Source organism: Antechinus flavipes, chromosome 6 (assembly GCF_016432865.1).
Source record: "Antechinus flavipes isolate AdamAnt ecotype Samford, QLD, Australia chromosome 6, AdamAnt_v2, whole genome shotgun sequence".
NCBI lineage: Eukaryota > Metazoa > Chordata > Mammalia > Dasyuromorphia > Dasyuridae > Antechinus > Antechinus flavipes.
In genome coordinates, this window is record NC_067403.1 from 263,115,885 (window position 1) to 263,185,686 (window position 69,802).

The 69,802-nt window shown below is 51.6% G+C and overlaps 1 protein-coding gene across 1 annotated transcript; it reads right to left on the reverse strand.

Annotated features, from left to right (window-relative positions):
* Window positions 1–6,377: 6,377 nt before the first annotated feature.
* On the reverse strand, window positions 6,378–52,685 carry MUC5B (mucin 5B, oligomeric mucus/gel-forming). Its single transcript, XM_051966950.1, has 41 exons — window positions 52,106–52,685; window positions 51,936–51,986; window positions 50,591–50,674; window positions 49,779–50,040; window positions 48,801–48,915; window positions 47,437–47,527; window positions 46,614–46,720; window positions 45,696–45,912; window positions 45,076–45,201; window positions 43,807–43,924; window positions 43,533–43,671; window positions 42,207–42,317; window positions 41,782–41,851; window positions 41,302–41,439; window positions 40,838–41,002; window positions 40,554–40,648; window positions 39,941–40,067; window positions 38,718–38,973; window positions 37,169–37,221; window positions 36,755–36,855; window positions 36,280–36,431; window positions 35,304–35,442; window positions 35,101–35,214; window positions 34,193–34,372; window positions 33,283–33,522; window positions 31,835–31,991; window positions 30,968–31,096; window positions 28,012–28,156; window positions 27,654–27,697; window positions 27,374–27,571; window positions 17,908–26,277; window positions 17,305–17,471; window positions 15,435–15,615; window positions 13,726–13,830; window positions 13,495–13,532; window positions 11,720–11,842; window positions 10,945–11,031; window positions 10,633–10,755; window positions 9,803–9,851; window positions 9,334–9,442; window positions 6,378–7,421 (listed from the first exon to the last, which is right to left on the reverse strand). The coding sequence occupies exons 1-41, from the start codon at window positions 52,683–52,685 to the stop codon at window positions 7,235–7,237; spliced, it is 14,043 nt and encodes a 4,680-aa protein (XP_051822910.1). The 3' UTR covers window positions 6,378–7,234.
* Between the last annotated feature and the right edge of the window lie 17,117 nt (window positions 52,686–69,802).

The window sequence follows — 69,802 nt, forward strand, 5'->3', positions numbered from 1 at the left end:
CATAGCAACAACGCAGAGACTATTAGTGATGACTCTCCCCACAGTCAGTGCAGGCTTGATGTGGTGTAACAAACATGAATTATACACCCAAGTAACGGTATAACAAACAATATAAATCAACAGTATGATGTAAAAGATTGCCAGAAGTCCTAGAAGGAGAGTATGTAAACAGCAGTCACACATACACCTCTTCAGCAGCCAAGAGATAGTCCAAAACCAGTCTATTGTCCATTGCTTCACATATCAGGGAATCCAATGATCCCCCCAAGTTTTTGAAGTCCAGCAAAAGTCTTTTTATGTCTTAGGGAATCCAATGATTCCAGCAGATTTTGAAGTCCTGTAACAGTCTTATCATTTCTCAGAAAATCCAATGATTCCTGAGGGCTTTAAAGTCCTACAACAATCTTATGTCTCAGAGAATCCAATGATTTCTGAGGGTTTTGAAGTCCAATGATTTTCTATGTCCATGAGTCAAACGCCATAACTGCCACACTCTTTCAATGGTGAGCACAATCAGCAACAGAACCACCCGATGTTTCTTGGGTCTTCTCCTTCGTTTCAAGGGTCTGCTCCGTCTCTCTGCGATGGACAAGGCGAATACGGCTCGTTGGCACCCATCTGATTCCTTCTCCACCTGTAGAGATACAAGCAAACCCTCTCCCCCAAGCAGTTAGCCTATCTGGTCCCTTCCATTCACCACTTTCTGGTCTCTCCACATCACCCGGCGATTATCTAAGATAGTGGAGCTGCTCGCACTGGACATTGCCCTTCCGGTGGGTTATAAAACCTGTCTGCCGGAGCCAGTGCATCTTTGTCAAAAATCAAGAAGTTAATAGTATAAAGTGCTAGATTTAGAAGCTCTCTAGGGTTACCTGTGGCTCCCCCTTTCTTTTGTTTTTGGAGCAGCGTCTTAATATCTCTGTTTCTCCTCTCTACTATTGCCTGTCCTTGAGGATTAAAGGGTATGCCAGTGGTGTGTAAAATCTTATACTGTGCACAAAAGTGTGCAAAATGTTTGGAGGTGTATGCAGGACCATTGTCTGTTTTTATTGCTTGTGGCACACCCATAATGGCAAATGCTTGCATGAGGAATTCAGTGACCACTCGGGCTGTCTCTTTTGCTGCTGGTATGGCAAAAGTGAATCCTGAAAAGGTGTCTACCACAACATGGATAAAAGACAGACGACCGAAAGATTTATAATGGGTCACATCCATTTGCCAGATTTCATTGGGTCTCAAACCACGAGGGTTCTTCCCTGGAGGCAGTGTAGGAGCATGGAAAGGAAGGCAAGCTGTACAGCTTTTTACTATGCTCCTAGCTTCCTCTTTTGTAATCCCAAATTGTAAACGCAAAGCTCGAGCAGCCTGATGGTACTTAGAATGGGATTCCTGGGCCTCCTGAAATAAAGGCGTACTGGCTAACATATTTAAAAGGCTATCTGCCTTTGAATTCCCATCAAAAATAGGGCCTGGGAGTCCACTATGTGAGTGGACATGCAAGATATAAATCTTACCTGGATGTTTTCTCACTTGCTCCTGAAGTTCCTTAAAGAGCTGATATATATTAGAAGCTGCAAATTTTATTTGGGCTGTGGCAATTCTTTGTACCACACCTACTGAATAGGCTGAATCAGATATTATATTTATGTCTCCTGGGTAATAAGTGAGAGCTAACATGATTGCATACAATTCGTTCTGCTGAGTGGACTGAAAAGGAGTTCTGACTACTCTCTTTATGGTTAAATCATGAGAGTATACAGCACAAATATTGTGTTTGGATGCATCTGTAAAGATAGTTGGTCCTTTAAGAGGAACTTTAGAAACTTTTTCTTCAAGAATCCATCACCAATTATGTAAAAGTCTGGTTATCTTTAATGGAGACCCATGTATAAAATTAGGAGCCATGGCTAATAAAATTTGCCACTCTGGGATGGTCTCACAACACACATTAATTTGTGTATTGGTGTAAAAGGTGTATATCTTATCAGGTCTTGCCCCAGATAATTGTACTGCTCGCTTAATGGCCTTTAACAAAATTCTAGCCACAAGCACTGGGTAAGGAGTAAGGCTTTGTTCTGGTTGTGCCGGGAGGTTCACCCACTCTATCACACTGTCTCCTTGATGAAGGACTGCTGTGGGTGCCTCTTGTGTGGCAAAAACTGATATTTCCAAGGGCTTTTGAGTGATTCTCTCAACCACATTGGATAAAGCCAGTTCAACTTCTCTCAAAGCCTCTTGAGCTTCTTTTGTAAGCTGGCGTGGTGAATTTAAAGCACTGTCTCCCCTTAAAATATCATATAATGGTTGTAACTGATAGGTAGTCAAGCCTAACACTGGTCGCATCCATTGGATATCTCCTATCAATTTCTGAAAATCATTTAAGGTGTTTAGCTTCTCTGTTCTTAAGGACAGTTTTTGTACTGTAAGCACCTTAGGGTATACTTCATATCCTAAATATTGAAAAGGAGCATGTCTTTGAATTTTCTCTTCAGCTATGTATAATTTGTAGTATCTTAGTGTTTCTATGGTCTTTTGCAGACATGCTTCTAGCATTTGTTCCTCAGGTGCACATCCCAATATATCATCCATATAATGTAATAGTATTACTTTTGGAAATGCTTTTTTATTGGAGCAAGAGCAGCAGCAACATACATTTGACACATAGTGGGGCTGTTTTTCATTCCCTGTGGCAAAACTGTCCATTCATATCTTTTATAAGGCTCAGCTAAGTTAACGCTGGGCACTGAAAAGGCAAATCTTTTCATATCCTCCTTATCCAGAGGGATAGAATAGAAACAATCCTTAATATCGATGACCCAAAGAGGCCACTCTCTAGGCAATTGAGTAGGAGATGGAAGTCCAGGCTGAAGAGTTCCCATAGTTTCCATCTGTTCATTTACTTTTCTTAAATCAGTGAGCATCCTCCATTTTCCTGATTTCTTTTTTACAACGAACTGGGGAATTCCAAGGACTTAGAGAAGGTTGTAAATGTCCTTGTTCAAGCTGTTCCTGTACTATATCTAATAAGGCCTGAATTTTATCGCTACCCAAGGGCCACTGTTCTATCCATACTGGTGTATCAGTTTTCCATTGGATAGGAACAGGTGAAAGTGTTGGCAGGCCTTCAACAGCAGCCCTGCTTAAAAAACCGAAGTACTCATTTTTAACCCTAATTGTTGTAAAACATCTCTTCCCCACAGATTGATGGGGAGTTTTTCAACTATAAAAGGAGTAAAAACTCCTGTTTTGCCTTCAAAAGTCCATCTCATAGGGGCAGCACTAACTTCAGCTGCTATTGATCCTCCTACTCCAGACATATAGGTGTCTGCTTTAATCTTTGGCCAGTGACTGGGCCAATTGGCACCTCTAATAACTGTACGATCTGCACCTGTGTCTACCAATCCTTCCAATGGTAGGCCATTTATATAGATCGTGAGCATAGGTCGGTCAGCCGTTACAGCTGCTGTCCAGTAAATTCCTGGATTTTGTGGTCTGGAGTCAGAACCTGGGTGACTATCACCAAGTTGCTTATTAGGATTCTGTATGAGTAAACCTGATGCTACTACGTCTCCTGGGTGATAAGTCACACATTGTCTACCTGTATTAGTGACTGGGATATTATCTACACATTCCCCAGTTTCCCACATCAGTGTGTGGATGGACACTGTTTTGTACGTACAAAAAGGAGGTGAGATGGTCAAGCCTACTGTGCCTGGAGGTAAGGGATCCATAGGCTGGAGAGGAACAGATTTCACCTCTCCAGGGGGTATCTCAGTTGTCCCAGCTGCATACAGCTCTATTCTCCCCAATTGTAATTCCCTTCTGCCATCAGGTTGCTTCCTGGCTGGTTGACTGTGTAATCCCCTTCTCCCATCATATGGCTTTCTGGCTGATTGGTCATGTCTGGATACTGGACTTCTAGGCCCTCCCTGGGTGCACCATTGGCTGCCATCATGCCCCAAGTGTTTTTTGCCTTGGGCCCTGGGGCTGGGCCCCTCATCCCGTTTCCCTGAATCTGTCTGCATTCTGAGGCCCAATGGAAGCCTCTGTTGCATTTTGGACATGGGGTTTGGGGTCTTGTTCTCCCACCTTGTTTTCCCATTCTATCTCTATACCAACATTGAGCTTTCAGATGCCCTACTTTTCCACACTGAAAGCATCTACGAGTCTCTCTGGAAGTCCCTTGCCAAGAGGGATTCTGTCTTCCCATGTTTGAATTTTGGGAAGTCTGCACCATAGCCTGGGTATAAAAGGCACCTGTGTCCACTGTGGCACAGCGTCTTATGATCTCCTCTAAAGGAGCATCCCTGCGCAGTCCTAGTATAATTCTTCTGCAAACCTCATTAGCATTTTCCTTAGCAAGTTGCCTTATCAAAACGTCTGTTATTGGATTTTCTCCATTTGTTCTTGTGATAGCTGTCTGCAAACGTCCCACAAAGTCAGCAAAGGGTTCATTTGGCCCTTGTGTTATTTTTGTGAAGGCCCCCCTCTTGTCGTCTTTATTGTGGAGGGAAGCCCACGCTTTGATAGCATTAACAGCAATTTGCTCATATGCTGCTACAGAATAATTAATTTGTGCTGCGACATTTGCATAAGGACCTGTACCTGTAAGTAGGTCATAGGTGATTGCAGCATGAACTCCACTTTGACTATTTTGTTGGGCTTGTATCCTACAGAGCTCACTATATTCAGAAAGCCACAAGTAGTTTTGTCCAGGTTCTAGGCATATCTTTGCTATAGATTTCCAGTCATTAGGGGTCAAGATTTCAAAAGACAAATTTTGTAATAGCATCTTAACATAAGCTGATGTAGCCCCATAAAGAGTGCAAGCTTTTTTCAGGTCTTTGAGGATATCTATATCAAAAGGAGAGTATCTTCTACTTTCTTGACCTGAAGAATCAAACTGTTGAATAACTGGAAAAATGTGGTGTTGGATTTCCAATACATTTCTCCCTTCTTCTTTGGCCTTAATTAGTCCCTTTTGCAATCTACTCAAAGGAGCAGCTGGACGCTGTGGGGGAGGTGCTGGACGCTGGGGGGGAGGTGCTGGATGCTGGGGGGAGGTGCTGGTGCTGTCACTGCCGCCCCCACTACCCCTCCTCCCTCCATCCCGGAGGGTGGAGTTGATGGAGGAGAGTCAATTACCTGCTCCTCAGGTGGGGCTAAAGCTGCCTCAGATTCACCCCGCCCTTGAGCCTCACTTAAGTCTTCATGCCCTGTGGGGATATGGCCATTAATCTGTTCTTTGTCTTCCTCCTTTACCTCAGGCTTCCGCATTTGGCCATTCTTAGAGTTTTTTCCTTTTCTCCTAAAACTAGTACGGTATTTTAAGGCCGTCTGTATCGTATTGTATAAATAGAATGCCTCGAAGGGAACTGACTGAGGGTTGTCAATGTTATAATCAGAGATCTGTTGACCAACCAATGCCCAGTTACCCAGAGAGATTTGCTCTTCCTCTAAGAACCCAGGGGAGGTAAGTTTTAATGTACTCAAAAGTTTAGCTGCGTGTTCCCAAGATACAACTAGCCCTTCCTCTTCTATCAGGTCACGCAGGCTTTTTATAACACCACTCCTGGGTGGGGCAGGGGTTGGGGGGTTTGGGGTGGGGGATGGAGAATCTTTACCTAGGATCTGTCCCATTTCAGCCAAAAAGTTACTGCTTTAGTCTTTAAGAAAATAAGTTCCCTGTTTGTCTTATACTCACCTAAGTTCCTGGTCACTGGAGACTTCTTCAGTGAAAGTAGGGTCCTTGGTTCCCACGCTTGGGCGCCAAGTGTAATGACCGCGTATTTAAAGTCAGCCGGAATCAGGAATTCAGGTTAAGGGGAAAATCTTCAATATTTATTGAAGCGAAGAGGTGAATAAAGATTGCTATAGCAAATATAGGCAAGAAAGATTGCGATAGCAAATATAGGCAGTTGCGACAGGAAGCCAGCTAAGAGAGAGCGACGCGAGCCGAGGCAACCATGGAGGCAACTGTGTCGGCAACTGTGGCAATGGCCGTCCCAAAAGTCTCTCCTCCCCTTCCTATTCCACTCCCCTGCCTCCACCCACCAAAATCGTCATTTCCTATACAACACATCAGGACTTGCACAAAGAGTGGGTGGGGGCCATTCTTTCTCCAAGCTTATCTATTAATAGAGTATGGTCCAATTACTATTTAGCCTCATGTGCTTGGGACCTCAGTGCATCAACTCAAGCCTCAGCCCATTACAGGAATGATCTCTCCTTGCCCCCGCAGGATCCATCAGAGTCTTTGGCTGGTGCCTTGAAGTCCCTCTTTCTCCCCTCTGAGGTGGGGATTCCCCAAGACTCTAGCTTGGGAGATGCTGAATCTTGGAGACGCTGCCGCACAAACAAGAGACCAACACGACCCAGAATGGCAAAGTTTTTATTGAATCCTTTAGGAGCAGGAAGCTCAAGGAGGTTGCCTGCATCTGCTCACTCATCCCCCCATGCCTCAGCTTCTTCTGCTTTCTGCCTAACAGCATGAGACTTCTCTTGCCTGCATGGAGTTAGAACCAGGAAGCCAGAAATGGGAGGGAGTGTTGGTCTCACTATCACCATTTGTGGCCGTGGGGACAGAGAGAAAGGAAACATTTACTGCTACTGAAAAGCCCCTTCTTCCACCAGAGACTGAGAGGGAGCAAGCTAGGATCTGACTGAGCATGCCTGGTCCTGTGTTTGGGGTTCCTGCTGGAAGAATGAATGGAGAGACTTCCAAGCACCTTGGAGAGCACCAGGTCTCACCTTAGCAAAGTGAGCGAGTCTGGGGCTGGTGGTCCATGGCCGCTCTTACTGTTTTAAGTGTCGGCAGATCTCTTAGGCAGTCAATAAGCATTTATTAAGTGACTTCAACGTGCCAAGCCCTGTGCTAATCACTAAAGACACAAAAAGGGCAAAAGACAGTCTGCTCTCAAGGAGCTCACAGGGCCTATTAACTCAGGGCCTCCAGCCTCTCCTTGGAACAAGAACCTTGAGTCTCATTGTATCCATCAGAGCCTCCCCACAGGGTGCTTAGCCAGTCAGGGCGAGACCTCGGGACGCTCGAACTTTCCCTTACTGACCTTGAACTACTGGGGGCTCAAGAAGAATCTGGGGCTGCTGGAGGGGCTGTTCCAGAGCAAGCAGGCAAAAAAGGCAAGCAAAGTTTCCTGGGCTTAGAAAAGAGTCTCTTTCCAGGCCGGGCCCGGTGGGATTCGGTGCCCTCCCTCCACACTCCTCCAGGATGTCCCTAGGTAGCAAAGACTTCCGTGTGGGAGGGCAGGCAGGCAGGTAGGCAGCTGCAGGCATCCACATGCGTGTAGCTGCTCCGGATCTCCGTGCCGTCGGGACACTTCATCTTCACCTCTTCCTGATGCACCCGGGTCTCCCGGCAGCAGGTACACTTCCTCTGCATCTCGTTAGCCTCCAGAGAATACCTGGTGGACGAAGTCCCTCTCAGAGCACTTCCTCAGCACCCACAAAGGGTGGGGGCACCTGAGAAGGCAGCAGGGTCCATAGGGACCTTTATTTGGGACAGGTGAAAAGGGCTGGGCCAGTCACCCAGCTAGATTGGGCAGGATCAAGAGCGCCAGACCCTGAGGAGGTGCCTCGAGGCCATCCCAGCCCGTTCCTCTCATCAGAGACTTGCTGGTGCTCACCCAGCCTCTGCCGGCAGACTCCCCTGACCCCAAATGGGGAACCCCCTGACCCCAAATGGGGAACCCCTCGGACTTCCTGAGGGAAGGCATGGGCTACAGTGGGGTGCCCCTCGGGCAGCTTTCTCTAGGACAATGGAACTGGTCCTCTAAGACCTCCAGCCCTTTGTCTTAGTGTATGTGGGAAGTTCCCCCTTGGTTCGGGCTGCTGCATTTCTCACACGCTCTGTGTTCCCATCTTCTCCGTGAACATAGGGCTTGGCTGAAATTCCCTGCAGACTCTGCTGACTGGTGGAAGCCTCTACTTTCCACGGGGCTCACCTCCTCCATACTCCCCCAGCTCTTTCTCTAGGTGTCTCCCACAGCACCCACCATCCCCAGCCATGGACCACCGTGGCTTTTGACCCTGGCCACACTCGAGGGCCAGAGCGGCCGGGTCTACAGCCCAGCCAGGCTCACTGAGCACGCTGGGATGCTCACCGCCCTCAAGGCCTTCCTCTGAGTGACCCCGAGAGTCGGACCTGGCTTGCCCATCCTTGCCTCACTGACCCTGAGCTCATCTGGGTCAGCTCGGGAAGGTGGGCCATCAGTCTGCTGTCTCTGACCTGGCAGTGGTCACCGGGGTGGGGGCACAGAAAACTGCCACAAGTACCTTGAGCCTGTTTCTACGTGACCCCCTGTCCTCCCCAGTCCTGCCCCTGTGCTCAGGCTGCACCTGCACTTTTCTGGATCTTATGGGATGGAGCTGGGGGAGCGGCAAAATTTCGGTCCCTTCCTGGCCCTCACTTCTTACACTGTAGCTCTCTATTGCCCCCTTCCAGGCTTTGGTGGGCTGCCCAATCTGAAGAGCGTGCTCTTCATTCCAATGGCTGCCAAGGACTTAGTGGCCCCCCCTTCCCAGAATACAAGGACTTAATGGGCCCCCTTCCCAGGATAGTAAGGACTTAATGGGCCGCCCCTTCCCAGGATAACACCTGCATTTAACTACAGCCTTTGGTGGAACTACATAGAGATGATGATAATTAAAATAGCAAGCATGAGCCGCATTTACAGACATCTCTGTAGAATGTTAACTCAGCCTGTTCTAACGGCAGATGCTGGAGTCACTGGGCTTCCAGGCATGGGGATGGTGGGGGGCTCTGGGCGCAGGGATGGTGGAGGGGGCTCCGGGTATGGGGATGGTGGGGGGCTCCAGGCGTGGGGATGGTGGGGGGGGCTCCGGGCGCAGGGATGGTGGGGGAGGCTCCGGGTGTGGGGATGGTGGGGGGCTCCAGGCGTGGGGATGGTGGGGGGGCTCCGGGCATGGGGATGGTAGGGGGCTCTGGGCATGGGGATGGCGGGGGGGGCTCTGGGTGTGGGGATGATGAGGGGGCTCCAGGTGTGGGGATGGTTAGGGGGGGCTCCGGGCATGGGGATGGTGGGGGTCTCCGGTGTGGGGATGGCAGGAGACTCCAGGTGTGGGGATGGCAGGGGCTCTCGGGGGCTGGGAGGAGGGTTCCGCTCTCACCCATGGGTAGAACTATCTCGGTAAGGAGCTAGGGTCTTCCCCAGGGTAGACCCGAGGTCCGGAGAGTCCCAGGCCCCCTCTGAGGAGGGCTTTGGGTTGAATCTGGCTGAAGATCCGGGGCAGGGGGGCACTGCAGGAAGACCCCGAGGGGCGGGAAAGAGATGGAGAGGCTGGTTCCTCACTCACATGGATGTGGAAGCGCAGGACCCCGCACAGAAGGTGAGATTGACGGCCGTCTCTGACACGCAGTCCTTGTATCGGAGAAGCGTCTCATTGGACTGGACCCGGCAGTTTTCTAGAAAGAGGAAGAGGGAGATTGGGCCTTTCCCTTTTCTCAGGCCGGCCCTTCGCTCCCTCCCGCCGTGGGCAAGGGCTGGGGGGAGGGGGGAGGAGTTGGGGTTTTCTGAGTGTCACAAGCTGCAGAGCTGCCGCCCAGTTAGGTTTGGGCACGGGGCGGGGGGTCATGGGGGCTGGAAGTGGCCCTCAGTTACTGAGGAAGCTGCTGGGGGGTGGTTCTCGGCAAAGGCAGGCGCCCAAAGGGGCCCCAGGCCAGGGGCCAGCCCCGGAGCTCGGCTCCCCGGCTTTGCCGCAGTCCCTGGATGTGGGAAGGGCCCAGCGTCCCAAGCCTTGTCACAGATGCCCTGCCTTGACTTACCCTGAAGCTCTTCACATTCATAGCAGCAGCCAACCTTCCTGAGGACTCCCTGCAGGCAAAGCGGGGGAGGAGAAAGGCTTAGAGCCCTGGTAAGGGGGGGGGGGCTGGGGCCAGTAGAAGCAAAGCAGCCGAGGTTTGGGATTGGGTTTCCAGGACGCACGGGCAGCGGGCAGAGGCGCCCCGGGGAAGCCCAGGGCCTGTCTCCCCTCAGCCTCCCAGGGACCCAAAGGCCTGAAGCCACCTTCCTCCTCTCCTCCTCACAGCTGGCATTCATTTAGCGCCGACTACATGCCCAGCACTGCGATTAAATAATGCCGCTGGGCCCTCCAACAGCCCCGGAGACACTGCCCCCTCCTGCCACATCCGAGGAAGCCCAGGAGACGAGGGAGCTCAGGAGTCAGCGCCGGAGGCTTGGTTTGGACTCTCTCCCTCCAGGCCAGCTCTCGGTGCCCGCGGCTCCCTGGCCGCCCCATCAGGCTTGCCAACATTGCCCCCAGCTGGTGCCCACGTGGATGCAAGTGCCAGGCTCCTGGCCGCAGCAGGGGGACAGGAGGGGCAGCCCCAGGGGCGTCTGCCTCCCATTCCTGCATCTGCTTCTGCGGATGGGAGTCTCCCTCCTGGCAGTCCCCAGACGGGGCTCGCTTCTCTTGCCCTGTGGCGCTGCCCTGTGCTAATGAGGCCTTAGTCTGCCCTCAGCGCCAGCCTTCGCTGGGGAGCGCCTGCAGCCGGGAGAGCCGGGCGAGGAGAGCCTCGGTCCGAAGGAGGCTGAGCCCTCGGGAGCCGGCGCCAGGCTTCTACCGCACGCCCCGCGTCCAGGGCAGGGGCCGTACCTGGCACAGCGGGACCTCCGGGCACTCGGCCGGCCGCGGGGACAGGATGGAGTCCCCGTCCACTTTCTGGCAGAGGTATTCCGTGCAGTTGTCCGCGCCGGGGTTGACCCAGGTCTCATTAAGCTGAAAAGGCAGAGGGAGGTTGGCCAGATGCCCGGGTCTGCCAGCCTCAGAACCTCTCCCCCAGTGGAGGCCGGCCCGGAGCGGGTACTGGGACTGGGGAAGCTTCCTCAGACCATCCCTGGAGGGCAGTTCCCCATGGCCCCGCCCCCACAAAAAGCCAGGGAGCCTGCCTGGCCTCTGACCTCTCACCTTAATCCACTTGTCGTCAGGGGTGAGGCAGCCAGCTGGCTCACACTGCCCGCAGCACTGGCCTGGCCGCACATGGTACTCCTGGTCCTGCGGGGAGGAGGCAAGAAGGGGGCTGAGTCTTCCTGGGTCCTCTCTGTCCTTCCCCTGCCCGGACCCCTGCCCATCCCACTGTCTCCCCAAGGTGCTGGAGGTGAGTCTCTGCCCTCCTCCATCGGCAGCTCACAGCACAGACGTCTTTGGCCTTCGGGGCCCCTCCAGTTCCTCTCTGACCCTCCTCCTGCGGCAGCCTTGGGCCCCTTGCTTCCCACGTCCCCCTGCTCTCGCAGCCCCAGCCCGAGGTGGGGACCCTCGCTCCCTCATCCCGGGCCAGCCCACCTCTCCAGCCTGGCACCCACAGCCTCCTCCGGAGGCCCAACTTCCCAGGTCAGGCCTGAGACTTCCTGAAGCAAGGGAGCAAGTTTCCCGGAATCATCAGAGCAGGAAACAAGCTCAGGGAGCACGTCAGGCCCTACTTCCTCCCTCAGGGGAGGAGGCGCAGCTCCCAGGGTTAGGGATCGGCCCTGGCTCGGGCCCTGGGGAGCAGGGATGGGCCTCTGTCCCATGACCCCTAACTCCCAGGCCGTCCTGGGCATCCCAAGGCGGGCAGCGGTGGGAACAATGCCGACAGCTGACCAGGACCAGCTGCGAGAGCTCCCGGGCCCAGGTGTGCGGCCCCAGCTCTGCTCCCCCACCACCCGTGGCCGGGGAAGGCCAGGAGAAGGGGCTGGGCTCTCACCGGGCCGCAGGTGGTGGGGCAGCGCTCAGGCTCGCACCACACCGTGCTGTTGGTGGCCGGGTTCACTTCGGCGCGGCAGGTGCAGGTGTGGCAGGGCAGGTCCGATGGCACGCTTGACCCAATCTGGGAGGGAAGAGGGCCAAGGTTAAGGGAATGGGAGGTGGCCGGGGTCTCTGCGCAGGGCCAGGGGAGGGGGGGCGAGGGTCCCCAGGGGCACACGGGATCCGAAGCAGGAGATCTGCTGAGGACCGCTGCAAAGCTGTGGGAACGGGGCATCATCTCCAGGTCAAAGACGAGGGAACTTCTGGTGGTCAGTGGCGGGAGCTTCCCAGAGGCACCGAGCTGGGATGGACACGGCCCCCCCGGGGGGCTACCTGGACATGCGTGCACACACACACTCTGTGCACACACCACGGTGCACACTTGCCAAAGCACAAATGTGCAAACACAGACAATGGTGAACGCCTACCAAAGCACAAGTGAGCAAACACACTCACACAATGGTGCACACCTGCCAAAGCACAAGCTTGTACAACACACACACACACACTCCATGCACATTGCTTTGTTCTCTCCATCCAGGGCCATGTTTTTAATAGAGACCATTCCATGCATTTAGAGTGTGGGGCAATTAATGAATCTTGAGCCAGGTTTCCATGGATGCAACCAATGGGCAAAGTAATGGCAAGCGGGGAGACCTTTTTCTAGAGTTCCTGGAGCCTTCACCCTGCTTTTCCAGGGGAATGAGTGACATGGATCTTTCCTTTCTCTCCACCCAGGGAGCACTCCCTAGGGTGAGGGGAAAGGAGGGATCAATGCCACTGAGGCAGTGTGCCCATTGTACAGATGGAAAATATGGGATTCAGAGAAGTTTCAGGAGTCACATAGCCAGTGAGTGGGGGACAAAACCAGAGAGAGTTCTCTTGTACAAATGGGGTCTCACCTGTGCTGTCTCTCTGTCTCTGTCTTTTCTCTCTCATTTGCTTTCTTCCCCTCTCCTTCTCTCCCTTCTTTCTCTGCTCCATCTCTTTGTGAGTCTCTCTCTGTTTCTTTATCTCTCTCTCTCTGTTTCTTTGTCTCTCTGTCTCTCTGTCTCTCTGTCTCTCTGTCTCTCTGTCTCTCTCTCTCTCTCTCTCTCTCTCTCTCTCTCTCTCTCTCCTCCCTTCTTTCCTCCCTCCCTCTCCTGTTCTCAATTCTTTTCTAACTCTCTGTGTCTTCATCCCTCTTTCTGCCCCTCCTTATCCTCGCCTCTATCTCTGGGTTCCCCCCACTCATGTCTAGGACACTCTCCTCCTTTCTCCTCTCTACCTTCTGGCTTCCTTTATGTCCCAATTAAAATCCCACCTTCTACAGGTCTTGATCTCAGCGCCTCCCTTTTCTTCATTACTTCCTATAAATCCTGCCTAAAAGCTTGTTTTCTGTAGACTTGATTGCATGATGTCACCCTTCTCCCCATTAGATTGTAAACTCTTTGAAGGCGGGGACTGCCTCAGTTGCCTCTGTCCCCAGATCTAGCTTAGCACGGGGCCCAGCACAGACTAGCCACTTTGTAAATGCTGAATGACTGTGGCTGTCTCTGTCCCTCTTGGCGCTGGACCCTGGTCCCTTAATGACGCTCCCGTCCACAGAGGATGGCCTTCTGCTGTTCCCCGGGAGCTGGCGTTGTGTGTGGTCGGGAAGGGAGATGGGGATCCCTGAGGGATGGGACATTGTTGGGGTGCAGATCCTGGTGGAGACCCTGAGGGGAACGGCTTGGTGGAGACTGGCTCACTCACCCCGTAGGTGGTCCCGTTGTGCTCACACATTTTCTCTCCTGAAAGACACGAGAATGTAAAATGTGAAAATGTGAAGGAAAGCTCAGAACATGGTTTAAGGACCCCTCAATGCTGCCCATTCATCCGGGACGGGGGAGGCCGGGAAGGACTTGGGATCTCCCAACAGAAGTGGTCCCGTATTCTGGACAGGACATCCTAGGAACCCACGAGGCCTCAAAGCTCAGTACTCACTGCACCCGAAGACTGGACAGCAGGTGTCCAGAGGCAGAAAGCTAAACAGCTCCTCTTGGGGTCCACAGCCTGGCTGGTCTTGAGGGCAGCTTGACTGGTTGCAGACTGAGTGGGGGGAGAATGTACCACAGGTGAAGGGAGAGCCCAGGAATTCTGGGAAGTTACCCCTTTGCTCTCAGGGCATCTCTGCAGACTCTACTCAATCCCAGCTCTCTGTGAAGAAGTCAGTCCCCCCCTTTCCTCCATCTGACTCTTAAAAGGGAGTGCCCACACCAGAGGAAGGGCTATGTTTGTACAGAGGTACTCCTGGGGCTCTTCTTTCTTGGAAATAAGCAGGAGAGTTATTTTCATGCTGGGTTTATATATGGGATAATTGACACACAGTTAAATTCCTTTGCTAAGGTCATGCGCTCAGTAAATAGTCTTTAAGATCAACAATAGGCTCCCTACACAACAGCCCTAAGAGGTAGCATAACTTTTATTTTACCCATTTTTCAGAGGAGGAAACTGAGGCAGCCCCAAGAGACAAGGGTCCCACAATGGGAAGAGGCAGAGCTGGACTTGGGGCCCAGGTCTCCAGGTTCCAGATTGAGTTAATTAGAATCCTCCATAAGCAGCATCCTGTCTTTATAATGCTTCCAGACTTTTAGAATTCTCCTATGAGTAGTCTACTTTCCCAGTCTAACCAGGGACAGCAAGCACGGGATTTCCTGGAGAAGCAAGCCTTGAGATTTCCTGGGGAAGCAAGCCTTGGATTTCCTGGGGAAACAAGCCTAGGATTTCTTGGGGAAACAAGCCTAGGATTTCCTGGAGAAGCAAGCCTTGAGATTTCCTGGGGAAGCAAGCCTCGGATTTCCTGGGGAAACAAGCCTAGGATTTCTTGGGGAAGCAAGCCTAGGATTTCTTAGGGAAGAAAGCCTGAGATTTCCTGGGGAAGCAAGCCTAGGATTTCTTGGGGAAGGATGCCCAGAATTTCCTGGGGAAGCAAGCCTGGGATTTCCTGGGGAAGGATGCCTAGGATTTCCTGGGGCTTGCCTAATTAACAAATGAGCATTTGAATCTATGGCTAAGCAGAGTCATCCTTTCTTACCTCAGACCTCTCAGGGAAGAGGACTAAGACTCCTGTTCCCAAAGTCCCAGGGCATCTCACTCTTCTCCCCCTTGACTTCCCACCAACATCAGCTCTTCTCCCTACTTCTCCCCCTGCCCCAAGTCCCCAAACCAGGACTCAGGGATCTTCTTTCCAGCTCTTATTTCTCTTGGGAGATCCAGATCCCTTACTTGTGTCCACACGCCCTGCCAAGTGCTCAGGAATGCCAAGGTTTAATCGGAGCTTGTTACTTCAAAGTCCTTTTTATCTGGCATGCCAACCTTCTTCTGCCACCGACTCATCTTTAATCCTTCCCTCTTCCCTCTTCCCTTCCCACTCCAGTATATTCTCCCCAATAAGTCTCATCTTTACCTCCACAGCTCTCTCTCTCTCTCTCCCTGGGACTGTCCCCTTTATTGGGCACCCCAACTCCAGGCCATCTTTCTGTTAAAGGGATCTCTCATGTCCCAGCCCCTGCTCAGAAATCTTCAGACTGCCCTCTCCTCTCTCATACAGCACTCTGGAATAGGTCCAACTAGACCCCCCTCCCCTTGTCCCAGGACTTCTGCACAGATTTCCACTCTGACTGTGGGGCCTAGCAAGGGATGGCTGGCCTTACCACAGTGTGCCTCCATACAGCATGGATTTTCTGCCCGAGCCCGGTAGACAATGACAAAGCCCTCCTTTTGGCACTTGGGGGGTGGTGTGGGCTCTGGGCACTGAACAGGTCTACATTGTACAGTGAGAGAGCTGTTGTCACAGATGCAATCTTGGCAATTACTGGTCCATTGCTCTCCAGGCTGGGAAAAATACATGAATATCAGGTATTGGCTTGTTCGGGGACTGCCCAAGATCTGGAGGCTGGCTCCTTCCAGGGTTTGTGCCTAATGTTTGGGTAGGAAGTCAAGAGCCTTTTCCCAAGGCTCTTGGACTTCCCCACCCCCAGGGCTTGGCTGAGCCCCTGGCTTTTCTCAAGTGCATCCTCTCCAGTGCCTTGGGAGACCCTCTCCTGCCATGTTCAGCAGTACAGACACTTTTTTTCTTATGCAGATATTCCCTCCCATTCCTGGAGCCCATTCTCAGCTCATTTGCCCATTGCCTCCATTGTCAGAAAGCATGAACTCATTTCAGTGGCAAGAGGAATGTGAAACACACAGTGAGGAAGGAAAATCTATGGAAATGTTCAGAGAAACCACTTCTGTGTTGTCCAGAATTCAGGATTATCTGCACTGTTGATCCATAGCCAGTTCTATCACTATGATGAGTGCAAAATTCAACACTCTTGTCAAGGCTGAGCTCTGTAAGGAATGAATAGAAGTGAGTCCAGGTCAGACCCTTCAGAGACCCCAACATGATGGAAATGGGAAGAGGGCAAGCCATCAAAAGAAATGGAGAAGAAAAGAAGCAGGTAGGGAGGGAAGAGGAGAACTGCAAGACTGAGATGCCTCTGAAGCCAGAGAGGAGAGAAATTGTAGGGCAAGAGTGGGCAACAGTCTCTGAAGGTGCAGAGAGAAACAGGATGAAGACAGATTGAGCATTAGAGCAACCACAAGTAACCTTAGAAGGAGGGATTTCAGCCTAGAAGTAGGGGTTCAAAAGCAGACTGCAGGGAGTTGAGGAATATGTAGGTGGTGAGGAAATAGAACTCAGTCATATTCGATCCATCCATCTGCTAGCTTTTCCATCTTTCCATCTACTGTTTTATTAATCACAATAACAGCCAGATTTGGTGCTATTATTATGTTTTACAGATGAGGAGATTGAGACTGAGCCTTGTCCAGCCTTATAGAGCTAGAATATATTTGAGGGCACATTTGAACTCACCTTTTCCTAATTTCAGATCCAGCTCTCTAGACTCTAGGCAACACTTATACACATATAGCCAGACACCTAACTCCACATCCCCTCTTATCCATCTGCTTGATTTGTCTGTTTATGCATCTTTCCACCAATCTGACCTTTGTCTATCCATACAGAGATTTTGAATTAGAATGGATGCTCCTTGAGGGGAGGGACTATCTTGCTTTCTCATATTTGTATCTCTAGGGCTTAGTTTGGTGAGCGGCACATATAACATCACTGTATCCACTTAGTCATCCTATTCTTTCCTCCGTTATCTATGTTGGTTCAGCCAAGTGATGCCAGAGTGCATCGAGTACTGGAACACTCATCTTCATGAATTCAAATCTGGCCTCGGACACTTCCTAGCTTGTAATCCTGAGCAATCATTTAATCACTTCCTGCCTCAGTTTCCCCCCTCTGTAAATGAATGGAGAAGGAAATGACAAAAACCTTCAGTATCTTTGCCAAGAAAACCCCAAATGGGGTCATGAAGAGTCATGATTCAACAAAAACAATCATTTCTCTGTCCTTAAATTGTTTCTCCTATTTGTCCTTCCATCCATCCATCTATCCATTCAGCCACTCATCTACCTCAAAAATGTGCCTATTCCACACGGGAAGAAAAGAGTAAATAGTGTGTTAGCTACCTGTCTTGGTGGATGGACATCATAGCAGCCTGGCGGAGGAGTTGTTTGGGGGACAGTTGGTGTTGGAGTTGGACATGGTCCATTAAATCTTTCTATCTCACAATGTTGGTTGCAAATCGCAAAAAAACTACACCCAGCTTTGTCTGTCTTGTTGTAGATTACTTCACCTGTCAAAAGGAAAAGAAGAGTTATAAAGATTTCCTTTTATGTTTAGGATCATATTATGTCTTTGAAGCTAAAGATATGTCATCAGAGGGAGAAGGTGAGAAACTGAGGGGTTATGAAAATTATTATTTATGTGAACAAGTGGAAAAATCATACTTATTTTGCTTTGAGAATTTCTAGGGGGCAGTAGATGGTGCAGTGGATAGAGCACCACCCCTGAAGTCAGGAGGACCTGAGTAGAAATCTGGCTTCAGACACTTAAAATTTCCTAGCTGTGTGACCCCCAATTGCCTCAGCAGAAAAAAAAAGAGAATTTTGAGAGAATATCACAAAAGCCGTTAAATTGATCCTGTATCCCAAAGAGATCCCAAAGAAACATAGGCCAACAGATGCATATGACTTGTCTATGATGAGAAGGATGAGAAGAATTCTACTCACCAGGAGAAAACAGGTCTCCTGACACAAAGCAGAAGCAGGGGGTTGTGAAGGTGGAAGGCATCAGAGTTGGCTGTGAGGTGGGAGGGACGGATACAGAAGTGGAGAAGGTGGAGATGGTGGATGTCTGCAAAGTAGATGTGCTCAAATGTGGAGTCCTCGAGCTGGAAGCTGTAGAGGGGTTTGAGCTCGGAGTTATGCAATGGCGGTAATCATCACAGCAGAGCACCTTGATGTGATAGTTCAAGCAGTATTTTGAGCCAGCCTGGTCTCGGTTTCTGCAGATCAGGCCAATGCTCACATTACACTCCACATTCTGTCCCACTTGGCTGAGGGGCAGGGTTGGGTAATTCTCTGCTCGGCACTGGATTTCCTGGGGCTTCGCACAGAGGGTTTTCCCTGTAGCCCAGATGTTGTCATAAGTCTCAAAGTCTCCACCATCTTCTCCAGGGATGGGGTAGCTCTGGTCAATCCAGTCTGTCCACACACACCTGGGCTGGCACTCTGTGGGTGACGTAGCCCCAGTTGAGACTGAGGCAATGGGGCTGAGAGGTGTTGATTGACTAGTGGAGGTGGTTCCAAATGATGAGCTTGTGCTCGGAGATCTGGGAGCTGTCTGTGACAGCTTGGTGACCTCGGTAGTCCCGGATGTTGGGGCGGTGTGCGTCCTTGCTGTGGTAGATGCCACAGGGCGAGTTACTGCAGTGGTTGGTGCTGATGAGCCGGTGGATGATGGGATGGTGGAGGTGGGCCGCAGAGAAGTCACTGGCCCTGAGCTGGTAACTTTCTCGGTGACCACTGTGACTGGCGGTGACTTGATACTCTCCGTCTGCAGGCTTGAGGTAGGGGAAGTGCTCGGGGATCTGGAGCTGGCAGACATAGCTGTGGTGCTGGTGGACAGTGTCGTCCAGGAAGCCGATCCTGTGGAAGCTGTGCTGGTTGTAGGTGGACTTGTCGCACAGTGGCTATAGTCATCGCAGCACTGCACTCGGATTCGATAGTTGAGACACACGGCATCGGGAACCTTCTGCTTACTGTTTCTGCAGATCAGGCCGTAATCCACGTCGCACCACACCACCTGCTCCAGCTGTTCAAGGGGAGTGTCTGGGAAGACTGAGGACTGGCACTCAATGGCTTTGGGCTCCAGACAGATTTTGCCCCCAGCATCCGTGATGCTGTAATAAGTCTCAATATCGCCTCCAAATCGGCCTGGTTTGGGTTTGTGAGTATCAAACCACTCCGTCCAGCGACACCGGGGCACACATTGAGTAGTGGGTGCCGTGCTTCCTGAGGGAGTGGCACTGGAGGTGCTGGTGAGGGTTGGCAGTATAGGGGTACTGCCAGAATGGGTTCCTGCAGTAGACAGAGTACTGAGGGAAGGTGGGATCCTTGATCTGGCAGTAGTAGATAGAGTACTAAGGTAAGGGGTTTCTGGTCTGGCTGTAGTTGAGCAGTGGGAGTAATCACAGCAGAGCACCTTGATGTGGTAATTGAGGCACATTTTAAACCTTCCAGACTGGTCCCTGTTCCTGCAGACTAGACCAGTGTTCACGTTGCAATCGACCACTTGTCCCAGTTGATCGATGTTCAAGTTCATGTAGTTCTCCGCTCGGCACTGGATTTCCTCAGGCTTCTCACAGAGGGTTTTCCCTGAAGCCCGGATATTGTCATAGGTCTCAAAGTCTCCACCATCTTTTCCAGGGATAGGATAGCTCTGGTCAATCCAGTCTGTCCACACACACCTGGGCTGGCACTCTGTGGGTGACGTAGCCCCAGTTGAGACTGAGGCAATGGGGCTGAGAGGTGTTGATTGACTAGTGGAGGTGGTTCCAAATGATGAGCTTGTGCTCGGAGATCTGGGAGCTGTCTGTGACAGCTTGGTGACCTCGGTAGTCCTGGATGTTGGGGCGGTGTGCGTCCTTGCTGTGGTAGATGCCACAGGGCGAGTTACTGCAGTGGTTGGTGCTGATGAGCCGGTGGATGATGGGATGGTGGAGGTGGGCCGCAGAGAAGTCACTGGCCCTGAGCTGGTAACTTTCTCGGTGACCACTGTGACTGGCGGTGACTTGATACTCTCCGTCTGCAGGCTTGAGGTAGGGGAAGTGCTCGGGGATCTGGAGCTGGCAGACATGGCTGTGGTGCTGGTGGACAGTGTCGTCCAGGAAGCCGATCCTGTGGAAGCTGTGCTGGTTGTAGGTGGACTTGTCGCACAGTGGCTATAGTCATCGCAGCACTGCACTCGGATTCGATAGTTGAGACACACGGCATCGGGAACCTTCTGCTTACTGTTTCTGCAGATCAGGCCGTAATCCACGTCGCACCACACCACCTGCTCCAGCTGTTCAAGGGGAGTGTCTGGGAAGACTGAGGACTGGCACTCAATGGCTTTGGGCTCCAGACAGATTTTGCCCCCAGCATCCGTGATGCTGTAATAAGTCTCAATATCGCCTCCAAATTGGCCTGGTTTGGGTTTGTGAGTATCAAACCACTCCGTCCAGCGACACCGGGGCACACATTGAGTAGTGGGCGCCGTGCTTCCTGAGGGAGTGGCACTGGAGGTGCTGGTGAGGGTTGGCAGTATGGGGGTACTGCCAGAATGGGTTCCTACAGTAGACAGAGTACTGAGGGAAGGTGGGATCCTTGATCTGGCAGTGGTAGATAGAGTACTAAGGTAAGAGGTTTCTGGTCTGGCTGTAGTTGAGCAGTGGGAGTAATCACAGCAGAGCACCTTGATGTGGTAATTGAGGCACATTTTAAACCTTCCAGACTGGTCCCTGTTCCTGCAGACTAGACCAGTGTTCACGTTGCAATCGACCACTTGTCCCAGTTGATCGATGTTCAAGTTCATGTAGTTCTCCGCTCGGCACTGGATTTCCTCAGGCTTCTCACAGAGGGTTTTCCCTGAAGCCCGGATATTGTCATAGGTCTCAAAGTCTCCACCATCTTTTCCAGGGATAGGATAGCTCTGGTCAATCCAGTCTGTCCAAATGCAGATGGGTGCACAGCTTGTGGATCCTATGGATGTAGTTGAGGAGCCCATTGGAGAGGTCAGCCCGGTAGATGCAGGCACAGAGCTGGGGGTGGGAGACAGTGAGAGGGTAGTTCCTCCAGAGACTGTTGTGGATTCAGAACTTGTGGGCACGGTGGGCACACTGCGAGTCTTCATGGAAGATAGGGTCGACAGCAAACGGGTTGGAGTTACTTTCTGTGTGGTGCCAGTGGGGTGAGAGGGGGTTTGCGTAGTTTGGGTGGTAATCTTGGTGGGAAGGGGAGAGCTCCCTGGGGTCATGGTAGATGTGGTGACAGGTGGTGATGAGGTGGTTTTGCAATGGCGGTAATCATCACAGCAGAGCACCTTGATGTGATAGTTCAAGCAGTATTTTGAGCCAGCCTGGTCTCGGTTTCTGCAGATCAGGCCAATGCTCACATTACACTCCACATTCTGTCCCACTTGGCTGAGGGGCAGGGTTGGGTAATTCTCTGCTCGGCACTGGATTTCCTGGGGCTTCGCACAGAGGGTTTTCCCTGTAGCCCAGATGTTGTCATAAGTCTCAAAGTCTCCACCATCTTCTCCAGGGATGGGGTAGCTCTGGTCAATCCAGTCTGTCCACACACACCTGGGCTGGCACTCTGTGGGTGACGTAGCCCCAGTTGAGACTAAGGCAATGGGGCTGAGAGGTGTTGATTGACTAGTGGAGGTGGTTCCAAATGATGAGCTTGTGCTCGGAGATCTGGGAGCTGTCTGTGACAGCTTGGTGACCTCGGTAGTCCCGGATGTTGGGGCGGTGTGGGTCCTTGCTGTGGTAGATGCCACAGGGCGAGTTACTGCAGTGGTTGGTGCTGATGAGCCGGTGGATGATGGGATGGTGGAGGTGGGCCGCAGAGAAGTCACTGGCCCTGAGCTGGTAACTTTCTCGGTGACCACTGTGACTGGCGGTGACTTGATACTCTCCGTCTGCAGGCTTGAGGTAGGGGAAGTGCTCGGGGATCTGGAGCTGGCAGACATGGCTGTGGTGCTGGTGGACAGTGTCGTCCAGGAAGCCGATCCTGTGGAAGCTGTGCTGGTTGTAGGTGGACTTGTCGCACAGTGGCTATAGTCATCGCAGCACTGCACTCGGATTCGATAGTTGAGACACACGGCATCGGGAACCTTCTGCTTACTGTTTCTGCAGATCAAGCCGTAATCCACGTCGCACCACACCACCTGCTCCAGCTGTTCAAGGGGAGTGTCTGGGAAGACTGAGGACTGGCACTCAATGGCTTTGGGCTCCAGACAGATTTTGCCCCCAGCATCCGTGATGCTGTAATAAGTCTCAATATCGCCTCCAAATCGGCCTGGTTTGGGTTTGTGAGTATCAAACCACTCCGTCCAGCGACACCGGGGCACACATTGAGTAGTGGGCGCCGTGCTTCCTGAGGGAGTGGCACTGGAGGTGCTGGTGAGGGTTGGCAGTATGGGGGTACTGCCAGAATGGGTTCCTACAGTAGACAGAGTACTGAGGGAAGGTGGGATCCTTGATCTGGCAGTAGTAGATAGAGTACTAAGGTAAGGGGTTTCTGGTCTGGCTGTAGTTGAGCAGTGGGAGTAATCACAGCAGAGCACCTTGATGTGGTAATTGAGGCACATTTTAAACCTTCCAGACTGGTCCCTGTTCCTGCAGACTAGACCAGTGTTCACGTTGCAATCGACCACTTGTCCCAGTTGATCGATGTTCAAGTTCATGTAGTTCTCCGCTCGGCACTGGATTTCCTCAGGCTTCTCACAGAGGGTTTTCCCTGAAGCCCGGATATTGTCATAGGTCTCAAAGTCTCCACCATCTTTTCCAGGGATAGGATAGCTCTGGTCAATCCAGTCTGTCCAAATGCAGATGGGTGCACAGCTTGTGGATCCTATGGATGTAGTTGAGGAGCCCATTGGAGAGGTCAGCCCGGTAGATGCAGGCACAGAGCTGGGGGTGGGAGACAGTGAGAGGGTAGTTCCTCCAGAGACTGTTGTGGATTCAGAACTTGTGGGCACGGTGGGCACACTGCGAGTCTTCATGGAAGATAGGGTCGACAGCAAACGGGTTGGAGTTACTTTCTGTGTGGTGCCAGTGGGGTGAGAGGGGGTTTGCGTAGTTTGGGTGGTAATCTTGGTGGGAAGGGGAGAGCTCCCTGGGGTCATGGTAGATGTGGTGACAGGTGGTGATGAGGTGGTTTTGCAATGGCGGTAATCATCACAGCAGAGCACCTTGATGTGATAGTTCAAGCAGTATTTTGAGCCAGCCTGGTCTCGGTTTCTGCAGATCAGGCCAATGCTCACATTACACTCCACATTCTGTCCCACTTGGCTGAGGGGCAGGGTTGGGTAATTCTCTGCTCGGCACTGGATTTCCTGGGGCTTCGCACAGAGGGTTTTCCCTGTAGCCCAGATGTTGTCATAAGTCTCAAAGTCTCCACCATCTTCTCCAGGGATGGGATAGCTCTGGTCAATCCAGTCTGTCCACACACACCTGGGCTGGCACTCTGTGGGTGACGTAGCCCCAGTTGAGACTAAGGCAATGGGGCTGAGAGGTGTTGATTGACTAGTGGAGGTGGTTCCAAATGATGAGCTTATGCTCGGAGATCTGGGAGCTGTCTGTGACAGCTTGGTGACCTCAGTGGCTCCAGATGTTGGGACAATGTGTGTTCTTGCTGTGGTAGACTTCACAATGGAGGTTCTTGCTGTTGTGAATTTACCAGGGGTTGTCAGGATACTTTTTGTGAAGACCAAAGTGGTCGAGGGCTTGGAACTAGTAAACTTCCAAGTTGTGCCTTGAGTTTGTGAGGAAGTGGGGTTTTTTCCACTGGTTTGGAAAGTTGAAGTAGCCTCCTTTGTAGATGTCATTAGTGTTGATGTGGGCGTGGTAAGTTCAGTTGTGTTCTGTGGTGTGGATGGAGTCTTCGCTGTTTCTGTTACTAGGGAGGGGCAGTCATTACAGCACAGGGCACGAATGTTATAATTAAAGCACATTTTGAATTTTCCCTTTTGATCCTTATTTTTGCAGATCAGCCCAAATTTCTGGTTGCATTGCAGAACCTGTCCAATCTGGTCAATGCTTACCTCAGGGTAATTTTCAGCTCGGCACTCAAGTTTTTTGGGGTCTGTGCAAATTTTTCCTCCTGCCTTCCTGATATTATCATATGTTTCAAAGTCTCCCCCATTGATTCCAGAACTTGGGAAGTCCATATCAAACCATTCTGTCCATTCACACTTTGGTTGACAGGGAGTAGAGACAAGTGTTGTGACCTGTGACGAGGTTATTGTACTGGTTGATGTGGGGCCAGGAGGAACCAGCGTGGTAGTCTGTGTCTTCAAAGTTGTGCTCAGTTGTGTTGTTGCTGTTGAGATCTCTGAGTTTGTGGATTGTCTTTGTGTTGTCTGAACTGTTTCTGTAGATGATTTGATGAGGGGAGAGCTTGTTTTAACTGTGCCCTGGGTTGATCCAGGAGTGGCTGTGGTTTCCATCTCTATCATCTTGGTGGTTGTAGGCATGGGGGTCGATGTGGATGCTGCTGTGCTGCTGATTGCAGTGGTGGTTGGGTGAGGAGCTGAAGAGGATGTGGTTCTGGTCACTTTTGTGCCTGGGGGTGAGCGTGTGGACAGGGGAGTGATTGGTGTGGACTCTCGGGTTGCGAAGGTGACTGGGCTGCTCTCTGTCACCAGGCTCTTGGTGGTGAGGGATGTCTGTGCTGTGGTGCCAGTCCTCAGGCTGGTGGTCGGTTCCACTGGCCGGGTGACTGGGGTCGTTGTATGGCAATTGCTGTCATCACAACACAGGACCTTGATCTTGTAGTTATGACACATTTTGAACAAACCTAATTGTTCTTCATTTCTACAGATAAAGCCAAAGTGAACATCACAATGCACAACCTGTCCTACTTCCTCAAGAGTCATGTTAGGGTAGTTCTCTGCCTGGCATTCGATGCCTTGGGGCTCCCGGCAGAACGTCTTTCCTGTGCTTCTGATCTTGTCGTATGTCTCAATGTCTGCACCAACTGCTTCGGACTTGGGGTAATCGGTATCAAACCACTCTGTCCATTCACACTTTGGTTGACAGGGAGTAGAGACAAGTGTTGTGACCTGTGACGAGGTTATTGTACTGGTTGATGTGGGGCCAAGAGGAACCAGCGTGGTAGTCTGTGTCTTCAAAGTTGTGCTCAGTTGTGTTGTTGCTGTTGAGATCTCTGAGTTTGTGGATTGTCTTTGTGTTGTCTGAACTGTTTCTGTAGATGATTTGATGAGAGGAGAGCTTGTTTTAACCGTGCCCTGGGTTGATCCAGGAGTGGCTGTGGTTTTCACCTTTACCATCTTGGTGGTTGTAGCCAAGGGGGTCGATGTGGACGCTGCGGAGGTCTTTGCTGTGCTGCTGATTGCAGTGGTGGTTGGGTGAGGAGCTGAAGAGGATGTGGTAATGGTCACTTCTGTGCCTGGGGGTGAGTGTGTGGACAGGGGAGTGATTGGTGTGGACTCTCGGGTTGCGGAGGTGACTGGGCTGCTCTCTGTCACCAGGCTCTTGGTGGTGAGGGATGTCTGTGCTGTCGTGCTGGTGATCAGTTCCACTGGCCGGGTGACTGGGGTCGTTGTATGGCAATTGCTGTCATCACAACACAGGACCTTGATCTTGTAGTTAAGACACATTTTGAACAAACCTGATTGTTCTTCATTTCTACAGATAAAGCCAAAGTGAACATCACAATACACAACCTGTCCTACTTCCTCAAGAGTCATGTTAGGGTAGTTCTCTGCCTGGCATTCGATGCCTTGGGGCTCCCGGCAGAACTTCTTTCCTGTGCTCCTGATCTTGTCGTATGTCTCGATGTCTGCACCAACTGCTTCGGACTTGGGGTAATCGGTATCAAACCACTCTGTCCACTGGCATTGGGGCTGGCAGGGCCCAGTAGTAGTACTGGCTCTGGGGGGTACGGACCATGTCTGTGAGGTCAAGTTCGATAATGTTTGGAGGGACATTGTAGATCTTGTGGCAGATGATCTGGTGCCCGTGGTTGTGGACCCACCACAAGGCACATAGCTGCAGCACAGTACTCGGATCTCATAGTCGTGACATAAGGGCGGCTCCTGCTCCGCATTGTAGCATAGCAGCCCCCGGGACAGGCTGCACTCCACCTTCTGTCCCACTTCTGCCAGCGAGATGCTCGGAAACGCCCGGGCCCTGCACTGCACGTCACGAGCACTGGGGCAGATTGAGTATCCGCTCAGCCGGAGGTTCTCGAACGTATCGAAATCTCCACCATCCAGCCCCGCTCCCGGAGTGCTGCCGTCGTACCAGTCGGACCACTCACAAACTTCTTGCACACACACCGTGGAAGCAGCTGAGACGGTGGTGGTGGGCTCTGGAAAGGGAGAGAGAAAGGAAAACTGGGGGCAGTCCCTGGGATTGGGGCCGACAAAGCACCCACTGCAGCTTCAGAGGAAGAAATGATGGCTCCCAGAGGAGAACAGGCAGAGGAAAGGTGAGGTGCCATACTGGAAAGGGCACTGGGCTTGAAGACAAGGAGCCCTGGGTTTAAATCCTATCTCAGGCATTGACTTCCCATGGGGCTGGAGGCTAGTCACTTCAATCTGTTTGGGCCTAAATGGGATGATAATGCCTTCTGACTTCATGGACTTTTTGTGAAAATTCTACGAGATCATATGTATGGAGGATTATGGAAAGGCTCACTGCTATTGCTCTTGCCCTATAGTCAGGCTACCAGGAAGTCAGGGCTCAGATTTGAATCCAGATTTTCCAGATAGGACCTCTCAGAGAGATCCCATCATGCCTTCCCATGGCTCCCTTGCTGGGAGCACAGTGGAACTTCCTGCCTTCCTGAACTGACCACTGCCTTCCCTAACAATGATTCCAGAGACTCCACCTGCAGGACTCTAACTCTTGGCTCGCAGTAAGACCTCCAAGGGTTTGGTTCCTCCCAGGTCAAGTACCATCAGCCTCAATGGCTACCTCCAGTATCATCAGAGGAGCGCTGCGCACACAAAAAATGAAGGAGCAATAGGAAATCGAGACTCAGCCAATGGTTCTGGGACTCCTGGAAAGCTGCCAGCATGACTGGGGGTAGAGGACAATGAGACTTCATGGTGGTCAGGGCCCCAAACTGGCAACCAAGAGTTCTGGCTCTGCTCCTCACTAGCCAGGGGGTATTAGGCAAGCCCTTCCTTCTCCCTGGCCGAAATGGTCAGCCACCAAACGTCCTCCCAGCTTTTCCATTCTGGGATTCTAAATATCCAAGTTGAAAAGGGAAAGTTTGATCATTGCTCTGGCCATTTCCCAAAGCCTGGTTGGCTTGGTGATAGCCTCTTAAGTAGGCAGGGACCCATTGTTATGATTTCTTTTTAATCACTTTCATTACAAATGACCTCAGGGTGGGTCATCTGGGAAGAACCATAGAGACTTTCAGGCAAATGCTTCCTCTCAGCCATCCCCGAGCTTACCTGCAGTGGACTCTGGCAGCCTGGTGGTGAAGGTGAATGGCGCAGAGGTGGAGGGCGTCCCGGGGCACTCTTTGGACATGCGCTCGATCGTCCCATTTTCTCCACAGATGGCGATAAGGCAGGCTCCCAGGCCATCCGTGGTGTTGTAGATTACCTCATGGATATGGTACGTGTGACCCTCATACAAGCAAGTGCACTCTGAAAAGCCAGGAGACTCAATGATATCCTCTGATCGCTGCGTGAGGCTCTGGGAGTCCCAGTCCCCCGGCAGCTTACTCACCATTTTGATCCGGGGTGCACTGGATGCCACTCGTGGTACAGTTACTGACAGTGAAAAGGAGAGGGAAAAGTATGTGGGGCACGGGAAATAAACACACGGGGACAATAGCCAATGACAAATCCCACACATGGAATGCATTCCCTCTTCCCCTTCATGTCTCAGAATCCTCGGCTTCAGCTGCTGCCTTCTACACGAGACCTTTCCTGTTAGTGTCATTATTTTGTATCCAGTAGGCACTTAATAAGTTCACATTGAACTGAATGGAATTCCTCCACTTTGCCTTGTTGGAAAGTCAGGGCCAGGTATCAGGCAAGGTTCCCCGACTCCCCAAGCCAAGTCCAGGGCTATCCTTACATACCAGCTCTGGCAGTTGGCTTGGCTCACGACTTTGTCTCCCACTTCATAATAGTTCCCTTCCTCGTCATAACAGCCACATTGGTCGACACACTTCATCTGGCTTTCACTGAAGAAAGGTTTCTCAGCCGGACAGTCTGGATAGCAGCCTGAGGTGGGCAGAGAGGAGCTAGACTTCAGAGAGAGGGCCTCTCCCCAGGGAAGAGGAGGGTGAAGGACAGACAGAGTCCTCCCAGGTCTCTCAAGTCCATGCTTCAGGAGAACTGCTATAAGGAACTAGCAACTTTTAGTCTGGGAAGAGAAATCTGAGGGGTGAAGGAAGGAGGGGGCCAGAAGAACTGTCCACCAGCATTTTTGTGGGGAGGTTTTGTCTGGTCCCAAGGAGCAGAAACAGGAGCAGCAAGAGAGAATGAAATCCAGAAGCTGATTTAGTCTTAAAATCAGGAATAACTCACTAACATTGAAAGTGGTCCCTAAGTGGGGTTTGGTGCATTCCTACCCTTATTAATTAATGGGGTCTTTCCCCCTAATTCTGAGGAGCATTAAATCAGTTAAAATCATTAGAGATCTGTCTTGTTTTTAGACAGCTAGAGTAGCACAGAGCATAAGGTTCTTTACCTAGAATCACTCAGGAAGATCTAAGTTTGAATTTGGTTTCAGACTCTAGCTGCGTGACCCTAGGCAAGTCATTTAACTTCTGTTTGCCTCGGTTTGCTCATCTGCAAAATGGGGATATAATAGCACCTACTTCCCAGAGTTTGTGTGAGGATCAAATGAGATGGTGATTGTAAAGTTATTTGGATGGTGCCTAGCACAGTGAATTCTATATAAACATTAGCTGTAATTATAATGTTGCCTTTCTTTGTATCCCTTAGTATCTCTTAGTATCGCTTTGTATCTAATATACAGTAAGCACTGTATAAATATTTGTTACCTTCTCCTCTCTCCTTTTTTTTTTTTTTCTCTTTTCGAAGGTTGAGATAGATAGCATGGAAATATCAGATAAGAATCTTAAATTAAGCCATTGCTGATTAAAGAGTGTTTTTAAGTTTTGAACTGATATTGCTGGAAAATGAAAAGATCAGATTTAAGCTGCCAAAATATAGAGGAATTATTAGAGTGTTTGTATGTCTGGCTTTAGAGAGGCCTGTTAATTTCTCTGAAGCTATTAGTGATTCACACTATACTGTGTTAAGAACAACAGAATTTTGAGATTGTGTATTGCTCTGAGGCAGGATGGATAATTTATGAGGCACTGGCGAGACAGGAACTGCATTCGTTTCTTTTGTTTTAATGTAATTAACATTAGAGCCTTTATAATTTCTTTAGTTGTCATTCCTTTAAATGCCAGTCTTACTTGACTTGCTGATACTTGGGATATAATCACTTTTTGGTGTACTTCTGTTAAGTTGTATGCAGCAAAAGCACATTGCATCCAAATAATAATTAAGATTAAAGTTAAACTTGCCCTCATAAAATTGTATCAGTACAAACCAGTTTCTCTGGTTGTTGTTTTCTCTTGAAATTTTTGAATCTGACTGTAACTTCACATTTTTAAATACTTAGATGCAACAAAATCCATGCAAGACTGAGTGGGTTTGATTTGGTATTGAATAATGGATTCGGCATGGTAGAATTCCCCTTAGTCATTCCCTAAAGTAAATTAATTTCTATGATGGGAGTGAAAATTTCAGATGGAAAATCATCCTGTGAAAAATTTATATCATTTGTCAAGTAATTTGATAATGCTTTATGAAGTAATGACATGGGTAAAAAATAAATTCTAGTGGCATATAAGGAATAAACATTAAAAAAACCTTTTTTAAAAACTGAAAGCAATCTTCAAAAGAAAAGATATTAGGGTTGTATATCTCCATCCGGGACTCATCTGATCACCTCTGCTACATATTTGGTCGTTTCACTTCTGCTACATCTCTGGTCACTTTCACTTCTGCTACATCTCTGGTCACTTTCACTTCTGCTACATCTCTGGTCACTTTCACTTCCGCTACATCTCTGGCTGTTTTCACTTCTGCTACATCTCTGGTCACTTTCACCCCTGCAACATCTCAGGTCAATTTCACTTCCTCTATATCTCTGTCACTTTCACCTCTGCTACATCTCTGGTCAATTTCACCTCTGCTACATCTCGGAGCATTTCACCTCTGCTACCTTTCTGTTCAATTTCACCTTTACAGCATCTCTTAGATAGGCTCCCTTCTTGCCTCTAATGCTGCCCCCATCCTGGTGCAGACCGTCATCGCCTAGTACACTGACTGTTGCAACATCTGCTGTGGGGTCTGCTTGCCTCAAGTCTCTTTCCACTCTAGTCCATCCTCCATTCAGCCACCAAAGTAATTTTCCTAAAGTATACATCTTGACCGTGTCACCTCAATCCTGAACAATGTCCAATAGCTCTCTATCATCTCCAGTAGAAAATATAAATGCTGTTTGATTTTTGAAGCTCTTCATAACCCACTCCCTCCCCACTTTTCTAGTTTTCTTATACCTTACTTTCTAACATATCTTCTTTGACTCAGTGTCACTGGCCGTCTGACTAGTCCTTGTACATGACACAGTAATTCCTGGGATCTTCTCTCATCTCACCTCACTTTTTTTACCTTGTAGTTTCTCTGGCCTCCTCCCGGGACTCAGGACTTGGCTCCAGGTCCACCTTCTATATAAGATCTTTCCTGGTTCCCTCAGCTGCCAGAGCCTATCTCTCTGACATTTCCTTCTAGTTACACAGTATATGTATGTACCACTTTGTGGCCTTTAACATGGGAGCCATCTGTAGTCAAGGACTGTTTTAGCCTTTCTGTGTATCCCTTACCACAGCTTGTTGATTGATGTAGAGTAGATCAGAAACTGAGGTAACAAACTGATTCTGCAACCTCCCCATCCCCCAGGGAGCCATCCCCCATTCTGGGATTTCTATTTTCCCTTGGGGATAGAATTACCTTCTAACCCAGGTAAGTCCACCAGGCACTTCCCACTTGGGTTGCCGCAGGTCTTCAGACAAGGTGCTCCGCAGGGCTGGTAGTGCCAGTCACACTCTCCATGGGGATTGTAGAAGTCACAGAACATGGCTGAAAGTAAGAAGAGAGGAGTGGGGAGAGGAGAAGAGGAGGACTTCCAGTGCTCTTGATGCCAAGAGGGTGGAAGGCTGGCTAGCAAGACTAGTACCCAGAGCAGCCATTCTCCTGTTTCACCCAGCCAGGCCCCTCCCACCTGTCTGCATGTCCCTATGCCTGTAATACCTTACTTCCCTGCTTCACCTGAGGGATTGCCATTCATTCTTCAAAGCCCAGTTCCAGCCACTCACTGCCAGTGGGAAACCTCTCCTGGGCACTGCCTGAGCACTGCCTGGACTCCACCCTGACCTCATCTGCCGCATCCTCTATTGCAGACAGCAGAGCTCTTTCAGCTCTGCTTCTGCCTGGCACACAGCAGACTCCACAGAAGATTTGTCTGGTAGAATGAAGGTTCCTGGAAGCATTTCTTTTTAAAATGTCTGGGGAGCAGGGAGCAGCTAGGTGGCGCAGTGGATAGAGCACCAGTCCTGAAGCCAGGAGGACCCGAGTGCAAATCTGATTTCAGACACTTAACACCTCCTAGCTGTGTGACCCTAGAGAAGTCACTTAACCTCAAATGCCTCAGCAAAAACAAAAACAAAAACAAAAACAAGTCCGAGGAGAATGTGGGCCTTATGCGTGCTATTTATACATCTCAGAGCATGCCAGATAGTGCATGTTCTACTCTGTCCCCTCCGCCCCCCACCCCAGTGTGTCAGGGAGAAGGTACTGGCAGGTGCATCATCCACTCACGACAAATATCTGGCTTCCTCCAGGAGATGCAGACGCCCACGTCATTGCAGGCCTGAGCGTAGGCTGCCACCGCTGTGCAGAAGCACTCACAGTCTCCACCAGAGTCACAGGCGCACGCATCTGACACACAGGCCTCGTAGTACTTGGTGGAGTCCACCTGGGAGGGAAGAGAAAAGGAGGGTCCAAGCCCACTCTAGCCCCGATTCTGTGACCTCGGCTCTCCCTGCTCAGTCCTTGTTGCCGTTACTGTCCGATTGTGACGGTCGTCTCCTTCCCAGCTGCAGCCTGGGCGCTCCATACAGCAGGTACTTAATAGAGGCACGCTGCTTTCACCAGAAAGGCTCAGCTGAGGCTCTGACCGATCAGGATTGAAAGTGAATACTCTCCCCCACCTGACCAGGCACCTGGATCCAGCCAGAGATCCACCACAAAGGGTCCAAACAGCTCCACCAGCCACAATCCCAAGAGGGAAAGCCCAATGGGCCTGCAGTGGGCACTCAGGGGAAGGAAAAGCACTCAGTCATTCTGGGGGCCTGGTACACAGTGGGTGCTTCTCAGGGTTGGTGAGCTTGGCTACAACTGAACTGCTTTCCTAATAAAGATCGTGCTGAATTAGGCCGGGCTGGAGTGTGAGCAGCCAGTGCTGGGTGTGGGGAGGAATAAAGGGGGCACATGCCTGAGTGCGCCAGTTCAGGGGATAATGTGAGCCACGGCACAAGTGCCAGAAAGGAGGGACAAAAGAGCGGGTGAGTCATTCCATTTGGCTGAAGATCTAAATGAAGGAAGAGAATCACGGGAGATGGGAGGAGGATGTGTTAGAGAACAAAGAGTCTCTGGAGGTTTGGGAGCAGAGGAGTAACCACAGGAATCAGCACAGAGGTGCGCTGGGGTAGAGGATGGGGGGCAGGCAAGGGGAGGCTGGCACCGTGAATGGAGAGGAGTTAGGCTGAACCCTTGTTGTCCCTCCAGGCTCAGCTGGGGGAAGGGGGAGCCTCTCCTCAAAGTCTTCCCTGACCTGATGGAGGGAGCGCCCTTCCTCTGCTCAGCTTGCCCCGGACTGTCTTGTGGCCAAGTCCTTCAGGAGAGGCAAGGGTGGGCAAGTTTTCTTTGTATCCCCAGCACAGTGCCTGGCACACAGCTGGCAGCTAAAGAGGGTTGAATTGGGCTCGTCCGTGGCAGGGCTCACAAACTGCCCCCCCCGGGAACGGCCAAAGGAGAGTGTGAGCGGGCTGGAGTGCATCAGCAGGAGGAAGGCCCCTCTGCTCGGGGGCTTAAGCCCCTGCCTCTTTAAGCTCCAGGTCTGCCTTTGTATAGCTCCAACAGTTTAGAGTCCCTGGGAAGGCCCCCCACCTATGCGGGGTGAGAAGGGACAGAACCCCGGGCAGGGCAAAGGGCCAAGGACTGCTGGAGAGGCCGATCTCAGCTCCTCGGGCCCTGCCTGGAAGTACCTGAGGGTGGCAGGCTGCGAAGACGGCGCTGTTGATGATGCTGCACTGCTTCTGGGCCCAGGCTTTGCGGTAAGGGTTGGCGGTGCAGGGGTCCCTGACGGGAACGGCATCCGGGCAGGTGGGGGAGAGTTTCCAGCTGTTGCCGAACTCCTGCACGTCGCCCACCACCGACAGGCTCCTGGTGGTGAAGTCGTTGAGGCTGTTGCCGTCATAGTTCCCACAGAGACCGCAGACCTTGCCCTGCACAGAGACCCAGAGAGCAGGCTTAGGACCCCCGGGCCCCGGCGCCTCACTCTGGAGCTGATGCCCCATCACAGGCCTGAGAAGCGCACTCTGCAATCAGCCGCAGAACAGTCCCCGCTAAAGGAGGTCCTGGAAGACGCCACTCCTGGGCCCAGTGCAGAGAATCAGCAGGCCACAGGGGCCAGGTCTGCCTCAGCTCCACACTGGCCACAGCCACTTCAGCAGTCTGGTGAAGGGACCCCCCCCCCAGGGAAACAACCAGCTCTGGAAATCCTGGAGGATATGGGTGCTGGATGGACAATTCCTGAGGCTGGACTGCTTCCCCTATTCAACTAGCGAGGAACCCCAATCTCAGAGAGCAGGACTCTTTTTCTCATGCCTTCCTCACAAGAACCTCTGTAGGTTCAGAGTGGGAGCATTTACAGATGGGGAAATGGAGGTCAAGCGAGGGAGGGGAAGGGCCACCCCCAAGCTACACTGCTGACTGGAGACCGAATCCGGTCCTTCCCATGCACCGGGACACCCGAGGGGTTAAGGGGTGGCCGTGGTGTGCTTGAGGCCTCCACCTATGGGGAGTGAGAAGGGACAGACCCCGGGCAGGGTAAAGGGCTGGGAGGTGCGCCTTTGCTAAGAGCTCCCCCGATCCTCGGCCGTGGCCGGGTCTGACCTTGTAGCGCTGATGTAACTTAATGAAGATGCTGGTTTTCCGGTCCCACATCAGAACCATCCCTGCTTGGGTCTCAAGGACCATGTAGATGCCTCTAGAGTGGATCTTGTATGGGATCTCCTTGTCTGTCCCCCTCGCCACCATTTTCACGTGGCCCTCGTTGAATATCAGTTCCGTTCCCTAGAAAGAAGAAGAAGGTGGGGGCAAGTGAGGGAGCGCCTCAGCTCTCTGGCCGCAGCTCATTTCCCCCCATGTTCTTCTGAGGGACGCTGACCATCCAGCAGCCTGGCTATTTAGACGATGATTTTCCTCAGCCAGAAGTGGGAGCCTGGGGAGCACCCTCTGCAGGCCCGGTTACCTGAAGGTATCTGAACAGTCACTGACTCGGTTAGTAAGCCTTGGAGGGTGGACCGGCCCTGCTCTGTTTGGCTCATAGGACTGGGGGACAGCGGCAGAGCAAACAGGCCAACAGAGCTAAAAGCCAGGGGAACCTGGGCTGTGGGAAAGTGAGCAAGGTCTCTAGCACCCAAGGGCAGGCTGATGTTGGACTGCCCAGGACGGAGTGGCGGCGTGGTCAGTGGAGGCAGCTCCCTGACACCAGTAACCACGGAACCCTCTGAGGCCAGCAAAGGCTTCCTAATGCTCAGAATTGCCCCGAGGTGGAATGGTCAGGAGGCAGCAGGTCCTGCTCCCCCGAGGGCTTTCGGGACAGAGCGGGGCAGCTGGTCCCGCCTCCCCAGAAGTTGATAGGGTAGAGCAGGGCAGCGGGTCCTGCCTCCCCGCTGCTATCAGGGCAGAGCAGGGCTGCCCGAGAAGGGATTTCTGCTGGATGGGGACAGGGAGAAAGCCCCTCATCTTGGGCTGGAGGGTTGGGGCTCCCTCGGGGGGAGGGGAGCTCCTCAGCTCACCTTGAGAAACACTTTGATGGCCTTGGAGCAGGTGACCCCCGTGGTGCCACAAGGGATGTTCTCTGTGATCACACGGAAGGTCCCATTGGTGGTGGTGTTTCCCCCACAGTAGTCCTGGGGGAGAAGAGAGAGAGAGGAGCGATGAGGTCCGAGAACGGTGCTCCGGCAGCCTCGGGGGGAGGGTGAAAGGTAGGGGCTCCCACCTGGACCAGTGTATACTCGCAATTCCCCTCAAAGCTGTAGCGCTCGCTGTCGAAGGTGATGAAGTGCCCGTCTCCGTACACTGCACACGTGCCCAGGCACGGGGCCTGGGTGCACTCCCACCTCCGGTTCTTGCAGGTGCTGAGAAGCAAGTTGAGAAGAAAAGAGCTCATTGTTCCCCCGGTGCCTGTTCTTGGAGCCCTTCCTTGTCGTCCTTCAGGACCCAGTTCAGCCTCCTCCAGGAGGTCTCCCCTAACTACCCTTCTCCTGCACTCCCTTCTGGGACCCTCACAGCTGCAGCCCCCCCGGCCGAGCCTGCCTCTCGCTGGGAACACCGAGGCACTGGGCAGTGTGGGAGAGTGGGTAGAATCCTGAGATCAGTCAGTGTGCTGTCTCCACCACATTCAACCTGGAAGCTCCAAAGGAAGCCATGATTTCCCTATCTACAAAATGGTGACACTTCTTGTACTCCCTCCTTCTTCAGGAGGAAGTACTCGCAGATGTTGGCTCTCGGGGAGGAGGGGGAAGTTGGCTGGCAGCAAGGTAGGCCGGGAGGTGAGTGGCTCATAGCCTCAGCTGGCCCTTGCGCCCTTACGGTGGCGGCCTCCTGACGCCTGGCCCTTGGTCAGGAGAAGCTCAGAATCACAAGGCTGGGAGGGACTTAAAGGCCTTCCGTCTAACCCACCCCACAAGCATCTCTCAGGGATGTTCCCCAAACTTGGTCACCGGGTCTCCCACTCTACCCCTTCTTGAGCCAGCCCAGCCTCTGGTGAGTGCTGGGCCTCATATGGAGTATGGGGTGCCGGGCCTCATATGGGGCACTGGGCCCTGTATGGGTCGCTGGCCTTGAATGGGGCGCCTCAGGCAGGAGCCAAAGAACCCTCTGTGGGACTCAGCCCATCTGTTAGGGGAAGGGGTCAGACCTTCCGTGCCCTCTCTGCCCCTCTGGGCTCCCGGCTTTTGCCTGTGCCCGCCTACCAGTTGTTACAGTCCACTCGGATGGTTTCCCCTGATTTGTAGGAGGCCTCGTTGTGAACGCAAGGACAGTCCTCCTCCTTGACACAACCATTATTTCCATCCTTCACTAATCCTTCAGGACAGATGCAGCCGGACACACACTGGGCATTGTACTGTCAAAAGAGGAGAGCAAGAGACCCCTTGGCGGTGCGTTTGCTGGGTGCTTCGAGCGGTCCTGTTTGAGCCAGCCCCGACTGGGCCTCCTCCAAAAGCTACCGGCAGCCATGGGACTGACTGGCAAAGGCCACAGGCTATTGACCCCCAGAGGGTCCAGAGCCAGCAGTCCCCAAGGCACAGAATGGGGAGGGCTCAGCAATGACCTAGTCACACTATTCACCCTCAGACACATCCCCGGCAGGGCCTCTGCCTTCCCCAGTCCCCCAGAGACAGGCACCAGGCTTCCTGGCCCTGGACCCAGGCAGGCTGCCCCACTCACACAGGCCACATCCAGCGTGTCACAGCTCTTCTGGCACTGGGCCCCCAGGGTCCCTGCCGAGGCGTTGTTGCAGTCCAAGTAGACCATGGGAGGCGTGCAGACTGAAGGGAGGAGTTAGTGTGAGGTAGGCCCTCGAGGCCCTGTTTCTTCACCCCCACAGCTGCCTGACCCTGGGCTGGACACAGGACAAGGCTAGACCTGGCCTACCAAATGGGAGGGAGGGAGGGAGGGAGGAAGGGAGGAAGGACCCTCCTGGGTAGCACAGGGGGAGCCCAGGCCCAGGCAGAGCCCCAGCTCAATCCTGGCATTTCTACTCTATCTTCTCCCAGAAATCCCTGGTGCTCCACAGCCCCCAAGGCCAGCTCTGGAGACAGAAGGGAGCAGAGAGTGGGAGGGGGAAAGAAAGGCTGGTACCTGGGCTCGGATCCATGTCTCCAAAGCAGCTCAGCTTCCCACTTGTGCAAGAACTGTGGGCAAGGGGAAAGATCAGCAGTGATGCGCCTGAATCCCAGCATCCCTTGGATCTCTGCCTGGTTGTTCTGTAGCATCTCAAACAACCGTCTGGAGTGGCGCTCGATGCTTTTCTCCTCTTTTCCTATCCTCCTCCCAATCCCTCCTGTTCCCGAAGTTGCCAGCAGCCTCTGACACCCTTCCCACTGCACCCCACTCATCGGATGCTCTCCTTGCTTCCAGTCTATTGTTAAATCCTGACCTTTCTATGTCCATGGTATCTTATATACTCAGTCACCTCGTTCCTGAACTCTTGCAATAGCCTCCTAACTGGCCTTCCTGCCGCAAGACCCTCCATCTTCCATTTGGCCACCAACATGATCTTCTCAAAGCACCGCCCCCCTCTCCCCCCTGCCTTCCTCAAGAAGCCGAGTGATTCCTCGTTACCATCAGGATAAAATAGAGCCTGTTTAACTTTTAAAATCCATGTGAGGGGCAGCTAGATGGCGCAGTGGACTGAGCACCAGCCCTGAAGTCAAGAAGACCTGAGTTCAAATTTGACTTCAGACCCTTAACATTTCCCAGCTAGCTGTGCGATCCTGGGCAAGTCACCTAACCCCAATTGCCTCAACAAAATAAAATAAAATAAAATCTATGTGATCTGGTCCCAACTTCTGTTTCCAACCCAGTTTTCTGTCATCCTCCTTCCTACACTTTGCCATCCAACTAATTGCCATCTTGCTTTTCCTTTTGCGAGACATGTTATCTCTCACTTCTGAGACTGAAAAAGCTGCCTCCTTATCCTACAACCATTACCACTTTCCCCTCCACCTCTTTAAAATCCTTTGTGTTCTTCAAAACTCTGTCAAAGGGCTACTTTCTGCGGGGAAAAAGCTTTGAGTTTCCCTTCAGATGGCAACTCCTCGCTGATCCCGACCGTGGCCTTGTATTATCTGGATATTTTTGCAGGCACATGTATATATCGTCTCCCCTATTAGATCATAAACTTTTAAGTGGCAGAGTCTGGTTTTGGGTCCCCAGCATCTGACATGGTACACAGTAGATGCTTCATAAATGCTCGCTGCCTGACAGCCAGTTGAGCCTCCTGGGCTCCTGCTCTGGCAGCTCAGGCTCTAGGATTTCCCCGAGGGCTCCGGGAAGAGAAATCTCCCACCTGCGTCTGCCCTGGAAGTTGCCCTCAGAAAGGTTCACGCACCAGCGTGACTGCTTAGACTGCAAGGTAGCCATGGGGAGGAGGGAGCTGGGAGTCAGACCCTTGGCTTCCAAGCCTCCTCCTTCTTCTCTAGTAACCGGGCAGATTCCTTCCCCTCTCAGGACCTCAGAGCCCAGGCTCTGAGGAGAGAAAGGGAAGCCCTCCGCAGCCCAGTGTGCTGAGCCACATCAGTGGGGGGAGGGAGGGGAACCTTCCTGCGCTGAGCTCGTCACTGACCAGAGGACGTTCCCGGATACCTGTGCTCCCCCAACGTGCTCCCCAGGTGTTCCCCCTTCTCACCACACGGCGCCGTTCTCCTGGATGGTTTCTCCCAGAGCCACCATGGTGCCCTTGAAGTAGCAGGGGCACTGAGTGGCGGGCACACACTGCCCTGCGTCATTGAGATAGGTGTCTTTGGGGCAGACACAGCCGTCCACGGGATCAAAGTGGACACTGCAGGTGACGTCGGGCTCGCTCAGGGAGCGGCAGGTTGGCTGGCAAGACTCCACCACGTAGCTGTAGCTGAGGGAGCTCGGGCAGCTGTCCATGTATTTGGCTGAGGGGAGAGAGGGGGTTAGGGTTAGGGTTCAGACCGGGGCCTGGCGGCTCTGCTCCCTCCTCTGCCAATGGTCCTCCCATCCCGGATCACAAATGGCTTCCTTTGTAGAGAATGGTCAGAGGAACGCAAGGCTTTGCAAGGGGGAATGGTGAAAAGCATCTCTGCATGTGTTCTGAAAAGCTTTACAGAGAAAGACCCGGACTCAAGTGGGGGCTTTGTAACTTATTGTAAGCCCGGGTAACACTGCCATCCCGGTGTCTGAGATCCAAAGTGCTGAGTGTGTAAGGTGTGTCTGAGTGTGAGTGTGTGTGTGTGATAATGTATATGTGAGTGTGTATGTACATGTAAGGTGTGTCTGAGTGTGAGGGTGTGTGTGTGATAATGTATATGGTGCATGTGAGTGTGTATGTACATGTAAGATGTGTCCCCCGCCTCTCAACCTTCTGCTCCCTGAGGTAGTTCCCGGGGTTCCCCAGTTCTCGGTCTCCAGAGGTATTGGATGGAGGACTCAGAACTTAGGACTCTGGATAAAACTCAGTTTCCCCATCTGTAAAATGGGAGGAGGTTGGGTTGCTAAGGTCACTCATAAAACTCCCAGGACAAGCTACTTTCCTTTTCTGAGTCTCAGTTTCCTCATCTGTAAAATGGGATTGAGGGTGAATCTATGAGCACCTCATCAGCACAGAGTTGCTCTTAGCAATGTGCTAGGCAGAGCTCCAAGCTCAAAGGAGCAGGAGCTGTTGTGACACTGCCAGGGGTCATATGGGATGCAGCAGGACCTAAGTTCAAGTCTGATACTTATTAATTAGATAGGGGACTTCTCTCAGCTTCAGCTTTCCCATCTGTGAATGATCACAGCCCCTACCTCCCAGTATTGTTAAGAGGATCACATAAGGTGACATCTACACAGTGTCAGAGGTCAGCTTTACACCCTCTCCCCCCGTGCCCTCTGCAGCTCACTTACTGCAGACCCCGGACCTCCAACCGCTCAGAAGCACTCCCTGGGCAGCACAGGCTTGCACATAGGAAGATAGCGACGCACACAGACAGTCCTCGCTCTTCTCACAGTTGCAAGTGTCAAACATGCAGTTCTGGGGAGCAGAAAAGGCCCTCAGTGGCCCCAGGGGCCTAGGCTCCTGTAGGGCTACTCCTCACCTTGAGGATGAGGGAGTGCGGAAAGCTGAGCCCTCCACCTCCTGCCCCGACTGCAGTCCCATCCTCTCTGCTGCAGATCTGTTCTTCCCTCCCTCCCTCCCTTCCTTCCTCCCTCCCTCCCTCTCTTCCTTCTGTCCCTCCCTCCTTCCCTCCCTCCCTCTCTCCCTTCCTTCAATACACATCAATACAGGTGGAGGTCATCCCGCCCCCCTTCCTCGTGAGAGTTCCCAGGTAACCAGGAGTCATATCTGACCTCCAGCCCCCCGCCCCCAAGGGCAGTAGGGAGGAAGGTTGGGCACCCGGGGTTTGCCGGGAAGTAGGAAGATGCTGATTGGGCCTTGAGCCCCTGGAGGCTGCCCCGTGCCCTCGGCCGTTGCCGGGCCCCGAGGACTGGAGTGAAGGCGCTCCCTGGGTTCTCTCACCTTGAAGTAAGGTGCCGGGTTCACGAAGGCATGGCACTGGGAGAAGATGGTGCCATGGTCCACGAGAAGGGAGCACCAGTGCTGGGCGTAGTTTTCTAGGGAGGAATGGGGGGGGGAAATCCCTTGATCCCCCTCTTCCCAGAGCACCCTCCCCCCACAGGGGGGCCTGTCCACTCCCTGCCACCCCTGCTGTGTTTCAGCTCCCCCACTAGGGTCCCCAGTACACCCCCCCTTCCCTGGCTCTCCCGGGAACCTCCTTTAAAGACCCCAGGAGGCTCCGGTACCATTTTCGACACTGAGGGAGCACGGGTTCTCGAAGCTGTTCCTGATGTTGGGACAGTTGGCCTGGGTCTTCCAGGTGTTGGCAAAGGCGGCTCCCGTTCCTTCCACCACCCCGCTGGTGGCTGTGAAATCGTCTGCCTGGTTCTGGTTGAAGTTTCCGCAGAGGCCTGGGGGGAGGGGGGGCACGGGGAGCTCAGAAGAAACTTTGAGGAAGGGAATCGCCCCATCTTGAGTTTCCTGCAGGGGGACCCTCCCCCCCCGGCCAGCGAGTGGACAGTCCAAAGAGATTGCAGCAGGGTCTCCTGCCCACCCCCACCCCCCTGCCAGGGGACCGAGAAGCCGGCACGGCCATGTGCCCAGCCAAGGGCACTTGTTCACCGGGGGAGGAAGGTCCTCCCCATCTGGGGGCTGGGGCTCGGGGCAGTGCGCGCATTTAGGGTCTGTCCCCCGGGCGGCAGGTGCTCACCACACATCTGGCCCCGGAAGGAGGGATCCAGGTGCATGGACACCTGCATGAGGGGCACCAGCTGGATCTGCAGGAGCAGCCCGAAGGCGGCGTGGACCAGGATGAAGTGAGTCGAGGCCTGGAATATGGTGATGTTGGCTACGGACACAGGAGGGGAGGGATGGAGTCAGCCGGAGGAAGACGGCTGCGCTGAGAAGCGGCCTCACACACACGGATGCACACATGCATGCAATGCATCTGCACATGCACACGCACATGCAAAGTATAGACGCATGCAATGCACACGCACACATAATGCAATGCACACGTAGTGCAATGTATAGACACATGCAATGCACATGCAGTACAACATATAGATACATGCAATACACACGCACATGCACATGCAATGTACACACACATGCAATGTATAGACACATGCGATGCTGGGGGCTGCTAGCCAAGCACACTCCTGCTTTCTAGAGCCCCTGGAGCGCCTACCTGCAGAGATGGGCAGCTGCATGTAGATGGAGTTCACAAACACGGCTCCACTGGGCTGGATCCTGACGACCTGGTGGCAGAGAAGGCTCCGTCCATCCCTCTGGGCCCATGGTCCTCCAGTCCCTACTCCCATGCCTCCAGTGGGCAGTGGCCCCCTTCATCTTCCCAGCAGCAGCCCCAGTCACCCTTTTGGTGCCTCCCCCACCAAGGGCTCCTGGTTCCTCCCTCTAGGGCCACATAGAGCAACCCTTTCTCCATGCCTGATTGCAGCTCCTAGAATACTCTAGAGGGCCTGGGGTTCAAATTTGGATCCTGCCATTTCCCTCCTGGGACTTCAGTTTCCTTTTTTGTAAAGTGAGGGGTCTGGGCACCTGAGAGGCCCTACCCAGCTCTGTTTCCTGTCCCAGAGCCCAAGACTGACTCACCGTCTCTCCTTCATTCAGGTTCAGAGACACTGACTTGAGGCAGTTCTCATTGTCCGTCATGCCGCACTTGCGCAGCTCCCCCAGGATAGTGAAGGTGGCGTCATTGCATTTCTGTTGGGACAGAATTCCAAAGCAGCGTCGTGTGTGGGTGTGCATGACTGAATGTGTGTGTGTGTGTGTGTGTGTGTGTGTGTGTGTGTGTGTGAAAGAGAGAGAGAGAGAGAGAGTACATGTGTGTGTATGTATGTGAGAATGCTTGTGTGTATCTGTGTGTGTACGTGGGTAAGCCTATGTGTGTGAATATGTAAATATGTGAATGTGTGTGTGTAAGATTTATATTGTAGGTGTATCTGTGTGTGTATAAGTGTGAGTGTGCAAATGCGAGAATTAGGTGTGAGTGTGTATCTCTGTGTGAGTATAGGTGGGAGTGCATGCATGTGTGAGAATTATGTGTGTGGGTGTATCGTGAGTGGAAGTGTCAGTATGTATGTGTAGATATCTGTGTGTGCTCGAGTGTGTGTATGTGAGTGTGTCAGTGTGTATGTGTGAGAATTGTGTGAGTGTGTATATGTGAATGTGTATATGCATGTATAAATGTGTGTAAATGTGTGAGTACATGTATGTTTGAGAATTACGTGGGTGGATGTACATGTGGTTAATATGTGGGTGTGTATAAAGGTGAGAGTATACTTTGAATATATGTGTGAGTATGTGGATGTCTGAGAATTGTATGTGAAGGTATAGCTGTGTGTAATTGTTTGAGTGTGTAAGTGTGTGTGTTATGAATGTTTATATGTGAGTATGTGTAAGTATATCTGTGTGAATAGATGTGTGAGTGCACATATGTATAAGAATGATGTATTTGTGTCAATGTGTGCAGTTGTGTGTGAGTGTATGTGTATCTGTGTGTATAAGAATGTGCAGGGGTGTGTTGTGCACGTGTGTGTGTCTGAGTGTGTCCGCACTCCCTCCCACTCTCATGAACAAGGGAAGCAGCAGCCCTGTCCCCCACAAAGGCCATGCCCCCCACAAGGGTCCCCACTGCCAAGTCCTTGGAGCTGGATGGGGCTCGGTGGTGCTCCAATCTCTCAGCCTGAGCTCAGCCCCGGTCCTGCTGCCCAGAACATTGGGATTCTAGATCCCTACTGAGCAGTCCCGGAGGGCAGGAGAGCGTCCCGAGGCTCAGTGAGGCCGGAGTGATGGGTGGTGTGGGACTGCCGTGGGGACCGCTGATGGCCATTCCCTTCCTCTCTGCCCCGCTCCTCCAGCTCCCTCCTCCTCTGCCCCCCTCTTACCCATTCCTGCTACCCAGTGCCCTCTGGTCACCTTGGACAAGACATAGCTGCAGTCCCCGTGGACGTTGTAACGCTTCTGGTCGAAGGTGGTGATGTGGGACCCGCCCTCCACAGAGCATGTCCCTGGGCACGGGAGCTCTTCACATTGCCAGAGGCCTGAAAGGCACGTGCTGGAGAGGACGTGGAGAGAAGGACGGGCAGGTCAGGGGTCAGGAAAGAGTGTGGGGACTTGCGGGGGTGGGGGGGAGGCTGTCCCAGACACATCTGGGGCAGTGAGGGGAGGAAAGCAGAAATGGGTGAATTACCAGGAGCTGCAGCGGGTAGAGAAGGAGGCTCCAGGCTTGTAAGTCTGGCCGTTGTGGGTACAGTGACATTGGTCCAGGGTCACGCAGCCCTGGCCCTGGATGTCATCCAGGACTGTCCCTACAGAGACAGGCAGCAAAAGTCAGGGGGGGGGGACCCGGCCGCTCTGCCAGGTCACATCCCCAGGTGATCCCATGGAGGGCCAACAGCAGGAGGCACTGGAGAGATGAGTCTGAAGAATATATTGGGAGCATGGCAACAGCCACTGGGGCAGGTGTGAGGGAAGGGTCCCAGGCTGGGTGACCCCTCCTTCTCTGAGCCTTGATTTCCGGAGTAACAGGAGTTCTGCCTTGGGAGGGAGGCCCCTCCATTTCTCCACAACATCTCCATGCTCAGCTCTCCAGTTTGGGTTGGAAGGTCACCACCTTCCCACGCACCCATTCTGCTTTGGGAGGAGAGTCCTCATCGCTGGGCATCATGCCCCGGTTCCTGGTTCTGCCCACTAAGGGCAATCCCATCCCCGTGGAATAACCCTCCCTTTGGATACTAGAAAATGGGGCTGAGTTCCTGGCACATAGTAGGTGCTTAAGTTGTCTGCTGGACTCTTTCTGGGGTTAAGAACTGAAAGTCAAGGGGATGCCCATCAAAAACAAGCTGAGGTATGATTGTAGTGGAATATAACCGTACTATAAGAAATGACAAAATGATTTCCGAGAAACCTGGAAAGACTTCATGAACTGAAGTAAGATGAAGCGAGCAGAACCAGGAATACATTGTATACAGTAGCAGCAACATTGTATCATGACCAGGTGCGAACGACCTAGCTATTCTCAACTCTGCCTGAGATGGTCCCAAAGGACGCGTGCTGAAGCCCACTCTCCACACAAAAACTGATATTGTTTGAACTCACGCTATTTTTTACTTTCTTTTTTCCCCTTTTATTCAAGTCTTCTTGTGCAAAATGACTAATTATAGAAGTGTTTTACATGCATGTGAATAATCTACACCGGGTTGCCTACAGTCTCAAGAAGGAAGGGGGATAAAATTTGGAACTTTAAATAAAAACGCTCAAATTTTTAAAATAAACCACTATCTTGGTGTTGTTTTTTTTTAAGTTGCCTGTTGGTTGTCTAACCTCCTGTATTTCTCGGTCATTTCCCTCCCCAGAATTCTCCCCCATTTAGCTTCATTGCTATGACAGCCTCCTGGGATGTGGTGAGCCCTGGTGACGAGGGGATTGGCAGGAGCATGGGGGAGGGCCGGGGACTTGCCTGGGGGGCAGAAGCAGCCGTCCAAACAATGCTCCTCACAGAGCTGGGAGCGCTCAGGGTTGGAGCAGGTGTCCATGCAAGGGGAGCCACACTCGTGGTACTGCATGTTGAAGGGGCACTCCTTATCTGGATGGGGAAACAGAAGTTTGCTTTGTGGGAAAGATTCGGCAGACGAGGTTTAGATCCTAGTTCTCCTATTTTCCACCAGGGCAATCTTGGCTAAGTCTGGCTCCCTCCTCCATCCCAAGCCCCAGTTTGCTCATCTCTAAAAGGAAGGGATAAGCCCCGCTCTGAAGGGTCCTGGCAGCCCTGACTTTAAATCCTATGGTCTAGAGGGTTAGAGTCCTCTCAGAGGCTGAAAGGGTCTCCCTCTGCTTCTTTGTGGTGACCCCCCCACACCCTGGTTCTACTCTGCAAAGCCTCCCTTCTTCAGGAAGCTTTCTGGGCGGCCTTCCCCTCTGCCCTCTGCCCTCACATAGCCTTGGGTGGGTTGTATGGCTCTGTTACACATGAGTCTAACCCCTGGCCAGCCCTTCAGTCTCTGAGGGCCTCCCTTGGCACCTCCCAATGGGGCCCGTGCACAAGCCCAAGGAGAGAAAGGCTTCCTGCCCGCCACTCACTGCACAGGCCCGGACTCCGCCAGTTGAGGGGCTGCCCGCCAGCATGGGCACACTGGCGGGAGTACTCGGAGAACGTGGCACACAGACAAGAGGAGCGATCAGCTTCTTTGCAGTCACAGAGATCCTGGACGCAGGCCTCCACGTAGGGCTGGGGGTCCACCAGCTGGTTGCACCCCCTGAAAGCCGGGCCGTAGAGGACCCTGAGGCAGCTGCCTTCCTGGAGAAAACATGCAGTAGAGTCAGCCTCAGTGGGCAGCACCCGGATAGCCAGACTGCCCAGAGGAGGAAAGTCGGAAAGCCCTGGCAGGACGAAGCTAGTGTTGGACCCTAGGCTTCCATCCCCCCCTCCCCAGGTAACCAGCAGCAGGTTCCTCCTCTGGCATTAGAGGAGTGGTTTGCCCAGGGCAGTCCAGAGCCCCACCATGGCCCCTCATGTCCTTCAGACTTTGCTTTATCTCTTCCAGACTCTCCCAGACCAAGAGCTGCCTCTGCCTCCTCTGGGCTCCTTTTGGAGGCCCTCTGGGCTTTTCTGCCTCTCTGTGCGCTCGCCAGGCTGAGGGCTTCCTCTCTCCTCCCATACTCATCTGCTTTTCCTGTGTGACTGCCCCTATGCCCCTCCTCCCCGGGCACCTGTGGCCCTATGATGTCAGCCAATGAAGCAGCTAAGATGGTCCCCCGGGGACATGACAATTCATCAGAGGACCACTGGCCCAATTCTAGTGTGACCAGAGCACCAGCCAAGCATCATGGGAAGAGATGCTGCTGGGCTTCGGTCTGGCCAGGCTTGGGAGGGAATTCTGACAGGGGACAGAAAAAGGAGGGGAGGGGTCTGGAGTGTCTGGAGCCATAAAGGGGGGGCCAGACCTCCTGTGCACTCCCACGCCTTCCTCCCCCCTTGTGCGCTAAGTGGCTGCTCACCTCATCTGTGCAATTGTTCGCTGGGGAGGGGAGGGGGTCCTGACACTGCTCGGTGGGCCCGTCCAGCTTCTGCAGGTTCCCAAACTGCAAGGGGATCAGCCGGACATCTGGAAGAGACCCAATAGCGCTGAGTTCTGGGAGCCAGGAGACATGGGCTGGGGAAAGTGCCCTTCCTTGTTGAGCCTCAGTTTCCAGGTTTGTGAAGTGGGTATGTGAACAGTGAAAAGGCAAGACCTGGGAGGCTTTTCTGACGGCACATTTTGTGCCCAGGCATGCACATGGCAGCCAGGTTAACACCCTACAGGCATTTGCCCCCCCGGTCACCCCCAGACACTGTCGGTGTGATTCATGGTCAGTCACCTAACTGCACTGCACTTCCTTTATCTTATCCCTTCCAGCTCTGAGTTCTGGCCCCCTGGGAGGTCCAGGCCCTACTGAGGCGGCACCAAGAAGGGCACAGGGCAGCTTTGGAAGATGTGGGGAGAGCTTGGCCGGAGCAGATGCAGCTCCCCGACGGAGGGCATCCCCTCTCTGCCCACCTCATCATCCGTGAGGATGGTGCTACACGGTGGAGGCTGGGAAGGGACTCAGGCTGGGCCTTGGTGGACCCCCCCAACCTCCCAGTTTTGCAGAGGGGGACCCTGTCTCCCACCTAATCTGGGGACACCCAGATTGACTTCTTCCTCCTCTCATTTCCTGAGCCGGCCCCGAGGGGCTGATAACCAGTCCGTGTCTCCTGAGCCCCCAGGACCAGTGACCGGAAGTGAGACCCCCCCCCACTGGGTGCAGGCCGTCCAAGGGTGGGGAGAGGGTGTCACTCAACTGTTGGAGTAGAACTCGTTGTACGTGGGAAGGCCATTGAAGTCCCCGCAGAGCCCACAGGTCTGGTTGGCGTATTTTGCATCCAGTTGCAGCTGAGGAGGATGGAGCAGGGATGAGGGGTGGAGGAAGGATTGGATGAGAGGGATGAGGAAGAGGTGGAGACGGATTCATTGATAAGGGGAGGGTGCAGGCAGTGTGTGACAGAAGGGAGGCTCACACACCTCGTCTTCTCACGTCATCCCCCTCTGTGGGGGGAGCTCCTCGAGCCAGAGACTATTTCCCCTTTCTTTCACCCCAAGTTGCTGGTGCACAGTGGGCACTGAATAAGCAGCTTCCACTAACTGACCCACTGATCTTCCCTCTCCGTGGGTTCCAGAGATCTCTCCAAAGCACAAATCAGGTCTGATCCCGGCAAGCCCCCAGGCTCCCGGATAGAATACAAGCTGTCTTCAGGAGCCTGGTTCTGACTCTGTCGCAGCCCTTGCTGCCTCTGTGCACCAGACACAGACTCTCCTACCTCCACTTCTTTGCCCAAGGTACCCACGTGCCTGAAATGCCCTTCCTGCCTCCCACAATCCCCTGCTTCCCCCAAGTTCAGCTCAGATGCCACATCCTGCAAGATCCCTCCAGTGCTAGGACGCTCAGGATCTCCTCCTTGCCAGGAAGTACGGTGTGCATATGCCTAGACATGTACCCACAGGTGTGCTGTGTGCTTGGACGCACACATACATGTTTGTGTGCTCCCTGTTACTTAAACTGGACTGTGAGTGTGGATCCTATTCTCGAGGTCACTTCTCCAAGAGGGTGAGCTCCCTGCAGGCACGGCCATATTGGGCTTTTCTTCTTTTTGCCCCCAACACCCAGAGCAGGGTCCAGCCCATAGTCGGCTGAGAATGTGCACCCAGAGCAGGGTCCAGCCCATAGTAGGGCTGAGGACATGCACCCAGAGCAGGGTCCAGCCCATAGTAGGGTTGAGGACATGCACCCAGAGCAGGGTCCAGCCCATAGTAGGGCTCAGGACATGCACCCAGAGTAGGGTCCAGCCCGTAGTCGGCTGAGGCTGTGCTTAAGGAATGGCTGAGTTAGCAGCAGGGCGCAGAAGTCACCTCTGAGCTGAATGCCAGGATGCACTGGCTAAGTGAGGAGAGCCGTCCCTCCTTGCACAGCAGCCTCGGGGACCAGACAACCCCTCGTGTGGCTTCTTGTAAAGGGCTCCCCCCCAAACCACCAGAGGCTGGCTCTGTTGGGGAAAGGGCTGTGGCAGCTCTTCCAAGAAGAGGAAGGGTGGCTGGGGATCAGGAGGAGATGAGGAGAGGGAGGGTTGGCTCCCGGGGTCCAAGCTGGGAGAGGGAGGCCTGTTCTTACCAAGGCACTGTCATCACCATTCCACAGGAAGGTTAGAACCATCCTCATGCTGACCTTGATGTAGGTGCTACTTGCCTCCACGGTGAACCCAGCCTGGCTGTAGGGCAGTTGCTCCCTGCAAAGAGCATGGTCAAGAGAGAAAGCCTTTCACCTCAAAAAGCAGGACTTTGGGACTCCTGCCAGGTGGCGGGCTGTCCAGGAAGGGGCTCCCAGCTAGGGAGCTCAGGGCTGAAAGGACTGTCCCTACGCCCAGTCCCACTGAGTCTCCTCCCAGTGACTGCACTGATTGTCAACCTCAGGTCACCCCTGGACTTCGCAGACCAGCACAGGGCCTCCTGTCTGGTTCCACAAGTGGGTCTCTGCAGCCCCTCCCCAGCTCAGAATGGGGAGCCTTTGCAACTGCTCTGCCTCAAGTCTGAGCATTTGCAGCCAGGCTTGTTTTTGTTCCCATAAGAACAACAATGGCAGCAAGTGTTTATACAATGCTTTAAGGCTGGCAAGTCACATTACGAATAGGATCTCATTCGATCCTCACAAAAGCCCTGGATGGAAGTTCAATGATGACCTCCATTCTATAGTTAAGTGACTTGCCCAAGATCGCATAGTGCTGGAGTGTCCGAGATTTGAACTCGGATCTCCCAAGTGGCCGCTCTGTGTACAGTGGCAGCCCCTAGCTACAGACAGATGGCCCACATCCAGCTCTTATTAAATTATATGCCGAATTCGGGGTCTATCCGACGGAAAAGCCACAGGGATCAGAGCAGCTGTTATCTTCTGTATCCGGGACCCAGGCTAGTTTTCCACTACGTGAATCTTAGTTTCTGCCTCTGTAAATAAGGGCTGCCCAGATGGCCAGGGGTCCCCGCCTCCCCCAGCTCTGGAAGCCACGGCTTTGGCTACCACTGGAAACACCACAATGGAAGGTAGATAAACAGGGGCCGGGCCACAAAATGGCAACGGGCGACTCCCAGGGCTCACCGCTGCCCGTTGATGAGGACAACGTTGGGAGAGAGCTCTAAGACCATCCCTTCTGTCTTGAGGAGGATGCGGCTGATGGTGGAGGTCTCCCCGACCAGGGAGCGCCGGATCTGAATATTGAAATCTTCATAAGCAGTTTGGCAATGCGAGGCAAAGACATAGTTACACAGGCCGGGAAACTGGAAAATGTCCCCATCGAAGGTCTTGTAATGGAAGTTGCCCCACGTGCTGCACACTTGGCCATTGTGTGAAGGGTTCAGGGCTGTGGACCAAGAGAAGGGCTAAATCAGAGAACTGGTCTCCCCCTGCCCCCCAAGACCACCAGGCCTGCGGCCTCCCACACCCCAGGTCGTCCCCAGAGAAACTCCAGTCTTGTCCAATGATAGACACCAGCCAATCCCACAATGCGGTAGCAGAGGTCGTAGCTTTCCTGGACTGTGAGCTCCCTGAGGGCAGGAGCCAGGCCTCCTTGAAGGCCCAAGGTCTGGGCTCTGCATAGCAGGGGCTTGTTCCCATCGATGGCGGTCAGTCAGAGAACCCTCAGAGATCCCCCAACTTATGCTGTCAACGGTCATCATTAAACATTGTCGATGAAAACAGAAAAAGATCCATGGGACAGATGAAGGAGGGCTTGCAGATAAGTGAATTATTTGAGGTTCAGAGTCAGAGGGAGAGGGAGAGAAGAGGGCCCCAGACAAACCCCAGGGGACACCCCCAGCAGGCTCTGCCCACCCTGGGCTTCTTGGCTGCCTCTCCCCACTCCTGCGCCAGGATCGGATTTCTGAATGGCTTTGGGGACAGGGCAGGCTTACCACTTGCATAGGGTCTGATGGTGCCCGTGGGGAAGAAGGTCATTCTAGGGGTGGGATGGAGCTCAGGCAGAGCTGCTGAGTATTCTGAGGAATTGGGAGAAGAAAGCCACTTGGTTGGTTTAGTCTTCCTAAGGGGCCCTGGGACGCCTGGTGTTGATGGGGCTAACTGGGTACTGATGTGCCCACCAGCCTCAAAACTGGGGAGACTCTATTCAAATCTCCCCCCGACACTGACACTACTTGACCCGATTTCTCCCTGATTAAATGAGGGCACTGGCCTCTGTGACCCTAAGTCACCAAATCTATGGTCCTCGGATTTTGTGATTCTTCCTTGGTGCCCATTAGGAAATGCAAAGACTCCTTGGAGATACGGGGCTAGGCCAGAAGGGTCTGGAAGAGAGAAAGGGCTGCTCTTCTACGTGAGGGTGAGTCCGACATGGGGGAGGGGAGGGGGAGAAGCCCTGGGTTCCTTGCCAATATCTACCCTTTAGGGTTGGGACCCTTGATGCCCACATTGGGCAAAGCCAACCAAAAGACAATGGTCTGCCCTGACTTGTACCCTCAAGGCCGGTGACAGCTTCTCAGAGGAGGAAATTTCTTCTCTAACCCTCCCCCCATACTCTTAAAGCCGGCCCTCCTCTACTCCCAGGTCACCTGGCCCATGCTCTGGCTAAAGCTCGTCCTTGCCTTGGGAGCTCCATGACGCAGGGATTCAGGCTTTTGGTCGATGTTCCCCAAGTTACAAGCAGTGAGTTTTCTTTCCCTTGAGCTCCTTTCTTTCTCAAGTCCAGGGGCTGCCCGAGGCTTTGGGCTTTGCTGATCTATCATCTGGGGGCACCTTTGACCTTTTTTGACTTTCTTTTTATGCCTGGGTGCTTAGGCACCTGGGTAGGACAATGGTTAGAGCACTGGGCCTCAAACACTCCAGTGGCTTAAGTCACTTAACCTCTTTTGCCTCAGTTCCCTCGATTGTAAATGGGGATAATCGCACTTCCCTTGTTAGAGCTGAAGTGAGTATTTGGCACAGTACTTAACACACAGTGGGTGCTGCTTAAGCACGTAATCCCTTCCCTGCCCCCTCTGGCATAAGGTGAAAGCCCATACTGCCCCTTGTTAGCCCCGGGGAGGTGAAAGTCTCCTAAGCCTCTGTTTCCCAGTCCCCCGGAACAGGGTCTGAGCCGCCGACCTCCTGGGGCTGTGTGTCGGTGGGGGTGAGAACCCTTTTTCCTCTCTCTCTCCTCAGCCTAAAGAACCCAAGCACGAAGGAGCCCTGCCCCTCACGTTACTCCCAGCCCCTGGAAGGGGAAGCAGACGCAGTCCCGGCGGACTGACCGCAGTCCCTTACCGTAGTCAGGCTGGTGGTAGGCGCCATAATCGGTGATCAGTTCCTGGGACTCTGGGGAGACAAGGAAAAAACCCACAGCGGCTAATGGGGCCCCTCCCTCCCCGGGGCCTTCCATTTTGGGGGCAAGATTCAAGTCACCCAATCCAAGTGAGTCAGCGCTAAGCACGCGCCCTGTGCTGGGCTCTGGGGACGTGAAGACAAAAAAGCCGTGGGTGGTCCGGGAGCCGCTGGCAGCCGAAGGGGGCTCTCTAAGACGTAGAGCTGAGCAGGGAAGGGCATGCTGGGATTGGGAGAATGGCTCAGGCAAAGGCGCTGAGGTGGGAAACCATGGCCAGCTTCTCTGGCAGGCAGTGAGAAAAGGGGAGCGGCGGGCGGGGAGTGAAGCTGCCGCAGCCTCGGGAGGGGGACGGAGAGGAGATGCTGGGAGGCTGGTGAGGAGCCACTGCCAGGGCACAGACCAGAGGTGCTCCGGGGATCCCCTGTAGGGGAGAAGCCCCGAGAATTGGACACGGGGAGGGCGATAGACGCGCCTCGGAGGCCAGGAGCTTGCGCCCGGAGGGATGGATAGCAGCACCCTGGACAGAGGAGCAAGAGCTGCGAGAGAGAGCCTCCTTCCCGGCGGGACGTGGCCACGTGCGCGAGGCCCCGGAGCCCGCAAGTGTCCAGGGACTCCTGCTTCTGCTTCCGTGGCACAGGCGGACCCGCCTCGCCAAGGCCGACCCCACAGGGAACCCCGCGCCCGGGGCGCATTTACAATCCCGAAGGCGGCGCGTCTGCAGCAGCGGCCAGCTGCCCCGAGCCCCGGCTCTGCAGACAAAGGCGCAGCGCCTTCTGGGAAATAGCTGGGCTGGGAGGGCGGGTCCGCTGGGCGCGTGGAGACCCCGGCCCTCGAGGACCTGGACTCCCCGCCCCGTCCGTCTGTCCGCGGCCCACAGAGGTGGCGGCCCCTTCGAGCCCCGAGCCGACCGCTCTGCTGGCTGGCTGGAGACTTAGCGGAAGGGCCAGGAGCGCCCCCCTCCCCCTCCTTTTCACGTTGTTTTCTCTTCTAATCTAAGTCTGTCCCTCGGGGACAAGACCCTCCACCCCCAGGACGTGATACTGAGCCTTGCTCTGTGGCAGCCCAGCTCCATCCCGTCGCCTGAGGGCACGAAGGTCCGAAGTTCCCCAAGCTGAGGAGACAGCTCTGAAAAGGGGCCAGTCTTTCGGCCTCTGGGAGGCCCTAATTTCTTGAGGTCCTTGGGCCTCCTTTCCCCGGACTAGCTAGCGGGGGCCATTATTGCTAGGTCCCTCCAGGCAGTGGCTGAGACCAGCAGGGGCCAGACCCTTCCCTGGAGCTACAGAGCCGCTATGATCTGGCCTGAGACTCAGTGACTCTCCCGCTGCCAGGTGACTCCCCATCCCAGCCTGAGTGACCATGGTCTCTGGCTCCAGCTGCTGGCTTTGCCAAACTTGGCAGCTGCTCCAACTCCCTGGAGCCTGGCAGGTGAGAGGGGATGGGCTGCTCTGGAACTTCCTGTGGAATTTTCCCAGTCTGGGGGACCCAGAGGCCTTGAAGGCTGTGGCCAAAGGCAGATAGTGTCTTGAGATCTTTGTGCTTTCCGATACACAGTGACCCCTTCCCCCAACCTAACTGATAAACTTGCTCTGGCAGTAACAGGAGAGAGACTCTGGTCTGAACCTCAGCAGTCCCTTCTGTGAAGTGGGGACAAGAGCTCTGTCAGGGCCTCCCTTTTAGAGTGATTGAGAGGAAAGAACCCGGGGAACCTGAAAACACGAGGCTGCTATTGTCCTTACTACTGGTATCCCCTACAAGGAGAGGTAAGGAGCGGAGGAGAGTGGGAGACAGAAATGGATAGGGAGGCAGAGAGACAGCCAGAGATAGAGACAGAGACAGTGAGAAAGAGACAGAAGAAGAGAAAGAGACAGAGAGACAGAGACAGGTCAGAGACAGAGACAGAGAGATACACACAGAGAGACAGAGACAGAGAGAGACAGACAGACAGACAGAGAGAAATAGAGAAACAGAGATGCTGAGAGAAATAGAGATCCAGAGAGAAGAAAGAAGGGCTTCCTCTTCTCCGCAGGAGCCAGGGCTTTTTGTTTCCAGCTGACCCAATTCTCACCTCCCTGGGGCCCAGGAATACTGGATTGAATCCCGAGGTGTCTAGTATATGCCTGATGCCTCTCCTCCCTTCTAATCTTCCCTCTTACCTGGTCTCATCCCAGGATTCCCCATATCTTCCTCAGTTTCCAAAGGAAGAAGGAAGGTGGGGGGAGTCCCTGCCTCCAGAAGGTTGATCTTGAGCTGCCCCTGAAGTGCACACTTCCTGCTCAGTGCCCCTTCTTTTCTCCTCTTTTTCGCTCCTTTCACCTTTCCTCCCCTGCCCTCTCCTCCCCTTTCCTCCTCTCTCCTCTCTCCTCTCTTTTTCTTTCCTCTCATCTTTCCTCCCCTGCTCTCTTCTCTCCTCTCCTCCTCTCTCCTCCTTTTTCTTTCCTCTCACCTTTCCTCCCCTGTCCTCTCCCCTTCTTTCCTCCCCTCCTCCTCTCCTCTCTTTTTCTTTCCTCTCATCTTTCCTCCTCCTCTCCTCTCTCCTCTCCTCTCCTTCCTCCTCTCTCCTCTCTCCTCTCTTTTTCTTTCCTCTCATCTTTCCTCCCCTGCCCTCTTCTCTCTTCTCCTCCTCTCCTCTCTTTTTCTTTTCTCTCATCTTTCCTCCCCTGCCCTCTCCTCTCCTTCCTCCTCTCTCCTCTCCTCTTCTCTCTTTTTCTTTCCTCTCACCTTTCCTCCCCTGTCCTCTCCTCTCCTTTCCTCCTCTCTCCTCCTTTTTCTTTCCTCTCACCTTTCCTCCCCTGCCCTCTCCTCTCCTTTCCTCCTCTCTCCTCTTCTCCTCTCTTTTTCTTTCCTCTCATCTTTCCTCCCCTGCCCTCTCCTCTCCTTTCCTCCTCTCTCCTCTTCTCCTCTCTTTTTCTTTCCTCTCATCTTTCCTCCCCTGTCCTCTCCCCTCCTTTCCTCCTCTCCTCTCTTTTTCTTTCCTCTCATCTTTCCTCCCCTTCCTCCTCTCTCCTCTCCTCTCTCCTCCTTTTTCTTTCCTCTCACCTTTCCTCCCCTGTCCTCTCCTCTCCTTTCTCCTCTCTCCTCCTTTTTCTTTCCTCTCATCTTTCCTCCCCTGCCCTCTCCTCTCCTTTCCTCCTCTCTCCTCTTCTCCTCTCTTTTTCTTTCCTCTCATCTTTCCTCCCCTGCCCTCTCCTCTCCTTTCCTCCTCTCTCCTCTTCTCCTCTTTTTTCTTTCCTCTCATCTTTCCTCCCCTGCCCTCTCCTTTCCTCTCCTCTCCTCCTCTCCTCTCTTTTTCTTTCCTCTCACCTTTCCTCCCCTGTCCTCTCCCCTTCTTTCCTCCCCTCCTCCTCTCCTCTCTTTTTCTTTCCTCTCATCTTTCCTCCCCTGTCCTCTCCTCTCCTTTCCTCCTCTCTCCTCTTCTCTCTTTTTCTTTCCTCTCATCTTTCCTCCCCTGCCCTCTCTCTCCTTTCCTCTTCTCTCCTCTCCTCTCTTTTTCTTTTCTCTCATCTTTCTTCCCTGCCATCTCCTCTTCTTTCCTCCTCTCTCCTCTTCTCTCTTTTTCTTTCCTCTCACCTTTCCTCCCCTGTCCTCTCCTCTCCTTTCCTCCTCTCTCCTCTTTTTTTCTTTCCTCTCACCTTTCCTCCCCTGCCCTCTCCTCTCCTTTCCTCCTCTCTCCTCTTCTCCTCTCTTTTTCTTTCCTCTCATCTTTCCTCCCCTGTCCTCTCCCCTTCTTTCCTCCCCTTCCTCCTCTCTCTCTTCTCCTCTCTTTTTCTTTCCTCTCATCTTTCCTCCCCTGTCCTCTCCCCTCCTTTCCTCCTCTCCTCTCTTTTTCTTTCCTCTCATCTTTCCTCCCCTTCCTCCTCTCTCTCTTCTCCTCTCTTTTTCTTTCCTCTCTCTCCTTTCCTCTCCTCTGTCCTCTCCTCTCCTTTCCTCCTCTCTCCTCCTTTTTCTTTCCTCTCATCTTTCCTCCCCTGCCCTCTCCTCTCCTTTCCTCCTCTCTCCTCTTCTCCTCTCTTTTTCTTTCCTCTCATCTTTCCTCCCCTGCCCTCTCCTCTCCTTTCCTCCTCTCTCCTCTTCTCCTCTCTTTTTCTTTCCTCTCACCTTTCCTCCCCTGTCCTCTCCCCTCCTTTCCTCCTCTCCTCTCTTTTTCTTTCCTCTCATCTTTCCTCCCCTGCCCTCTCCTCTCCTTTCCTCCTCTCTCCTCCTTTTTCTTTCCTCTCATCTTTCCTCCCCTGCCCTCTCCTTTCCTCTCCTCTCCTTCCTCCTCTCTCTCCTCTCCTCTTTTCCTTTCCTCTCCTCTCCCTTCCTCTGCCCTCCCCTCCTTTCCTCTCCTCTCCTTCCTCCTCTCTCTCCTCCTTTTTCTTTCATCTCATCTTTCATCCCTGCCCTCTCCTCTCCTTTCCTCCTCTCTCCTCCTTTTTCTTTCCTCTCATCTTTCCTCCCCTGTCCTCTCCTCTCCTTTCCTCCTCTCGCCTCCTTTTTCTTTCCTCTCATCTTTCCTCCCCTGCCCTCTCCTCTCCTTTCCTCCTCTCTCCTCCTTTTTCTTTCCTCTCATCTTTCCTCCCCTGCCCTCTTCTCTCCTCTCCTCTTTTCCTTTCCTCTCCTCTCCCTTCCTCTGCCCTCCCCTCCTTTCCTCTCCTCTCCTTCCTCCTCTCTCTCCTCCTTTTTCTTTCCTCTCATCTTTCCTCCCCTGCCCTCTCCTCTCTCCTCTCTTTCCTCCTCTGCCCTCTCCTCTTCTTTCCTCCTCTCTCTCCTTTCCTCTCCTCTCCTTTCCTCCTCTCCTCTTTTTTTCTTTTCTCTCATCTTTCCTCCCCTTCCTCCTCTCTCTCCTCCTTTTTCTTTCCTCTTATCTTTCCTCCCCTGCCCTCTCCTCTCCTTCCTCCTCTCTCCTCCTCTCCTCTCTTTTTCTTTCCTCTCATCTTTCCTCCCCTGCCCTCTCCTCTCCTTTCCTCCTCTCTCCTCCTCTCCTCTCTTTTTCTTTCCTCTCATCTTTCTCCCCTGCCCTCTCCTCTCCTTTCCTCTTCTCTCCTCCTTTTTCTTTCCTCTCATCTTTCCTCCCCTGCCCTCTCCTCTCCTTTCCTCCTCTCCTCCTCTCCTCTTTTCCTTTCCTCTCCTCTCCCTTCCTCTGCCCTCCCCTCCTTTCCTCTCCGCTTTCCTGACAGGGATCATTAGCCGGTGACTGAGCAGCCTGGGGCACCGAGTTTTGCTGTTGACAGTAAGTATTAAAGGTCTTATTAACAGCCAGGCTGCGACTAGGGAGGCCGACAGGAGCTGCTGTGGAGTTCTCACGCCTTGGGCTGTCTGGGGAACTTTGCAAGGTCCGTGCTGGGAGGATGGCACCCAGAGGACATCTGCCTTTCTCCTTCCATGTGGCCCTCCAGGGGCCATCAACCTACCCAAGGGACTCTCCCCCAGGCCCAGGAGACCCAGGCACTGTGCCTGTCCCTAGTCCAGCCTAGCACTTGTTTCCCAAGGGGGCATGCCCTCTGGCCTTGTTGCCTCCATCTTTTCCTTTCCCAATGGGCTTTGCTAGGTCAGGAGCCTTGGAACACGGACAGCCACGGTCCAGCTTCAGATAGTCAGGGAAGAGTTGGGCAGCTTCTCTCCAGGGCAAAGGTTGTGAGTCCCCAGCCTTGGAGAGCCTCTGGGGACCCTGTTCAGAGATAAGAAGATGACTGGGGGCGGGGGGAAGTCCTTACCTGCCCGCCGTGTTATGCAGACTGCAATCGCTAGGGTCTGGAGAAGGTCCCGAAGCCCCCTCCCTGTGCCCATGCTGAGTGTCACCTGTGACACAATGGCCCAAGGAAGGGTGATGGGCAGGCAAGGCTCCGCCGCAGGCAGCAGGAGGTTATATAGCAGGGCCACACTGGCTCCCCTCCAGCTCCCATGCCAGGGTCTGGGGGGTGGGGCTTTGGACCAGCAGCAGCAGCAGCACTGGGGGAGTGGGCCAGTGCTCCTCCCTGAGAGTGGGCACCTTGTGCGTTTGTGCTTGGACAGGAGCCAAGGTGGAAAGGTAAGCCTGGGAGGAAGGGCTTAGTGACTGGAATATCCCAGTAAGTCCTGGCCTCTGGACAATTCCCCAGGTCTCTTCAGAGAAAGTCGGGGACTTGAGACCATTGCCTCATCACAATGACCACGGACAGCTGTGACTAGATTTGTAGCTAGATATTCCTCACCCTGTCCCCCACCTCAGACTGGAAGCCCCTTTATTGGCAGTGGGAACTCAGAGAAGGAAGGAAGGGAGGAAAGAAAAGAGGAAGGAAAGAAGGAAGGAGAGAGAGAGGGAGAGAAAGAGGTGGGAGAGAAATCTTTTAGTGTGAGAAAAGAGGGTAATAACTTCAGAGCTGCCTTAGGACAGATCTTTTCATTCAGCCTTCTTTCATCCCTGCCAAACCCACCTATCTTACCCACCCCTCCAAAAAAGGGAGGGTTAATAAGCTCTAAACGATGAACCTGACTTTGCTTCTGGCCATTAATCAGAGAGACCGTCAGTGGACATCAGAAACAGCAGCAGTGATGTCTGAGGTCCAGCCTGGCTTCAGCAGAACAGCTCATGCCAGACTCACTGTGTCTGACAGCAGCATTACGAGACATAGATTAGAGAAATGCTGGAGACACTGTTTACTGAGACTTTTGTTTTAAAAAGCTGTTTAAAATTTCTCATTAATTTTTTGTGGAAGAGATGGGGGAAAAGTGGGCTGAAGGACATTTAGCTGGAGGATTCAGAAGTGGCCAGACCAAAGAAGAGCCACTGACAGCTCAGAAGAGGGTCTCTGGTAGGGGCCCATGGTTGTGGGCTGGGCCCTGGCGTAGTTTTAGGAAGGAATTGGATAAAGGAGAGGAATTGCTTTCCACCTTTGCTGATGTCACCCAGCTGGAAAAGGGAGCAGAATCGAGAGCCAAAAAGATGTGTCTAGACATTAGGATAATTCTAAGAACTTAAAGTGGAAGGGGTCTGGTGCGTGTGTAGAGTTTTGGACTTGGGTTTCAAAAGTCACCTCCAATCCTAAGACAAGCATGGAAGTTTATTTGAAAAAGATCTGGTGGTATCAGTGGACCTTAAGCTCAAGATGCATCAACCACGGATGTGTCAGGACAGGCTGCCTGAGAGCCAGCACAATACCTGGGACAGAAACCTGAGGTCAGGACCTCCTGAACTCCATTTCTGGCACACAGAGTCCTGGGCACGTTGGGAGGATAATTGCCCATTTCCGTTCTCAAGTGTCTGGGAATCCTTTGTAATGTCCCATCAAGCTTTTTCCTGGTCCCTTTCGAAGTCTGGCCCAAGCTCCCTCTGCCCCTGGACTTCTTCCCTCTCTGCCTATGGACATAAAATCTGCCCAGGGCCACAGCATCCCTGAAACCTCTGAGACCATTCCGCCACACACGCCTCCTCGTGCAATTCCCCGAGAGCTTGTCACACATCGACTTTTCTGGATATTTTAGGGGCTGGGGGTGCCTGGCCTTGCCTGAGAACAAGAGAAGCCCCAAAATATGGCCCAGTTATCCATCTGGTTCCCCTGGCAGAGCCAAGCACACAACTGCACGGGCATCCCCTCAGCCTGGCACAAAATCAGCTCTACTGAGGCACAAGGAGCAAGGACAATGTCTGTCCTGGGCCTGGCAGGATTGGGGCTAAGAGGTGCTCGTCCTCTGTCCTCTGATGGATTGAGGGAAAGAGAAATGTCCCAAAGTGGAAAATGCCAGCTTGAGAAGAAGCTCCTTACCCCCAGGGCTCTTAAAGCAAGCAGATGACTGTCTATTGGGGATGAACTCTCTCTGTCTCTTTCTCTCTCTTTCTTTCTCTCTCTCTCTTCTCCTCTCTCTGTCTCTGTTTCTCTCTCTCTGTCTCTCTCTCTCTTTCTTTCTCTCTCTCTTCTCTTTCTCTCTCTTTCTTTGTCTCTCTCTCTCTGTTTCTCTCTCTCTCTCTTCTCTCTCTCTCTCTCTCTCTCTCTCTCTCTCTCTCTCTCTCTCTCTCTTTCTCTGTGTCCTTGCTTGACCCCTGTCTAGACTTCTGAACCTTTTTGACATTGCAGTTCCTCTGCCCTTTGACCCCAAATGCACCCCCCCAGACCAGTTTGGGGGCCTGCTATTTGGGATGAAGCCGGCATTGGGGGAGCTTCTGAGACACTGATCCCTACAGCCCTGGCTCGGTCACTTCCTTCCCACAGTCCCTGACTGACGCTTAGCACAGTGCCCGGCACGTGGGTCCCCGATAAATGCTTGTTGACTGACTGCTCCTGGAGTTGGGGTCCTGCCCGCCTGGAGCACGTTTGGTCACTCGGTGCCGGGGAGCGGGGGGCCCGCTGAGCTGGGGCGGGGGGTGGGTGCCCAGGGATGGGTTCAAACACTCAGCCCCATTGTGTGCCAGGGTCCCGATTGAGACATCCCGGATGTGTGCTGATGATGTGTGTGTGGATGGATCGCATGGTGTGTTTGCTCACCAAGGTTTACATCTTCACAGTTCAGAGAACAGAGAACAGGAAAGAAAGGGAAGAGGGAGGAAAGTTGGCATCCTGCTCGTAGTCTGGCCTCCCTCTTTGCCAATAATCTACACCTTGGGAGGAGAAACCCTCTCCGGCCTTTGAGTGGAGAACAAACTTGTCAGGCTCAGTTCCCTTGTCTTCCTGACAAGCTAAGCCTGGGCAGGCTCTTATGTAAACACTCCCTAAGCCCCAGAGACTGGGAACAAGACTAACGGCATTTCTTGGAACCCAGACACCGCCGTGCTCCGTGGCCTTGGGGATGAGGCTTTGGGGCTGGGATCAGGCAGGGCTGCCCTCGCTCCGAGCCTTCAGGGGCTCCTCATTGCCTCCAGGATCCAGCCTGGCACTTGGGGCCTTTTGTGGTTTGCCTCCGACCTTCCTTCAGTCATAGGACCCTGAAATCTCAGAGCTGCCCCTTGAGAGCCACCATTTGCTTCCATCCTTCCCAAAAAGGGGCGCCCTCGCCTCCCCCTGCTGCTCATTCTACCTTAGGTTTTCCTGCTGTCCGACCTCCCACTCCCACTGAAGGTCCTGGGGCAGGACACGATGGACCCATCTTCCCAAAGTGAAATTTCCGTCATGGAAAGTGAAAGTTCCCATTCACTGGAAGGTTTCAAGAAGAAGCTGGTGGGGGGGGGAGGTCTGGAGTGCGCTAGCTGACCACTGAGCATCCGCCCGGATGTGTTCGGATAGCTCTTCAGACCCGCTTGCCAGGCCTTTTCCAGGCAAGACACTCTAGGCCTTAATCCAGCTGACCTGTAGCTATTTCCCTAAATTTCCTTCTCTCTGGCTGGGCTCTGGGTCTCTACCCAGGGGCTCATCTGTACATGTGACAACCTCTTTCCGCAGCTCCGCCTCTCGGGGCCTGAAGCTCAAGTGTCGCTTTCTCCAGGAAGCCCACCCGACCCCCTCAGTCAGCCAGATTCTTTTGAGCCACTTTATGCTGGGTCCCCATTAGCTTCTTGAAGGCAGGGCCCGTACAGCAGATCGTCCTCTTTCCTAGTCAGCGCCCCAGCACCCAGCAGCTCCTTACAAGCTTGTCCTTATTAAAGCTTGATCAGCCTAGATTGACCGTGAAGGGATGAAGGCACCTGAGCCAAATGCCGCTCTCATCTTTATTTAGGACCAGCATAAAAATCATAGACATTTGCAGGTTTCCTGCCCCGTCCTTCACCTAAGGAAAGTGGGTCTGACTCATGGCTTCACCCCCTCCTTATTCCCTGTGTGGCCCTGGACAAGTCCCTTCCAAATTCAGCTTCAAGGGAAGGTGCTAGTCTGGATGCTGCCCAAGGCCCCGTCTAGTTCTGAGCCAGAGATTCTAGGATCCTTCCTCCCCTAGAGCAAATATGGATCAAGTGTCCAAGAATCTTCCTCCCTAATCATTAGCCCAGAGATTAAAAAGTGTCAGTGGACAAACAGGCTCCTCCCTTCTCTCCAGGAAAGAGATTATTGACATTTTTCATGTGTGCGCACAGCATCCATACGGAAGGCGCTCACTCCTGTAACCTCTACTCACGTCTGGCTTTAGTCTGCTCCAGATCAGGTAATAGCCCGAGGTGGGAAGAGGGCACCGAGCCCTGCCTGCTTCTCTTCCTGGACTGCAGACAAGAGAGAGAAGAGAGAACTAGGGTCAGACCAAAGGCAGCCCTTCTCATGCCCTCCTCCTGGAGTCTCCCCCATGCTCCCTTTGAATGTCCAAAGCCTTCGGTGAGATCCTGAGCACATTGGGTCCATTCCCCACTTTCTACAAGTGGGAAAACAGAAATGAATGGATAATGTTGGGAATCAGGAGACTCACTCATGAGCTGTGTCCTGATCTTGAATGTTCCTCCATGATTGTCCAGTGATGAGGAAAGCGATGGAAATGGTGCCATAGCCACAGGACTAGGGCTCCACCCTTGAGACTGCTAGATGCTCTGAGCACTAAGAGCTGCAGAATTTGCTGGAATAGGACCTCCCGGTCACATCTGATGGAGCTCTCTCCTTCCGATGCCCCTCAAAAGTGCTTATCCAGCCTTTGTTTGGAGGTCTTCCATGATGACAAACATTACTTCCTGGGGCAGCTGATTCTGTGTTTGGACAGCTCCAGCATCAAGTCTAAAGTTATCTGTTTGAAATGTCCATTTCTTGCTCTAACTCCTGCCCCCTTGAACATAACAGAAGATATCTGACCTGCCTCTACATGACAGCCCTTCACTCACTGAAGCCCCTCATGTACCCCCAAGTCTTCTCTTTTCCCAGTTGAACATTTTGGGTCCTTTAATGGATCCTCATATGGCACATCCCCAAGGCCCTTCCCTAACCTGGGATCTCCTCCCTGGACACTTTAATTTGTTAACTGTGGTGTCCAGAATCGAATTCAGTACTTCAGATCTGGTCTGAACAGAATGTTACTTCCATTCAGCCCAAGATCACATTTTTTGCCTATAAAATCTTGCCACAGTGTGACATCCTCTTTAAGGCTTCCTCTCCCAATTCTTACTGGCCAGGTCCCCAGAGAGCAGCAGCTACCTCTCTGCAGTCTTCTCGGGGTAGGTCTTAAAGGTTTGTGGCTTCTGACACTCATGATACTTCTGCCACTGTGTTTCCTGTTACCAGCCAGCTAGCATTTAGCAAGGTATTTACTAAGATGGTGTAGTTTGAAAAGTTGATACAAAGAACAACAGCCAAAGTCTTGGGACCCTCTCTCACCATCCACACAGAGTTCCACAGGAGAGGCAGAGCACAGTGGAGGCAGAGAATAAAGATGACGGGGGAACCATGAGCATTTCCTGGAAGGTCTTTGTGGAGACCATAGCAAGCATTCCCTTTCTGGCCTAAGGACTCCTGTCCTTTTGAGCTGCTTCCTTTCTGGCTCTTTCTGCATCTGACTGGGGCTGTGTGGATCCACTTTGGTCCCTCACGTGTCTCTACTCCAGGTTGCATGTTGATTACCACTATTGGTCCACTCTTTCCAATGGCATATGGAGTGGGGAAGGGAGAGCAGAGTTCACTTTCTGGACTCCCTTTTCCACACCTTTTCTGCCTCTTGGAACATGTGCAAGGACCTTCTCTTCAAGGTGGAGTCAATCCTGGAGTTTTTGCCCCTTGATTGATTTGTCCTTGGGCTTAGCCCTTTCTGGCATCCCAAAGCTATGCTACCTCCAACCTTTGGGACCCTGATGGATGAACTTTCATTTTAGGCATCCTTGTGTCTTCCAATCATTCTCAAGTTTTGCTGCTGCACTGATATTCTCCCACTCCACCCTTCTGCATCTGTTCATGTAGCTCTTCTCAGGTTTCTCTATATCCACCACACATATAATTTCTTACAGCATGACCTCACTGCATTATATTTCTGTACCATAATGTCATTCCCCAAACGATAGGCATCTATTTTATTTTAATTTTTTATTATTGCAAACAGAGCTGCTATAAATATGTTGGTATATATGGGGCCTTTCTTCTTTTCAAAAACTAGTAGAAACTCTGGATCAAAGGATATGGATATTTTAGTCACATTATTTGAAGGTTTCCAAATTGCTTTCCAAAATAATTGTACTGATTCACAATTCTGCCAATAACGTATTAATTTTCCATCTTCATATACTCTCTCCAGCATGGACTTTTCCCATCATTTAAAATTTTTGCCAATTTGCAGGGTTTAGGGTGAAACCTCAAGGCTGTTTGTACATTTCCTTAAATATTAGTGATGTGGATCATTCTTTCTTATGGTGGCTAATACTCTTCAATTCTTCTTTAGAGAATGTTTTGTTCATATCCTTTGACCACTTACCTGTTGGGGAATGGCTGATGGCTTATATAACTTATAGATCAAATCCTTATCTGGGAAATTTTATGCATATTTTCCCAGTTTTATGTAATTAAAGTTATTGCTTTTCTCTTTTGTAATTACCTCTATTCCTTATTTGGGTCAGAATACATCTCCTCCCCATAGCTGTGAGACTTATATCACCTGCTCTTCTTCTTCTTTTTTTTTTTTTACCTGCTCTTCTTCTACTTTTTTTCTTTAACACAACGATCTCTACTATTAAAGTTGTGTGTCCACTCATGTAGAATGTATTGTGGAACATGGTGTAAAGTCTTGCTAAAAGTCCTATTTCTGCCAGATTACTTTTTACTTTTTCCCATAGAAAACCAAGCCTGAAAATTCGGATTTGCTTTTCAAACATCCTAGACAATAGTAACATGAGAAAAGAAAGCCAACACAGCAACCAAGACCACCACCCACAAAAGGAAAAACATAATGACCATCCAGATTAAAGATTTTTTAAAAAATGTACACAAGAATAAAAGCAGAAGTCACACTGAAGCCTCTATGGTGGAGAAACAGACCTGATACACTGTGGTTCAAACCTCACAACAGTCTCCTACAGGTGAATTAAAGTTTTTTTTGTGGGACTAAGTAGCAGATGGGAAGGGTCATAAAAGGGGAAAATGAAAAAGCTAGAGAGGAATACATGATGTATCCTAATCAGAGGTTAACAATGAAGAGCAAACAACTCCTAAAGCCTTTCGGGAAGAAGAAGGTCCACAGAAGGATGGGTAAGGAGGGAAAAGGTGGGATTGAGATGGGGAATGGGGAAGAGGACGTTTTATTTCAGTGATAGTGTTGAGGTCTAGCTTTGGGGTACCTAAATGAAATTAGGGTTAAGGTCTAGTGGCAGGTTTGGGTCACAGATTCGGCGCAAGGGGGTCTAGTAGCGGCGCGAGTTCCCAATAAAAGCATTTATTGGCCCAGAGAGCTAGATTGATAAAAGAGGTTTATTATTGGGTAAGCAAAGTTAAAGTATAGGCGAAGGTAGAGATAAGGAGGGCACTGGACAGAGGGTCCAGTGGACAGAGGGTCCTCACATGGTAGCCATGTTTGGAATCTCTGCAAAGAGGGGTTCCCAGCGTGGCCTTTTCATAATAGGAGACTTAGCTCGAGGGGCTTTCAGGTGTAGCCCCAAAGTTGGCTCAGATCTGGGTGGGGCTGGGAACAGGTCAGATCTTCTGTTGGAATTCAAAGGGACCAGGATTTGTGAGTTAAAGGGCAATTTACATTATTAACTAGGAGAGGGTAGGAATCTAGAAAGGAATCTTTCCTGCATCAATAGGAAAGTCCCACTGAAGAATGCTTTCTTGGAGAAAAAGATATTCCCTAAATGGAGAAGAGGACCTCACAATAGTTCCTAGGTGGATTCTGGGTTTGGAATCAGGAAGACCTTAAAACAAAGATAACCTTAGATACTCCTTAAATGTAACCTTGATCAAGTTGCTTCATTTCTGTCTGCCTCAGTTTCTTCAACTGTAAAATGGAGATAATAATACCTACTTACCATGGTTGTTATAAGGATCAAGTGAGATAATTTTTGTATATTTGCATATGATAGGCATTAAATGTTTGATCCCTTCCTGTTATAATTGAGAAAATCTCTAAGGATTTGATGATTAAAGAGATCACTTGTCCCTCATGGGAATGGGAATCATAGTCCTTGGGACAAGTGGCACTTGAAGATTGGGAAGTCCTGGAGCCAGATTTTCTCACAAATGGGGAGGAGGGAAGTTACCATGGGGAGGGCAAAGATGATTAATGAACATCACAAGCAGGGATAATTGAGAATTCCTACCATGGGAACAATGTCCTCCCTATTACCTTCCTACAGCAACTGGTATTTCTAAGAATAAGAAAAAGAGGGCCAGGGCAAAATACATAAGACAGTAATATAGAAATTATTTAAACAAGTAAGTAATCATGAACCAAAGAATAAAAATCTAAAATAGATTTTTTAAAAAGAAAAATAATGAAGAAAAAAAGAAATGTTTGTTTAAAAAAGAGAGAAAAAAAGAAAAACTTTAAACTAACAAAAATGAGTTGAAAGGATGGAGAGGAAAGAATATTTTACTTGACTATATAACTGAAAGAAAAACTGGGGGCAGAATTAAATAACTAGATAAAAAAAATAAACAAAAGAACTAATTGAACTTAAATTAGGGGAAGGGGTATATTTGAAAGTCAGAAAATTCAGTGGGAAAAAAGATTGTCTTAAAGCGGATTAAGCTAAAAATAAATAAAGAAACCAAATATTATCTTTATAGAGGAATTGGGAAAATCTTAATTTGGAAAAAATATTAAAAACAAAAGGAGGGAAATATAAATCTAATTCTCATAACTTTAAATATTAATGGATTAAGTAATCTGCTAAAGTGAAAAATAATGACAAATTACATTTTAAAAACTCAAAACCTGCAGCCTGTTGCTTATGAGAAACACATAAAAAACAAAGACATGCACAGAATAAAAATTATTTACTATGCATCAGATAAATTTAAAACTGTAGGAGTTGCAATCGTCTTATTAGACAAAAGAAAACATCACAACATGAAAACAGATAAACAACAAACTACATTATGCTGAAAGAAATCATACACAACAAACCAATAAAAGTAGTAAATACATTTTCCAAATGCCTTAGCATATAAACTCATAAAAGAAAAAATTCACTGAAATACAAGAAGCCAGATAATAATACAATAGTGGCAGAAGGAAGAAAGGGGGAGAATTACTAAGTCCTACTATTTGTCAAGCCCTGAGCACAAATAGAAAAATGAGACAGTCTCTGAGCTTTCAAGGAGCTCACATTCATATATACAGGGGAGCAGTGGCCAGAGACGGTTGTTCTAGATTAAGTAGTCCTAGCAATTGTGAGGGGAGGGTCATGTGATAACTTTCCTTTCCAGGAATGGCAGTGCTGCTAGAAATATACAGAGAACCAGGTGCAGGGAGGTGAACGGCACACAGGAGAGGCTCAGGGTGCCTCCCCCTCTGGGCAGAGATGGGGCAGGCTTGGCCCCTCTGAATGGTCTCAGAGTCTGTCCGGCCTTAGTGTTTGCAAGGGACTCTGTGGCAGATCTCCAGGGAGAGTTTGGGATCTTTAAGGCAGGCATCCTGTCTCGGTTCCTAGTGTCTGGTAGCCACTTGGCCTCCAACAGGAAACAGGGAAAAGGTTTACGGGATCCAAGATCCCAATGATTGCATTTCAGAGTGGGGTTGGGAGCCATGACTCGTCAGGAGGATTTCACCACTTGGTGGTTTTGTTTCAGGGGTGTAGCCTGTGGACACAGAATCCTTGGCTAATATTGACTGACAGCTGAGAGGGAGGAGGAAGTGGGTGGAGGGACATGGGGTTGATAGTCTTCAGTTTCCTCTTAAGCAACTTGAGGTCCAAAAACAAAGAAAGTTGAGAAGGGGTCTTTGGCTATGACTGGAGCTGAGCTGAGGCATCTCCTGGGGCTCCCACCATCAATCAGGCAGTCAATCATCAAGCACTTACTTTGTCAGGCAATGCCTCTTTCCCAGTTCTCCCGGTCTGGCTAAGCATAATGCCAGTAGGCAGGGGTAGGTAATGCCAGGTTGACAGGGATGAGAGCAAGCCTGACCCAGTGGTGGTTCAAAAGCCCAGAGAGTCCTCCTCAAAGGCCCAGCTTTGGTCCTGCCTGCTCCCCGAGACTCGTGTGTATATGATGGATGGTGAGTGCAATCCCTGAGCTAGGGCTAAAATTCTAACTTATGCATAAACTACCCATGGGCGTTTGGATGAGCCTCTTCTCCTTGGATCTCAAGTTTTCCATCTATACCAGGAGTCTTGAGGTCTACTATTCCCCTATCTCTCATGTGCTTTATTTTTTAAGTCAGCCTTGCCCACTCTAGGGACTACTTCTACTCAGACCCTGCCCTGTCTCTAGCTAGCACTCTCTTAAAACCAGTAATCAGTCATTCAACTGACATTTATTGAGCATCTACTATACTCTAGGGACTGTACTACAGAGGCTAATATGTCATCCCTGCTCTGAAAGAGCTTACAGTCTAATGGGGGAGACAATGGGGTGCATTGTGGAATTGTGGAATTTTGAACTGCTCCAATCATTCTGGAGGGCAAAGGAGTATAAAACTGCACATACTTTTTGACTCAGAACTACCCTTACTTGAGATGTATCCCAAAAAAGATAAAAGAAAGGACCTATAGGTACAAGAATATTTATAGCAGCTCTTTTTGTGGTGAAAAGGGATTGGAAATTGAGGATATAACCACTAATTGGGGAAGGGCTGAACAATTTGTGGTATGTGATTATAATGAAATACTATTGTGCTATAAGAAATAATGAGCAGGACAGTTTTTGGAAAACCTGAAATCATGAACTGATGCAAAGGGAAGTGAGCAGAAACAGGAGAACACCGTACATAGTAATAGCAATATTGTACAATGAACAACTGTGAATGACACCTATTCGCAGAAATAGAATGATCCAAGACAGTTCTGATGGACTTATGATGAAAAATGTTATTCACTTCCAAAGAAATAACTGATGGACTCTGAATACAGATTGAAATATATTAATTTTTCTTTTATTTTTGTAGAGGTTTTTGGTCATTTTTCTTTCACATAACTAATAATTACTCCTACAGTAAATTTTTGTTCCTCCTTTTTCATTTGGCCAATTTATTTTTTAAATTATTTTCTTCAGTGAATTTTTAATATCGTTTTCTATTTGGCTAATTCTGCATTTTAAGGAATTTCCTTCAGTGGGGTTTTGTGCCTTTTAAGAATATTCATTTGACCAGTTCTGTTTTTTACAGTATTGATTTTTTCCTTTCTTTTTCCTTTTTTTTACAGTATTATTTTCTTCAGTATTTTTTCTGCCTCCTTTACCAAATTGTTGACTTTCTTTTTACAATTTTCTTTCAGCACTCTCATTTCCTTCTGCAAAGTTTCCTTTAATTGTCTTATCTGATTTCAACATCTTTTTTGAACTCTTCAGGAATTGCAGAGAGGGGAGGGAGAGGAGAGCTGTGACCAATTCACATTTTGCTTTGACTCTTTTCATGCAGCTTTTTTTTTGAGGGGGTGGAACTTCTGAGTTTATGTCTTGATCCTTCCTATCACCATTGTAACTCTCCTGAGATGTATATCATTGCATCAACTCCCTCATGTCATGATCCTTTTTGACATAACAACAGCTGAATCACTAAATGAGGAAACAAAGGAATGGATGAATGGAGAGGAATAGGATGGATACAGATGTGGATGAATGGAGGCAATAGGATGAAATGTAATGGAAATATGGGTGGAAGTCAGATTAATCAACCAGTATATAGATATTTATAAAGCAACAGCTATGTGCCAGGCATTGTGATAAACACTGGGGATTCCGAAAGAGAAAAATATGGTCCCTGCCCTCAAGAAACTTCCGATATAGGAGTGATTTATAAGCTTCAAAGCATTATATAAATGTAAGCTAATATTTTCATCTGTTTTTTCTTCCTCCTCCTCAACAGTAGTAATGAT

What these genes read in the sequence shown, in the direction of transcription:
- MUC5B (XM_051966950.1), bottom strand. Translation starts at nt 52,685, where the DNA reads ATGCGCCCCGGGCGCGGGGTTCCCTGTGGGGTCGGCCTTGGCGAGGCG. An exon ending in GCAGCTGCCCATCTCTGCAG is followed by an intron (nt 41,440 to 41,781) that starts GTAGGCGCTCCA and finishes CTGTGTCCGTAG; the next exon opens with CCAACATCACCATATTCCAG. An exon ending in TCCTGCGCTTCCACATCCAT is followed by an intron (nt 7,422 to 9,333) that starts GTGAGTGAGGAA and finishes TTCGTCCACCAG; the next exon opens with GTATTCTCTGGAGGCTAACG.